This window comes from Momordica charantia (genome assembly GCF_013281855.1).
Source record: "Momordica charantia cultivar OHB3-1 chromosome 1 unlocalized genomic scaffold, Mcharantia_2.0 BLBB01000001.1, whole genome shotgun sequence".
Classification (NCBI taxonomy): Eukaryota; Viridiplantae; Streptophyta; class Magnoliopsida; order Cucurbitales; family Cucurbitaceae; genus Momordica; species Momordica charantia.
Window position 1 is genome coordinate 2335966 of NW_028275157.1, and position 72089 is coordinate 2408054.

The 72089-nt window shown below is 38.5% G+C and overlaps 1 protein-coding gene across 1 annotated transcript; it reads left to right on the forward strand.

Moving 5' to 3' along the window:
• Positions 1-27654: 27654 nt before the first annotated feature.
• Positions 27655-28161, forward strand: LOC111024451 (uncharacterized). Its single transcript, XM_022302145.1, has one exon. It carries the CDS (start codon positions 27655-27657, stop codon positions 28159-28161), a length of 507 nt encoding a protein of 168 aa, XP_022157837.1.
• The last annotated feature ends 43928 nt before the right edge of the window (positions 28162-72089 follow it).

Sequence of the window (72089 nt, forward strand, 5' to 3'; positions counted from 1 at the left end):
GAGTATATATACTTGTATATATTTTATATACCCTCGATATACAACTGGATAATGTCTCGAGAATAACCTAAAGGGTCTATAGTATATGGATAAGGCTAGGTACCTTATTCTGGCAACACTATGGATACGGGCAACTCTGTAAATGTTACAACCGACTCGATCCAAGTCGTTCGTGTGGAGACATGCGAATGGGGGTATCCTATAGAATGAGTTCGTAAAAGACTAAACCGCAAAATAGCCAATTTTTAGATGTGACGTCGTTGACTACTAGATTACTATTTCATAGGATGACCAGACAACTCATTCTCAATCCTGAGTGGGTTATGGATTCCTACCCGTGAGGGCTCATCCTTTGATCTGCATAGGTGAGAGTGGTAGGAGTTATCGAGTCAACATTCCTACCATTTTGGGGACAAGACCGAGTAGTGAGTTAGGAACATAACTACACAAGATGAAATTCACTCATTCCCGACTTTAGGGGAGTAGATGAGTGTTCTCGTAAGTGCTGACTCCAGGACTTGAACAAGGGTCCTACCCTCTCACTATCCCAAGAGAGACTTCCAGTTATTGGTCAGACCATAATCGAGTTGTTCATTAGATAAGCTAAGGTATTTAAGGAGCAAAACAGTAATTTGACCCAGCTAGAGTTACGAGCACTCGTGAAGGATTGACTTGCCATTAATGGTCTATTTCCGTGGACACATAATATTTTACAGTGAGAAGAGTGTAGCTGCGGGTTTTTAGTATAGTAACCCGCAGTTAACGTATGTTGATTAAAGTGGTTAATGAGTTTAACCAATTAATCTCGTAATGTTGAAGCTTCTGAGCTATAGGTCCATTATCCACCGCTAGCTCACAACGGGTAAAATAAGGATCAAAGTTTTTTGAAAGAATTTGAGTTTTAGGTTAATTGTATAAGATATAATTAACAAAATTCATATAGACACATTATAATATAAATTTAATTATGAATGACATTCATAATTAAACTATTTATTTTGAGAGTTATATTTGAATAAGATTCAAATAATAATTAATATGAATTGGATTCACATTAAAACTATAGGTTAAAATCAATGTGAATAAGATTCACGTGAAAACTATAGGTTATAATAGAGATCTACATTTGAATATGATTCAAATAAAGCTTTAATTAAAATATGATATTTCATTATTTTTCTTAATCTATTAGTTTTAAAATTGATTAATTAACTAATTAAATTAAAATTAGATTAATTTTAATTTAATTAAAGCATCCACTACCTTGTATTGTACAGAAGTGGGAAGTTGGTGGATGAGGAGGTTGCTTCATGGCCACTCCTCTCTATCTCTATAAAATGCAAACCGTTGCATTTTGGTGGAGTTGGATCAAATTCTCTCGAAATCTCTCTCTCAAGAACTCCCTCTCCTTTCAAAAGACGGTTCCCACAAACGGATCATTGCCTAGACAATAGCGGGGAAGATTATTTGGTGGTATCATTGAACTACGGAGCAGAACGGTCTTCAAAGGTAGGTTTCTCTACATCTCCTTCTTTGCATTGTTTTTTACTTTTCTTTTTTGTTTTAATAAAACAAAATCAAATTACAAGCATTCACGTTCTTCCTCTGCCATATTGAATCCCTTCAGCCACATCAACCATGCTCTCGGCCATTTTGGCCACAAGAAAGGACAACTACTCATCGGCCACATCTATTACACACGACAGGCACGCCCTTGACCACCTTTACCGTAAGTTTAGCCCAACCTTGTCACAGCCAGGGGAAGTATATCGTCCTTGAGGATTGTCTTAGCCTTGATAAATACCTCGACCGCGCATGGTCTTCGTGACCGTGCAACCATTCTCCGTGCCACGTGAATACGACTCTTAGGATCGCACCCCTTATACCCATGGGCACGGTCCTAACATCAGGTCAGTGCGGCCCATACGTGCAAACAATGGAACTCATGCGAATGGCTGTTGTTCGATTTTAGAATATGAGAAGAAGAAAATGTTGTGCTGGTGAGATATGAGAGATATGAGAAGAGAATAAGATAATAGGAAGGGATAGAGAAAAGATGGAATGAGATTGAAGGGAAAAAACGAAATTGATGTTTGAAAAACAAAAAAAAAGAAACAGCCTTAAAACCAAAGGTTATTCAATGGTCCATTGGTTTTCTTTGCTTGGCCAGCGGGCCATTCAATGTTTTGCAGACTGCATTGCTATTATTTTTTTTATTTTTTTAATCAGACTAATTTGTCGGTCGGAAATCACTTTTCCAAGCAAACCAACCGACAAATATCGATTTTTTCTTTTAGAAAATCGATTCCGTCTGAAACTATTATCAAACCGACCGACTGACGTTAGTTCGGTCAATTTTAATCGGTCGGGTCGGTTTTTCGATATATTTTGCTCACCACTACCAAGCGTGGCACAAATACGCCACCACCGCAGCCCATTAGCTCAAACCTTGCGCACCAAGCGTGGTAGACATACGCCACCAGCGCGGCCTATTGGCCCAACCCTTGCGCACCAAGTGTGGTGCACATATACCACCACTGTGGCCCATCAACCCACCACTCACGTGCCCATCGTGGCACACACGAGGCACGACTGAGCCGAACAGCTTTTCTCCACTCCAAGGGAGCGCGACCTTCTTAGCAGCATAACCGTTCTCCGTGCAAAGCGAGTGCGGATCATGAGGTTAAATCGCTCCTTCTTAATGCAAGGAGTGCGGCCTCCGTGGCTACACAGTCCCTTCTTTGTGCCAAGCGAGTATGGCCCAGCAACCACGCCTTTTTGTGCCCACCATAGCGACCATAGTATAGCCACCACTCTGATTAGTTGGAGGGAAATAAATCATCACTCCCCATGAACCTATAAATACAAGCCGCAATCCAATCGAGGAAACAAAAACAAAAACACTACTCACTACACTTCTATACAATTCTGTCTCTCTTTTCATTAGTTCGTATACTGACTTAAGCATTGGAGTGTATGTCAGTACCTCGCTGGCATTAGCTCATGTTTTCTTCACGTAGTTTATCTTTGATCTAGCCGCACGAGTCAAAATTTCGTCTTTCCCTATTCACAACCTGCCATGTCAAATTCGGACCACCCGGTTCGATTGACCTCTCCAAAATTACACTTTAACGGCTATTATTCTAGTTTTACCAATTATATAAAATAAATTGTGTTGGATTATAAAATTGTAGTCATGACCGTAGAGCATAAAAGAGTCTTTTCTTTTTTTTGCAAGTATTAAAATTAATTTTACATATGTCGTAAAATATGTAAAAACTAGTAATATGTGTTTATCTATATTTTATACATTTATATAATTAAAGTTTTACTTTAATATCAATTAATCAAAGTGGTGCAATGGAAGCCCATAACCCATAGGTCCCAAGATCAAAACTTGGCTTTGATATATGTTTTTTTCTTTATTATTTAATTAGAATAGTTACTTTTAAAGCATAATTGAAAAATGTATCTTTAAATCTAACCTTAAATGTTTTGGCATAAAAAAAAATAATATATGTAACTTTTTTTTTAGTACATAATATATGTAACTTTAAATGAACAAAATTATGAATACATCCTTAAATGTTGGATCCAACCTGAGCATAGCTCAACTTGTTAGAAGCAATGTCTTCTCGACCTTTAAATGTAAGTTTAGAGACAACTTCAACATAGCTCAACAGATTAAGGTATATATGTCACCGATCAAAATTTCTTGGATTTGAAAAAAAAAATGTAATGTCACACATCTTTGTTTTAGATTTAAATGGAAGACAACAATTTTATTGAATTAGGATTATGTATAATAAGAATTTAGATTGCAAATATGTGCACAGGTCAACTGGTCAAAATAAACATGTTTCATTATATACATTTTTTCTTAGTACATGTGTGAGTGGGTACTCCAATTCATGACCTTATGGTCATAGATATGTGCCAATTACCATTGAGATAAAGCTCATATTAGCATTTCATGATATAAACTGAATTAGATGTATTTTTTAAAAAAGTAATAAAAAAAACTTAATTCAACGTAAAAGTTAAAATTATTCATTTTAAATGAAAAAAATACATTTAAAAAAGAAAGGTATTTTAAAAAACCAAAATTAACTGACGTTGAGATGGGATTGCTGAATACCGAGATTACACTAAGGTAGGTGGGATAGTGGCACTACCCTTAGTTGGTTAGTGGAAGTTGTAAGACTACCCCTTTATGAAAGATAGCCTGGGAGTTGTCCAATCATCCACTCCATTTGTAACACATTTGTGTATTCTTACTTCTAGTATAATAGAGACGAGGTAAGAAAAATTGGAAACGTTCCCTATACATTGTGTGTGTCGTGTTGTGGTTTGTTGTACTCTACATTCTTCTATTGTGTTTGGATCTTGGGTAAATAGGTGAACAATGAACTAAGGTGGTATCCTTAGGCTTCACATTGCGAAAAGTTCCATTCGAAATTTAGTTGTGTGACAATTGGTATCAAAGCGCGGTTGTTACCTTCTCTAAGATAATTGCTCGTGATTTATCCAAATTACGGAGCCAGTGTGATTGTGTTAACTGATTATAGGACCATGTCGGAGTTCTGGAAGAAGGAATGTCTTTCGTCGTGTAACTAGTCTCTCAATATGATAGTCTGTTCGAAGAAATTCAAGCTTCTTTCAGTACTTTCATGATGGAGATTGAAGAGCCATTCAAACTGTTAGAAGGTGAATTCTTTACTTATTCCTCTATATTTTCAACTAACCTTGATGCATTGATGGGAGAACTTCGTGAGACCTAAATGGTGCCTTGTTGGTAAAGAAAGCCCTCACTTCGACTTCTTACAAAGACAATGTTAAATAAGCTAAAGTTAAGATTTCGGAACCAGAGGCCTACAATGGTTTTGATGAATGCAGAGGAGGCTGAAAATTTATTGTGGGACGTAGAAGATTACTTCACAGCAGTCCACATCCCATAGAGGGAAGATGATGGTGGCATACGCATTTTCAAGATGATGAAGATATGGGAAGACCGAGAATAGAGACATGGAAAACTATGAAGAATGAGTTGAATGATCAGTTGTTATCTCGTAACACTTCGTGCGTTGCAAGGGAGTCTCTCTAGAAGTTAAAGCATGTTGGAGTAGTAAAATAGTATGTTAAAGAGTTTAGCTTGTTGATGCTAGACATTCATAACATGTTCGAGGAGGACAAGCTTTCCAATTTATCTCATGTTTGCAACCATGGATGTGTTGTTAAGACATGGTGTGAAGGACCTACCAACAGCAAATGCTTTGATGGAGTATCTTTCCATAAATGCATCTTCTTCCTTTTAAAAGAATAAGGAGAATGAAAAAGACACCAAGACATTCCGCAAGTTCAAGAACAACTCAAAGAAGGAAAAAGGTAAATCCCCAACACCTTCATCATCTAACTTGACCCAGATGGCATGTTTCATATGTAAGGGACCACACTAAGTGTGAGACTACCAAAAAAAGAGAATAGTTGAATGGTTTTGTGCTTGAGGAAGCAAATAAGGAGGTTACACTGGATGTAGCTTATCGTATCAATCCACTACAACTACTTAATGTCATGGTGACAACCAAGAGTTTGTGCCAAAAGGGTTGATGCATGTGCTTGTTCTCGTTAATGAACAAGTAGTGATTGAAATGCTAGACGCTTGAACTATAAACAACTTTCTATCAACCAGAATCATGAATAATTTTGGGTTTGGAGGTTCTTCACAGCAAAACCCGAGTGAAGGCTGTCAACTTAGGGGTTCAGTCAACAAATCGTTGTTAGATTAGGTCTTTGGGAAGACCAGGACAATATCTCATGGTGGTAAGTCTTGATGACTTTGATCTTAATCTCAAGATGGAATTCTTTATAAGGGCAAAGCGTCATTGTATCTCTTTGTTAATAAGATTCTCACATTCGATGAGAAATCCCTCTGTTTCGTGCATGTTGTAACTGCAGATCATGGTGAAATAGATCCAAGAGTGATCTCTACCCAAAAGCTAAAAGCGGGCCTTAGGCGAGATGAGGTAAATTATACAACCACTTTAATTGTAATCAAGCCCAATAAGTATGAGTTAGTGTCAGGTGTTGTAGTGAAAGTTCTTGGATATTATAGCGATGTAATGTCTCTAGAGTTACTGAGAACTCTTCCTCCACATAGAGGCATTGACCACAAGATCCAGCTTGAGCTTGGAATGAAGCCCCCCATTCAAAGCACTATATAGAACGGTGTTGATAAAATGATATTTGACTCATTGGTTTTCGCCTTCTTCTGCCACGGTGCCTAGTGTCACATGGCTAAATTCAAAATAGAATTTTTTACAATTTGCGGCATAAGGATACCATCTTAGTTTAGCCTCTCACATGTTTACCCAATATCAAAACACAATAGAAGAATACGAAATACAACAAAGAATAGCACAACACAAACAATTGGTGGGGAACGTCCCCAATTTTTCCTTTACATCATCTCTCTTATGCTACATGTAAGAATACATAAATGTGTTCCAAATGGAGTGAATGTTTTGGACAATTCTATTTACACAGTGGTAGTCTTACTACTTCCCACTAACCCACATAGCGGTAGTCTTACTACTTCCCACTAATCCACTAAGGGTAGTGCCACCTTAATAGGTGCTACTATCCAACTACCTTAGTACCACCACTTTAGGTGCCACTAAATTATCCATGATCCCGTGATTTTCATAATTTTATGATCCGTGATGCCACTATCCTTATTTTTCTCTCCTTTTTATTTTTAGGACGTTTGACCGATTCATAAAGAACGAGAGGCACTTATCTTCATATTGTCCTCGAATTGGCGCTGTGTGCAATGGTCGCACACAGCACTGCGCACATGCTTGCTTGCTCACCTAGCATGTTGCTTGCTTGGGCGCACGATATCATCTTGGGTATGTGGGGATTGCAATTGCGTGTCCACAACCAATGTGAATGCAAGTGCAAATGTACACTATTATTGCTAATTGTAGTATAAACAAGGTCGAAATCCACTGGGACTGTGTATTAAACTCTAAGTAGGCATTCAAGAATACAAAAAATACAACTAAAATATAATCAAAGGTGGTATGATGAGAACTATGTAAAAGAAAATAAAAGCATATAAGGAGATGCTCAAGCACAAAAATAAAAGAAACTCCAAGAGAGAAAATATTGTAAACAACATATATTCTGGCAAAGAACTACTTTAGCAAAATGAACAGAAAAGGGGAAAAAGGTAATGGTATTTAAAACGAGGGAGACCACAATATGACTTCACTCGCTTACAGGGGATGCTCTAGCACGTAAACACAATTGATGCTCAACCCAATTTGGTTCTCTTTCGAGACATCCAGAAATGACTCGTTAAAGGTTCTGCTGCTAAACAGTCAAGCATGAAGAACAATTTTTAAGCGTGATTAGGCGAACCTTATTCCTAAGCCTCCACGGACCTACTAGAAGAATGACTAACCATAAATAGAGCCAAACACACATCCTATACACCCTTTGGAGTAATACGAGATGCAAGCAAATTGATAATGGTGACCAACACAATCAATAAGATGAAAATATTCAGGCAACTCTATTTAATAACAGTGAAAACGGACTAGCAGCCATCTGTTTATGAGTTACAGAAAGGACCCCCCTTGAAAATGGGGTTTATTTCACGAGGAAAGGGGAAAATACAATGGGTAAACAAAAGAAGCAACTAATTTTGTGAATGGGCAATTTATAATCCTCTGAAACCTCCAGCTCAGTGAAGAAAGCCCAGTAGCTCCGACTTCTTCCATCAGCTCCTTCTCGAAAATGGGAACAACTTTCTTATCTTCAGCAGCGCTTAGGAATAATTTCCTCTCTTGTGATTTGTCTTGTTGGCTTGGTTAGCATAAGCTTTTATACCATACCTCAAATTTAGGACAACACACAAATCTTGTACATATGCGGTTACAATTTAAGTGTAGGAAAGGTACTGCATTGTCCAAACTTGTTGCCGCATAAGATTGCTCAAGCATAGGATGCTTTCACATAACAAAGATCTAGAATTTTTCCTCTAATTAAGCTGCACATCAGCATGCGTTTGATATTCAATAAAGTTGTGACTTCATATTCAATCAATTTGTTGTTGAATTTATAGCATTGCATTACCCAAATCCAATAAAGAAAACATCAAAGGTTATTATCATGTAATTGGGACAGTATATATACTGGGTATATATTTCATATACCTTCGATATACATGTGGATAATGTCCCGAGAATAACGTAAAGGGTCTATAGTATATGAATAAGGTTCGGTACCTTATCCTAGCAACATATGGATACGACCCGCTTTGTAAATGTGACAGACAACCTAATCCAGGTCGTTCGTGTGGAGACATGCGAGTGTGGGTATCTTATAAAATGAGTTTGTATAAGATCGAACCACGAAATAGTCAATCTTCATAGGATGACCAGCCAACTCATTCTAAATCTTGAGTGAGTTATGGACTCCTGTTCGTGAGGGCTCGTTCTTTGATCTGTATGGATGAGAGTGGCCCAAGTCGCCAGCTCAATATTCCTACCATTTTAGGGACGAGATCGAGTGGGGAGCTGGGAACATAACTTTACAAGATGAAATTTACTCCTCCAAAACTTTAGGGGAGTAGATGAGTGTTCTCTTAAATGTTGACTCTAAGACTTGAACAAGAGACCCCACTCTCTCACTGACTCGAGAAGGACTTCTAGTTATTTGTTGGACCATAACCAGGTTGTTCATTAGAGGAGCAGTGGTATTTAAGGAGCAAGATGTAACTAAGGGGTAAAACGTTAATTTGACTCAGCTTGAGTGATAAGCACTCGTGAACGATTCATTTGCCATTAATGGTCGTTTATCCGTGGACACGAGAAACATTTTGCAGTGAGAAGAGTGCAGCTACGAGTCTTTAGTGGAGTGACCCACAGTTAACGAATGTTGATTAACTCGGTTAATCAGATTGACCTATTAAGGGAATGTATATTCATACATTGTATATAAATATATATTAATTTTGGATAAAGGTTCAAAATTTATACTATACAATATAAGAGTAATATTTGAATAGGATTCAAATAAATAATATGAATAGCATTCATATTAAAACTATAGGTTATACAATAGGGCTGCTTTTTGAATATGATTAGTTTTAATTAAATATGTGATATTTAATTAAAAGATAAATAATAATTTATTTAATTGATATTTGAATTTGATTAATTAATTATTAATTAGATTAATAAATATTAATCAAATTTATTAATTAATTATTAATTAGATTAATAATTATTACTCAAATTTATTAATTATTAATTAGATTAATAATTAATAATTAAGTACTTAATTATTAAAATTAATTAAATGTGAATTAATTTAATTCTCTTTTGTTAATTAAATAAATGAAAAAAAAATGAAAAAACCAACTCTTCCAAAAAAAATCATAGGGGAGTGGTGATGTGGTGACGTTAGCAAGGAAGGCTGTGATGGTGTTCGCGTGGCTTTCACTGAAGATAGGTTCTTCAAAAGTAAGTTTTGTTTCAATGTTTCCATTTTATTGTGCTGTGTGTTTGCTCCTTAAAATTCAAGAACAAGATCGTCATTTCCGCTGCGGGATTAACATCCTTTCAACAACTTCTCAAGATTTTGCACAATTAACCAAAAATAAGGGGAAATAAGCATGAACTTGTATAAATTCATTAACTTAACCCTTTATAATATGATATTTAACTTATCCACTAAATTTCTAACTTTAGCATGCTATTTAGATAGAGGGCCTCACGTTAAAGCATAGATTAGCCCAACTATTTACTAAAAAAATTCCCTTTTGAAGAGTTATCACACTCCAAACTTAAGACCTTGCTGTTGTCAAAACAAGAATATACTGACAAACCTTGAAAAGAGGAATTTCCTACAAGGCCATGGACGCATAAACTGCAATCCCAACAACCTGCTTTTGCCAACGACACTAAGAGAGCATAGCTAGGAGTTTGCTCTCACTGTAGGCAAGGCTATTACCTTGTGCTCCATGCTTTGCTTTCCCGTCCTAATCCTGCAGCTTCTTGTAAAACTATACACGAGCTACTAGCCCTCTATTTTTTTAGGGCTAAATTACTGGACTATAAAGATTTAAAGATGTACAATATAAGCTAAAGAAAGCGAATTATCACACCCCCGAAATTAAAAGTTTGCATTGTCCTCAATGCAACTAGGGACATAACATTAAGTGCTCCAGCTGTTGAGTGTCTTGCACTAAACTCGTAGTTTGTATTTATGTAAAAACAAATTTATTTTCAATAAAGTTATGTTTTCTTATTTAATGGAATTGTAGTTGAATTTACAATATTGCATTGTCCAAATCCAATAAATTGAACATCCAAGGTTATTATTATATGACCGGGATAATATATATTCTTGTTGGGTGTGTTGCGCTCGTAGTTTGTATTTATGTAAAAAAAAATTATATTCAATCAATTTGTTGTTGAATTTATTACAATTATCTTATCCAAAAAACTAAACATCCAAGGTTATTGTCATGTAATCGGGACAGTCTATATACTTGGTATATATTTGATATATCCTCGATATATAAGTGGATAATGTCCTGGGAATAACCTGAATGGTCTATGGTTGAAAGGACCGTTTCAAAGTGAAAAAAAAAGGAAAAAACGGAAAAAAGATTGGAATTTTAGTTGGAAGGGCATTTTGGTAATTTCGCAAAAAAAAGCAAAGAAGAAAAGAAAAGGAATTTGGGTTGGTTTTTAGGTGACACGTGTGTGTGGTGTGAGTTAGGATGTGTGTGACATGTGTTTTAAAAAAAAAAGAAAAGGGAAGGAAAGAAAAGAAAAGAAGAAAGAAGGAAGAAAAGAAAGAAGTACAGAGAGAAATAACGAAAAAGAAAAAGAAAAGGGAACGAAAGAAGGAAAAGCAAAACGAAGGAAAAAAAAAGTTTGCTTTCTCTTGGTTTTGAAGGTTGGGGAGAGGAGGAAAATTCATGTGCTTGAGAGCTAAGACTTGAGTTTCAAATTTGGGGAATAAACAAGGAAGGAATTAGATGTTGAAGCGTCTTTGTGGGTCTTCTTCTCTTTGAAGTTGTGTTTTTGCAACTTTCCTAATCGTTTGAAGAGGATAAAATTCTGCTTTGTGGGTTTTCTTTAGGTTTATGTTGAGAAATTAATGACTGTAAATGGGTAACAAAAATGGACAAAGATGAGAAGGTTTGAAGATGGAGAAGAAGGATAGAGAAATAGAGAGAAATTAAGTGGTAATCTTTGATCTTTTGGGTACAAATTAAGGGAAAACGTGTGGGCTAGAAGAAATTTCAGAAAATAAAAAGAAAGGAAGGAAATTTGAGAATCTAGGGAGGAAGAAGAAAAAGAATCTGTGGGTTTGGTTGGAGAAGAGAGAAGAAGAAGAAGAGGAAGAAGATGATGAATAGTAGAGGAGAGAGAGAATGGTTTTAAATTAAAGAAAAGAAAAAGAAAATGTTGGAAAAATGGGCTTTTTGGCATGAAATGGAGTGGGAGAAAGAGAAATTGAATGGGTTTGGTGGGACCCACTTGTAAGAAGAAAAAGGTAGTGAGTTTTTAATGAAGAGAGAGAATGGAGAATTTGGGTAATTGGGTTATTTTGAAGTTATTGTGATTAAAGTTTGAATTAAGTTATGTTGAAATTGGAATTAAGTGAGTTAATTTGGTTTTGAATCGATATTTCAGGTCATACAAGAATTGGGGCTACGTACGACCGAGTTTAAAGGATTCGTGAGTGGTTACTTTACTAAATGTTTTGAATAGTATTATTGGAATTTGTTAGTGGTTATTTTATTAAATGGTTTTAGATACCTATTGATATAGAATTTATGAGAAATTATATATTATGTATGATTTAGCATTTTTGCTAAGAATGAAAGAAAATGTGTTTGTTCGAGAATTTAGAAATGTTTGTGAGAATTTAAAAATGTTTTATGATTTAGAGAAATATTTGAAGAAAGATATGAAATTTTATTTAGAAAGAGATTTCAGAAAATAATATTAGAATTTCATGAAATGTTTTTAGAAAGAAAGGTTTTAGAAATGATTTGAGAAAGAAAGAAATGTTCCTAGAAAGAAGAAAGAAAGAATTTTAGAACAGTTTATGAGATTGAGAAAGAAGTTTTCAAACCACCATGTTATTCTATACAGGTGATTACCTATATACTATGTGAATGTGTTTCTATAGTATACCCAGAAATAGAAGGTCTTTGGGATCATTTTATTCCACGTGTTGAGAGAATTATTCTGCTATGCGTATTGAGATTACTCTATGCTAGTAGACCATAATTATTCTGCTGTGTGTATTGAGATTACTCTACGCCAGTACACCAGAATAGAATGTGGATACATGTGTGGTGTTTAGTTTTATCTATCTGTTTTATGTTTAAAGAAGAATGTTTTATATGTTTTAGAATGTGTTTTAGAGCATGTTGAGAAGTTGACGTAACTAGGTCGTAGGGGACGCAGGGGAATGCCGGGGCGATAAGGGCCAAATCCGGATTCCGAATCCTGGACTTGGGAGCGTTGTTATTTCAATTTGCCTGGAAAGAAATTGTTGTTACAAGTTTGAGTTTGAGAAGTTTACTGAGTTTTATGAAATGTATAACGTTGCTCTAGTTTTACTCGACTTTTATGGAAGTTTAATGAGAATGATTATTACTTGAGTTTTATGAAGTTTGTTTTAAGAGGTGAATTTTAAGTTGTTTATGAAAGGAAGTTGACGAAATTATTTTCTTATTAACTTACCACTTACTGAGCTTCCCAGCTCACTGTTTATGTTTCGTTTTTCCCACCAGGCTGTACCTGAGTACCTGAGTATCTGGGTTTCTGAGTTTCAAGAAGAATTTAGTTCAGCTTCTTCCATCCAGGATAGTTCAAGAGTTGCATATCACTTTGTATGTAATTTAGTTGGTTTGTAAGAAATTTTATCTGCATTCTGTTGATAGGAAAAGAATGTATAGAATGGATGTAAGAATGGTTGTTTGGTTAAGATTACTATTTTGTTGTGCATCCATTCGGAGTTGTTAGTCAACGTTCAGGTCAAAGGAAAGAAAGAAGTTGACCATTGACATTGTAGTTAGTCGGGGTCTGTGGTCGACGCGACTCGTTCTAGGACTAGTAGGTGTTTGGGACGGGTCGTGTCAATGGTATATGGATAAAGCTGGATACCTTAACCTGGCAACACTATGGATACGATCCACTTTGTAAATGTTACAAACCACTTGATCAAGGTCATTCGTGTGGAGACATGCGAGTGGGGGTATCCTAAGCAATGAGTTTGTATAAGACCAGACCACGAAATCGCCAATCGTTAGATGTAACGTCGTTAACTAACAAATTGTCATTTCATAGGATGACCAGGCAACTCATTCTCAATCCCGAGTGAGTTATGGACTCCTATCTGTGAGGGCTCGTTCTTTGATATGTATGGGTGAGTGTTGGGACTTCTCTACCTTTAAAAAGATTAGAGACTCGTGTAAGGGCACACGATCACAAGTAATACTCGGAAGTAATCCAAGGTCGAATCCTCAGGGACTCGTTGCTTTTCAAAACAATTTTTAAGAAGTGAACGGTTCACATATGCAATTGTGATTTAAGAAAAAATGTGATGAAATGTTGTTGTTTGGGGTTTTAACTAACAAGCAATTTAATAAAACTCAACCTCCTTGTCTCGTACCTTAGTTTTGATGCAAAACGTGGAAAACACACTATGTTGGGAAAATGCACCAGACGCAATTCCTGACTTTTCTTGGGATTTGAGTTCTACTCTTTCACTACCGCTTTTGGTTGCTGCAGAGGCTAAGGTAACCTACAATCATATTACTATGTGTGATAAAAATCCTAGAGAATATCTACCAACTCATTTGCATTATAGGTCAGAGGGCCTATGTATAGGACCATGTTTTATGCGCTTATTCCTAAGTCACATCCCATATTGGTTTCCTATTATTTTACCTAACTCACCTTTCCCAAGGTTGGGCTTTGGTGTATAAATCAAGTTCCCACCAACCGAATGGAAAAAAGACGTAAAGAGAAATTTTTAGAAACCAACCCAAAAAAGCGCCAGGTGCAATCTGACCAAAATCCCGAGCGTGTTGAAAATCAAATCATTTGACTAAGGCATTCCATAAGGAGGTTGATGACTAAGGCGCAATTCTGCAAAAACTGAATTATGTTATTTTCTTCCAACTTTGACCGCACTTATCTCATATTTTTCCTCAAGTACCATAGTTTGACTTTTATACAGAAATAATCTATGTATGTTCTACTTTAAGAATATGTTGTCCTTTTTAGCAAATAATAATTGGAAATGGGTCAAAAACGTGGTCAAACAGGGCTACCGACACATGTTTCTGCAGTAAAAAGTCAACCCTAACAGTGAGAGTGGCCTGAGTCGCCGACTCAACATTCCTACCATTTTAGGGACGAGACCGAGTGAGGAGCAGGGAACATAACTTCACAAAATGAAATTCACTCGTCCCCGACTTTCAGGGAGTATATGAGTGTTCTCTTAAATGCTGACTCCAGAACTTGAACAAGGGGCCTCACCTTCCCATTGGCCCGAGAGGGACTTTCAGTTATTGGTCGGACCATAACTGGGTTGTTCATTAGAGGAGTAGTGGTATTTAAGGAGTAAGATGTAACTTAAGGGTAAAACAATAATTTGACCCAGCTTGAGTTGTGAGCACTCGTGAAAGATTGACTTGCCATTAATGGTCGTATATCCGTGGACACAAAAATATTTTGCAGTGAGAAGAGTGCAACTACGAGTCTTTAGCAGAGTGACCCATAGTTAACGAATGTTGATTAACTCGATCAATGAGTTTGACCGATTAATCTCAGATCGTTGGAGCTTCTGATCTGCAGGTCCATTAGGTGCCCTGACTAGCTCACAACAGGTAAAACAAAGATCAAGTTTTTGTAAAATTTTTAAATGTTCGAATTGCTCAAGGGATTATATGTATAATGATATATTATAATATATGGTTAATTCTAATTTTAAACTATATATTATGCGATAAATTATTTGAATGAGATTCAAATAAAAATCAATATGAATATGATTCATATTAAAATATATATAATATTAATTAATTAATAAGATTAATTAATTATTAATTATTAAATTAATTAATAATTAATTAATGTCAATATTAATCACTCCCCTACTTAATTACCTAGGTGGTTTTGTTATGATGTGGAGTAACCCCCATGTCAATTCAGTTTTTGCATAAAGGTTATGCATAAAAAAAAAAAAAAAACTAGAATACAACAAAAGAAATTTGCTGCAATTCTCTCCACAACAATTCTCTCTCTCTAATCCCTTTTGGCTTCTAATCTTTGTTTCCACAAGCAAGATCTTTGTTCCTTGAGGATAGCGAGAAGACTGGTGGTACTGAAACGGATTAGTGTTCGTTCGTGACTCCTTGAAGAACAGTTCTTCAAAAGTGAATTTTTATTTTACCCTGTATTTTTCTTTTCTATTGTGGTTCTTGTTACTAAAAATTCAAGAATAAAGATCGTCGTTTCCATTGTTGGATTTACATCCCTACAATTTGTTTTAGAGCAGCGTTAACATTATGAGTTTCTTTATGATCAAAATCAGTGTTCTTGGTGGGTATTTCTGCATTTTTGCTATGTGGGTTTTGCGGGTTGGATGTTTTCGGATTTTGGCATGTAGATAGCATCATTCTTCTTGATTCGATCATGTAAGGGCTCGTTGTTTTGGGCATTATGTTTATGTATCAAGACTGTAAGTCCGGGTCGCTCCAAAGGTGTTCGTGGCATCGGATTGGGCAAAATTTTGTAGAAAACAGCGAAGAAGATGAAGCAATCCGTGTAGGAAGCGCCATGGCAGTATGCAGCAGTGTCGCGACGCTGTCCCGGGTGTTTTTCGACGTGGTTTCGTTGTCCCGGATCGCGGTTAGAGTTCTGTTTCGGGTGTTTTCTTCAACTTTTTACTACTTATTTATTTTGCTTTCTTAGGATGTCAAAATTCAATCCAACTTTCTTTATTAATTATTTTATGCATTTTGAATGTATACCATATAGTTTTAAAAGGCCACCATACGATACATGCATCATATGTATATTTGATATATAACATGTATGTATGATGATGCATCATATCGTTATAAATGTCATAATGTATGGATGCTTGTTTTATTTTCAAGATTAATTAATATAAGTGTTAAGATGAAAATAAAGTTGCATTGAGCATGTCATTACTTTAGTTCATATAATTGTTATATTAATGTATGCTTGCTATGCATGTTTATAGGTTTAATTTCTTGAATTTTTTAACAGTTATAAAATTTTGGTAGGTAGAGATTAAAATCTATAATAAATAGATGCATGCAACATAAGGTCTAAGATAATTAATTTTAAAGGGGTTTAAAATTAATTAGACCTTAGGTTATATCTTCTAAAATGATTAGGGGTAGTCTTTTATTTTGTTTTAACTAAGTTTAGAATGAAACAATAAAAGACTAAATATAAAATATTGCCTATAACGGAATCCTGTCTAATAAATGTTCTGTTTAGGTTGAGGTATTTAAGCTGACCTTAATGGAACATCTCTACCTGGGAACCAACATGAAGGTCCAATTAGTCAATATTTTATATGCATGCAATAATGTCATTAGTTTATTAAAACTTTTGATAAACTGAAACATGAATGTACAACTTCCAATATAAATAGTTATATTGGACCGACTAAAAATTCACTTAGTTAATTTCACATAGCCGGGTTTTAACTAAGTAATATACCTTAATTTTAGAATACTAAGTGGGAGCAAAACGAGAATGTGTAATATACAACGTATATTTTTTTTATATATAAGGTATAGATAACATCTTTTTTTTTTCTCTCTCAGGTTTCTCCTTTATGATCACACTGTGAGTTCCATGCTCGACCTCGTGTCTCCCTGGGCGCGGCCTCCCTATAGAAGGTGTTTGCATGGTTCAATATTGAGGTGAATGGAGATAGTATTCATAGTAAGTGGGAGAAGGACAGGTGACAACACATCATACGGTCTCCACCATGGGTTTGCACCGTAAGATTTCATACATGACTTGCGTGATGTCCTGGAGCAACCATCTCTATGGAGGATTCATTGTATGCAATAAAAACTAAGGAAAACTAAAAAAATTGATAAAAGTATCTTAGGTTTTGCTCCAATAGTTTCCTTCACTACGGGGGGATTATTGGGCGGACATGTGAGATCCGAAAATGGTTGGTCACACTTACGGGAAGTTGTTAAGCTAGTTAGCAATTCCCTAACCGAATAAATGATGACTGAAGGTTATAGGAATAAGAGTTATTCTAGTGTAAGATTTAGCTGAACGTCTCAATTAAATGAAGGGGTAGTTGTTTGCCCTACGATGTTGTTGCTCTAAATCACTAAAGCATCGTTGTAAAACAATTTTGTTAGGGTGCTTAGTTACTTTTGCTAAAATTTGATGGGGTTTAACGGATAATGCATGAAACTAATATAGGTTGGTTTTTATTTTCAACATGTCTACTTCTATAATTACACTCTTAGTCGTGGAAAAACTTAACGACGATAACTAGAAACAATGGAAATCGAACCAAAACACGATACTAGTGATAGATGATCTTAGGTTCGTCTTACAAGACGATTGTCTTCAAGCTCCTACGCCTAACACCACTGTGGCGGTGTGCAACGTCTATGAGCGATGGATCAAGGCCAATCACACGTTTTCAACCCGATGGTGCACTTCAACATGGCAAAGTCAAACGGGGCCGTTATAGACGAGCAAAGTGAGGTCAACTTCATTCTAGAATCTCTTCCGAAGACTTTCCTGCCATTTTGCAGCAATGAGGTTATGAATAAACTGGAGTACACTATTACCACGCTCTTAAACGAGCTGCAGACCTACCAATCTCTTATGAAAAGTAAGGGACGAGAAGGGGAGGCAAACGTTGCCACCTCAAAGAGGTTCCACCGAGGTTCCTCCTCTGGAACCAAGTTTGCGCCGTATTCTTCTGAAAGTAAGACTTTCAAGAAGAAGAAGGCTGTTGGTAAGGAGTCTAAACCTGACTCCACTGCTGTCGCTGCCAAGAAAAGAAAGGCCAAAGTTGCAGATAAAGGAAAATGTTTCAACTGCAACATGAACGGGCATTGGAAGCACAATTGCTCGAAATACCTGGCCGATAAGAAGAAAGCCAACGAAGGTAAATACGATTTACTTGTCTTGGAAACTGTTTAGTGGAAAATGATCATTCCGCCTGGATACTTGATTCAGGAGCCACTAACCATGTTGGTTCTTCATTTCAGGGAATTAGTTCCTAGAGGCAGCTTGAAGCTGGACAGATGACTCTCAAGGTTGGAACAGGAGAAGTCATCTCAACTGCAGCAATAGGAGAGTTGTTCCTGAAATTAAGAGGAACCTGGTTTCTATTTCTTGTCTATTAGAACAATTGTACTTTGTTTCTTTTTCTATGAATGAACTATTCATTTTCATAAATGGTGATAACATTTGTTCCGCCAAGTTAGAAAACAAATTGTATGTGTTAAAGACCAATCGTAACTAAAGTAGTTTTAAATACTGAGTTATTTAAAAATACTAAAACTCAAAGTAAAAGGCAAAAATTTTCTCCCAAAGAAAATACCTATCTTAGGCACTTTAGGTCACATTAATCCCAATAGGATTGAGAGGTTGGTTAAGAATGACCTTCTAAACGAGTTAGAAAACAATTCTTTACCATCATGTGAATCTTGCCTCGAATACAAAATGACTAAAATACCTTTTACTGGAAAATGTTATAGAGCCAAAGAGCCCTTCGAACTTATACATTCAAACCTTTATGGTTCGATGAATGTTAAAGCTCGATGAGGGTATGAATACTTCATCTCTTTTATAGATGGTTATTTAAGGTATGGTTATCTATACCTAATGTAACACAAGTTTGAAGCCCTTGAAATGTTCAAGGAGTACATGACTGGAGTTTAAAATCAATTACGTAAAACCATTAAAACACTTTGATCCGATCGGGATGGAGAGTATATGGACGTGAGATTATAAGACTATATGATATAACATGGAATCATGTCCCAACTCTCAGCCCCTGTTACACCACAACAAAACAATGTATGAGAAAGGAGAAACAAAACCCTGTTCGACATGGTTCGATCAATGATGAGCTATACTCAGTTGCCTAACTTGTTTTGGGGTTATGCAATGGAGACTGCATGTAACGCCCCGCATTACTCAGGTTAGATTTAAATTTTTATTAATATAATTTATTTTATTTTGAGATTGTCGAGGTATCATAGTGAGTTATATTTTACTTCGATTATTTGGAGACCGTTAAGCTTATTATGAGATTAAAATATATATATGGGATACTTAGTTCTTTAACCATTCGACGTAGTTTTAGAGTTGGGCAATTGGGCTTTTTTTTTTAATTCAAGTACAAAGGAAAAGAGAAACAAAGAAAAAAATGAAAAAGGAACCAAAACAATAGCCCCCATCTTCACGCACGCACGTTACCCCCCCTTATTTTATTACTCTCTTTGGTAACGAGCGGCCATCGTCACCTTACCCAGAGGTTTTCCAGCGACTGGCGATGCACTTCCCCACGACCCCCAACAGATGATGGTGTAGCAAGGCGGACGACAGCATAGCAGGGCGACGATGCATTTTTGCTTCGTTTCTATGGCAGTTCGAGGCGGGGAGGGATGGACAGCCGTGTTCGGGCGTTCTCTAGGTAATCTCAATGACAGCCAACAACGCTTAGCAACTCAGTTTTGGAGACCCACACCCTTGTGGCAGTGGTACCGGCTGTACTAACTTTTTTTAGGGGCGTTCTGCTGCTGTAGAATTGCAAAAAACATAGTTTTCTTGGTGTTCGACGATTACCCACATCCAGTTTAGGCCAAATTCTCGCTACCTACATCTATTTGTATTAGATCTAAGTTACCCTCACTGAAACGAAGTCAATTTCATGTAACGGAACTTTTGATTCTACTTAGAATTATTTTCCATGGTTGAAAGGTCGTTTTAAATTGCTGTTTTTTTTCTTATTTTATTGTATAGGTGTTGAAACAACGCAAGGACTAGGAGCGTAGGAGTGTGTAAGTAGTACTAGGGGCGGGTGTGGACGTTTTGTGGCCTGTTGGTGACGTTTTTTTGGCTATTTGGTTTATTTATCATGTACATCTCATGTATTTATGATTGTTAGATGTGTTAGATATGGGTGATGGAATGCATGATCTGAAATGGTGGTTTGTGCTAGCGTTATGTTGTTGGGACATGTTGGAAGGATTTGTTTAGTGTGTTATTTTTTGTTGAATGTGTTGAATAGTTATCTGATGGGAAAGGTGTGTTTAAAAGATTCGAGAGTTGTGCTTATTTTTGTAACATTACGAAAAACATACTGAAATTGACTACTGAGGCTTGATTTGTGCAAAATGTTGTTGTTTATATTGCAAGGGCTGATTTGCGTGTTTTCTGTATGTTGTGAGCATGCTACTAGATGACAAATGATGAGTTTTTGTGATATATGTGCATTATAATCATGCTAGATGATGGTTGTACTAGGACGTTGTGTTTAAGTGTGGTTGGGAAGTTTGTACTAGAATCCTAGTTTGATGTTGGAGATGGGATGTGAAGTTTGGATGATATGTAAGAAGAACAAGTGAGTGTCAGGGTCCCAGTACAAAGGTCGGGGGCTGATACTGTGTTATTTGGTGTCGAGGCTCCGGGTACAAAGGTCGGAGATTGAACACCAGCCTTAGTATGGATGAATGTCGAGGCCTCGGGTACAAAGGTCCGGGGTCGGCATGAAGAAATAAATTATTGGATCAGCATTGCTAGTTGGGTGTCGAGGCTTCAGGTACAAAGATCGGAGATCGATTCACCAGTCCTAGTAGAGATGAGCTCGTAGCCTTAAGTACAAAGGTCAAGGGTCGAACGCGAAGTGTATGTACAGGAGTATCGCGGCCTTGGTTACGAAGGTCAAGGACCGACACAAAGCGAAAGGGTGAGAGTTGAGGTGGTGAGAAAGGGTTAGGAAGTGCTTGGAATAGTCAGGGGCCTGTGGGCTAGGTGATGTGGGTTGTGTTACTCTTAATGCTTGGTGTATGTTGTCAACCTTTACAACTTGTTGATTGTTTGAACTTTCAGTTTAATATATCGTGTTGAATATCGTCTTTTAGCACGCTGTTTGTGTGTAATTAGTGAGGGCTACTTATGGAGTATTTTATATACTCACCCCCTCTGCAATTTATTGTTTTCAGGTAAGGATCTGATATATGACCATGGTGATGACGTGGAGAGGGCTCTACTGAGGAAGAACCATTAAGCTGCGCTATACTTGTTTTTCTTTCTCCTGTTAGGATAATTGAATTTCCTTTTACTTTTTGGACATTATAGTAGAGTGATGTTTAGGGGCGGCCTGGTTGGTGCTGTCTAATATGCCTGAACATTTTATTGCCCTTTAGTCTATGTTTTCATTTGTTCATTTAGATTTGCTATGAGTATTGACTATTGAATAAACAGGACTTTATGTTTGTTTAGCCCACGGAGGGTGAATCAATTTCTTTGATTATTGGAGGAATTTTTAACCTTATAGACTTTGTTGATTTTCATTATGCGTTTAAGGGAGGGGTGTGCTGTAGGGAATTCGGGGGTGTTAAAGTTGGTATGAGAGCGGACTTGTTCCTGTAGACTAACCTAGTAACTAGGCTATTAGAAGTAGTGGTCCTATGTCGGTCTCCTCGTCATCACTAGGTATGTTTCCTTTTTCATGATTTAGTTTCCGAAATTTTATGTCCCTCATGTTTAACTTGTCTATATGATTGAAAACCATAATGTTTTGTTGGGGCCTTGCTGAGTTAGGCATGGAATTGCTCCTTAATGTTAACTGAATATTTTGTTCTTGACTTTGCGTTCCGTGGAAGTTTTCGGTTACCGCTTTAGCTTGAGACTACGTTTTGATTTATGTGTTAACGTTTTGTTTGGTGATTTTGGTATTTTCCCATTCTAGACGATGTCGCCCCGTCGTAGTATGAGAATTCGTGCGAATGTTAACCCAGCTCTTGAAGGCGAAAATGTGGTGAACCCACCGACTCCTCCAGTGGGTGCTCAATGAGGGGTAGTTTTTTCAGTCCCTCCAGTGGCGATGCAGGAAAGAATGGTTCCTCCAATCCCTCTTGCTTGCAGAAGTGTTACAGGCACTGATTAGCAACACGGCTGGGAACGGTGGTGCACAAGTTCAGCAACCCCAGCATGTTCAATCTCCTAAAGATGAGGCCAAGTTCATCAATGATTTCAAGCGTTACGGGCCCCCTACTTTTGATGGAGGAAGCGAGAAAACCACTGCAACAAATGAGTGGGTTAGGGAGTTAGAAGCTCTGTACTTGTACCTAGGTTGCAACGACCCATTCAAAGTCAAGAGTGCAGTGTTTATGTTGAGAGGTGAAGCTCTGAATTGGTGGGATTCGGTAGCAACTGCAGAAGACCATGCTAATGTACATATCACCTGGGCTAGATTCAAGGACTTGCTGTATGATTACTATTTTTCGAAGTCCTTGAAGGATGCTAAGGAAGTAGAATTCTTTATCTGACTCAAGGTACAACGATGGTGGCCCAATATGAAATGAAGTTTACAGAACTCTCTCATTTTGCTCTAGAAATAATTCCCACCGAGGAAAGGAAGATAAAAAGATTTGTTAAAGGCCTGCGCAAATGAATGAGGGGACCAGTTGATCTTCAGCGACCAACCACCTACGCGGAAGTAGTTAGGGGTGCATCGGTAATGGACAAGGATGTCACTATTAAGACTCAAACACCTCAGGAAATTGGTCTCTTCAGGTGTGAACAGGAAGGCTCCTTCATATTTTCCTAGTCAACCGCCAAGAGCATCTCAGCAGTAGGGCACCCTTCCGTTGTGCCCCTCCTGTAGGAGAAGACATGTCGGGCAATGTTGGTCTACTAATAGAGTCTGCTACAAGTGTGACAAAGAAGGACATATAACGATGGATTGCCCTATGACGAGCTAATCGAGGGCTCGAGCTTTTACACTTACCAATGCAGAAGTTGAAAATGCTGAGACTATTGTAACAGGTATTTCTACCAAGTATTGAGTTATTGAGTTATGCATTCTGGATTTATGTCTTTATTCTTGTATCGTCTTTTCAGGTATTGTCCTAGTTTTTAGTGTACCTGCTTATGCATTGTTTAATTTGGGTTTAAGTCACACCTTTATTTCCAATGCGTTTATTCGACAGGCGAATCTAAAGCTAAAAACATTAGGTTTCCAACTATCGATGTCTACACCGTCGGATTCAGTTATGGTTTCTAATCAAGCGGTGAAAGCTGGGAAGTTATCTTTTGACGATCAGACCTTGGAGGCTAGATTAATCCAAATCGACATGGGGGATTTTGATGTTATATTGGGCATGGTTGGCTAGCTGCTAATCAAGCCAGCATCAATTGCTTGAAGAAGGAAGTCTCCTTCCAACTACCCTCCGGCCGAAGTTTTGCAGGTGTTAAGGGCGGGGTTCCAAGGGTAGTTTCAGCATTAAAGCACAGACATCTTTTGCAGCGTGGTGCTTGGGGTTATTTGGCGAGTGTCATCGATACCAATAAGGTTTCTCCCAGTGTCGACTCCGTCCACGTGGTCACAGAGTTCCTCGATTACCGAGACCTTAATAAGGCGACGATAAAGAACAAGTACCCCCTCCCTCGTATCGAGGACCTTTTCGATCAATTGAAAGGGGAAAAGGTGTTCTCGAAGATAGACTTACGTTCAGCAAATCATCAGCTGAGAATCATGGAGGCTGACATACCTAAGACAGCCTTCAAGACTAGGTATGGACACTATGGGTTTTCTGTGATGTCTATTGGACTTACCAACGCCTCCACGACATTCATGGACCTTATGAATCGATCCTATAGAAATTTCTTGGACGTGTCTGTAATTGTGTTCATTGACGACATTTTGATTTACTCCAAGACTGCAGATCAACACGAAGGTTTTTGGTGTGCTGCCCTAAACTCGGAGTTTGTATTTTGTGTAAAAACAAATGTATATTCAATAAATTTGTTGTTGAATTCATAGCATTGCATTGTCCAAAATCCAATAAACTAAACATCCAAGGTTATTTTAGTGTAACCGGGACAGTATATGTACTGGGTATATATTTGATATACTGGGTATATATTTGATATACCTCTGATACATGAGGTATATATTTGATATACCCTGATATACAAGTCGATAATGTCCCGTGAATAACCTAAAGGGTCTACAGTATATGGATAAGGCTGGGCACCTTATCCTGGCAACACTATGGATACGACCCATTCTGTAAAGGTTACAGACGACTCGATCCAAGTCGTTCGTGTGGAGACATGCGAGTAGGGGTATCCTATACAATGAGTTTGTATAAGACCGGACCATGAAATAGCCAATCTTTAGATGTAACACCGTTAACTGATAGATTGTTGTTTCTTAGGATGACCAGACAACTCATTCTCAATCCTGAGTGAGTTATGGACTCCTGCCCGTGAGGGCTCGTCCTTTGATCTGTATGGGTGAGAGTGGCCCAAGTTGCCGACTCAACATTCCTACCATTTTGGGGACGAGACCGAGTGGGGAGCTGGGAACATAACTTCACAAGATGGAATTCACTCCTCTCCAACTTTAAGGGAGTAGATGAGTGTTCCCTTAAATGCTGACTCCGGGACTTGAACAAGGGGCCCCACCCTCTTATTGGCCCGAGAGGGATTGTCGGTTATTGGTCCGACCATAACCGGGTTGTTCATTAAAGGAGCAGTGGTATTTAAGGAGTAAGATGTAACTCAGGGGTACAAACGGTAATTTGACCCAACATGAGTTACGAGCACTCGTGAAGGATTGACTCGTCATTAATGGTCGTATATCCATGGACACAAAAACATTCAGTAGTGAGAAGAGTGCAACTACGGGTCTTTAGTGGAATGACCCATAGTTAACGAATCTTGATTAACTTGGCAATGAGTTTGACCGATTAATCTTGCATCGTTAGAGCTTCTGATCTGTAGGTCCATTAGGTCCCCTTGCTAGCTCATAACGGGTAAAACGAGGATCAAGTTTTTGGAAGAATTTGAATTGTTCAAATTTCTTAAGGGATTATATGTATATTGATACATTATAATATATAGTTAATTATAAATTAAAACTATATATTATGAGAGAAATTATTTGAATGAGATTCAAATAAAATTAATATGAATAAGATTCATATTAAAATAATAGGTTAAAAATAATGTGCATAAGATGTACATTAGAACTATAGGTTATACGAGAGAAATGTTTTAGAATATGATTCTATTCATGTGATAAATAATTAAGGGTTAAGTATTTATTTGATATATATATATATATATTTATTAATTAATTATTAATTGGATTAATAATTAATTATATTTATTAATTAATATGATTAATTAATTAATTATATATATATATATAAATTATTATTATTATTAATTAATAATATTAATATATAAGTTACTAATTAACTCCCCTGCAAAATTGCAGGGGAGTGGGCAGTTAAGTGACGTGGGGAGACCCCACGTCACTGCTTTCTGGTATTCTTCCTTTTTCAGTTCTGCAAGAGTTACAGAATGGAAAAAAAGAGGAACTCTCATTCTCTCTCAATCGAGCTCTCTCAAACTCTCCCTCTCGTTCCAAGGAAACGCTCCCACAAGTGTGATCTCAAAACCCAAGAGGATAACAAGGAAGATTCAATGGTGGTGTTCGAGGGAAATTCATTGAAGAAAAGTTCTTCAAAGGTATAATTTTTCCTCTGTTTTTTCTTCTTACACATTTTGATTTTGTCACCCAAATATCACGAACAACGGTCCGCTTTCGCTCCGGGATTTACATCCCTTCAGAAGGACACTTGGTGCAAGTTCTAACCACTTTGAGATAAAACAATTTGTATGCGAAGTTCTGAAAGTGCGAGTTTTTGTTGGACAAGGTGGCCTTCCTTGGTCACATAGTCACCAAGGAGGGCATTGTGGTGGATCCGGCTAAAGTAAAAGCAGTTAGTAGTTGGCCAAGGCCTAGTACAGTGACAGAAGTTTGTAGTTTCCTTGGGCTAGCTGGTTACTACAGAAGGTTCGTTTAAGACTTTTCCTGCTTGGATGCGCCATTGACTCAGTTGACACATAAGAATGCCACTTTCGCTTTGGGCGACAAGTGTGAGAGAAGTTTCCAAGCGTTGAAGGAACGACTGGTCACGACCCTTATGCTAACCGTGCCTGATGAGACGGAAGGTCTAGTGGTGTACTGTGATGCCTCATGCAATGATTTGGGTTGCGTTTTGATGCAGCATGGGAAGTTGTTGCCTATGCCTCGCGGTAGTTAAAGGTGCACGAACTCAATTACCCCACCAATGATTTGGAACTTGCCACAGTAGTCTTTGCCTTTAAGATATGGAGGCATTATCTTTATGGAGAGAGAATTCAGATCTTCACAGATCATCAAAGTTTTAAATACTTTTTCACTCAAAAGAAGCTCAATCTAAAGCAAAGGAGGTGGCTAAAACTGGTAAATGACTATGATTGTGAGATAAATTACCATCAGGGTAAGACGAACGTAGTGGCCGATGCCCTTAGTAGAAAGGCTTCGAGTGCAGCATTCTTGGCGGCATAAAGTAGTCTAGTACTATTCCGAGATGGAATTGGTAGTGGAAGATGCCGCGGCTATGTTAGCTTGGCTTTCGATGGAACCTACCTTAATACAACGAATCATCACTGCCAAGAAGAAGGATCCCATCTTAACTAAAGGTTTCAGTCTGGTGGGTCAAGAGGATTACACCCATTCAGGCGATGCGGCTTTGCTCTATCAAGAGAGGTTGTGTGTGCCGAAAAATTTTCCTTTGAGGCAGGATTTGCTAGTAGAGGATGTACAAGGATATCAAGAAGCATTATTGGTGGAACAACATGAAGCGAGAAATTGTCCAGTTTATTAGTAAGTGCCTAACATGTCAGCAAGTGAAGGGCTCGAGGCAGAGACCTGCTGGGTTACTGCAACCCTTAAGCATACCTATTTGGAAATGGAACGATGTGGCCATGGATTTCAACACAGGGTTACCAAGGACAGTGAAAGGGTACACAGTGATTTGGGTGATCGTGGATCGCTTGACAAAGTCGGCTCATTTCATATCTGGCAAGGCCACCTATTTAGTGGAGAAGTGGGCAGAGCTTTACTTGCAGGAGATAGTTAGACTTCATAGCATACTGGTATCCATAGTCTCAGATCGAGACCCTAGATTCACGTCAACTTTTTTGACGAAGTTTGCACAAGGCACTTAGAACTCAGCTCAACTTTAATACGGCATTTCATCCTCAAATTGATTGCCCGATTGAGCATCTAAATTAGATTTTAGAGATATGTTGAGGGCCTGCATAATGGACTTCGGTGGTGGATAGGATAAACACCTGTACTTGATGGAGTTTGCTTACAACAATAGTTTTCAGGCATCAATTGGAATGACACCGTATAAAGCTTTGTATGGGAGGAAGTTCAGATATCTAGTTCATTGGGATGAGGTTAGCAAAAGGTTACTATTGGGACCAGAATTGGTACCGATGACTAATGATGCCATACAAAGGATCAAGGCGAGAATGCAAACTGCTGAAAGTCGACAGTTATGCGGATAATACAATTAAAGAGTTAAAGTTTGGCATCGGCGACCAAGTTTTTCTCCATGTGGCGCCGGTGAAAGGAGTCATACGTTTTGGTAAGAAGGGAAAGCTTAACCCAAGGTATATTGGACCTTTCGAGGTCTTGGAATGCAATGGTCCAGTAGCTTATAGATTGGCCTTGCCTCCATCGTTGGCTGCGGTGCATAATGTGTTTTATGTGTCCATGTTGAAGAAGTATGTCCATGACCCTTCCCACCTTTTGAATCTGAAACCGTTGCAATTGGATAAAGCTTTGTACTATGAAGAAATACTTGTTGAGATTTTGGCAAGGAAAACCAAGAAGCTGAGGAATCAGGCAATTGATTTAGTGAAGGTTCTATGGAGAAATCACCAGGTTGAAGAAGTTACTTGGGAAAGGGAAGATGAGGTGAAAGCCAAGTACCCCGAGTTGTTTGCCTAGCGAACATTCAAGGATTAAGGTTTTTTAAGGGGGGAAGTATATAATGCCCCGCGATACTCAAGTTAGATTTAACTTCAACTCTCGAGGTTCTATCCCAAGCTTATTTAAATTTATATAGATATAATTTATTTTATTTTGAGATTGTCGAGGTATCATAGCGAGTTCTATTTTGCTTCGATTATTTGGAGATCCTTAAGCTTAGTATGACAAATATATATATATGGGATTCCTAGTTCTTTAACCATTAGGCATTGTTTTAGAGTTCGGCAATTGTGCTTCTTTTTTAAATTCAAGTCCTAACGAAAAGAGAAAGCAAGAAAAAAAATGGAAAAAAGAACCAAAACCGAGCCCCCATCTTCACGCACGCACGTTACCCCCCCTATTTTCTTCCTCTTTTTGATAACGAGCGGCCATAGTCGCCTTCCCCAACAGTTTTCTGGTGACAGGCGACGCACCTCCCCACGTCCCCTGACAGACAACGGCATAGCAAGGCGGACGACAGTGTAGTAGGGCGACGACACGTTTCTGTTTCGTTTTTATGGCAGCTCGAGGCGGGGAACGGTGGATAACAGTGTTCGAGCGCTCTATTGATGTTTCGGTGACAACCAATGACCCTTAGCAACTAACTTTGGGAGACTGACACCCTTGTGGCGGTGGCACCGGCTATAGAAACTTTTTTGGGGCGTTCTGCTAATGTAAAACTGCAAACAACATAATTCTCTTGGTTTTCGACGATTACCCACTCCATTTGAAGCCTAATTTGTGCTACCCTCACCTATTTGAATGATATCTAAGTTACCCTCACTGAAACAAAATCAATTTCACGGTAACGGAACTTTTGAATCTCCTTAGAATTATTTTCCATGGTTGAAAGGTTGTGTTAACTTGCTGTTTTTTATTTTATTTTATTATATAGGTGTTCAAACAACGCGAGGACTAGGAGCGTAAGAGTGTATAAGTAGCGTTTTGTGGGTTGTTAGCGACAAGTTTTTTTTTGTTTGGCTATTTTGTTTATCTATCATGTATATCTCATGTATTTATGATTGTTGGATATTTTATATAGGGGTGATGGAATGCATAATCTGAAATGGTCGTTTGTGCTAGCGTTATGTTGTTTCGACATGTTGGATGGATTTGTTTAGTGTGTTATTTTTTTGTTGAATGTGTGGAATAGTTATCTAATGGGAAAGGTGTGTTTAAAAGCTTTGATTGTTGTGCTTACTTTTGTCACATTACAAAAAGCATGCTGAAATTGATTGCTGAGGTTTAATTTGTGCAAAGTGTTGTTGTTTTTCTTGCAACGGTTGATATGCGTGTTTTCTCTATGTTGTAAGCATGTTGCTGGATGACAAATGATGTATTTTCTGTGATTTATGCACATTATAATCATGTTGGATGATGGTTGTACTAGGACGTTGTGTTTGTATTAGAATCCTGGTTTGAAGTTCGAGATCGGATGTGGAGTTTGGATGATATGAAAGAAGAAATGAGTGTCAGGGTCTTGGGTACAAAGGTCGATGGTTGATACAGTATTATTGGGTGTCGAGGCTCCGGGTACAAAGATCGGAGATCGATACACCAGCCTCAGTATAGATGAAGGTCGAGGCCTTGAGTACAAAGGTCGATTGTTGGCATGAAGAAACAAATTATTGGATCAGTATTGCTAGTTCGGTGTCGAGGCTCCGTGTACAGAAATCGGGGGTCGATACACCAACTTGGCCAGGATGGGTTTTGAGGCTCCGGGTACAAAGTTCGAAGATCGATTCACCACCCCACCCGCTTGCAATTTATTGTTTTCAGGTAAGGATCTGAGATATGACCATGGTGGGGATATGGAGAGGGCTCGACTTAAGAAGGACCATTAGGTTGCGCTATACTTGTTTTTCTTTCTCCTGTTCGGATAGTTGACTTTCCTTTTAGTTTTTTGATGTTCTAGTAGAGTAATGTTTAGGTGTTGCCTGGTCGGTGCTGTGTGATATGTCTGAACATTTTATTGCCCTTGAGTCGATGTTTTCTTTTGTTCATTTAGATTTGCTAAGAATATTGATTATTTAATAAACATGATTTGATGTTTGTTTAGCCGAGGGAGGGCGGATCGATTTCTTTGATTATTGGATGAATTTTGAACCTTATAGACTTTGTTAGTTTTTATTATGTAATGGAGAGGGTGCGCACGTAGTTGGTTAAAGTTACCACAAGTGTGTTGTCGGAAATTCGGGGGTGTTACATTACAGTTTATATTTCGAGCGTCGTTCCATCGAAGAGTGTTTCTGAAACAACCTTTGAACTATGGAAGGTTTATAAAGCTAGTTTACACCACTTCCGTATTTGGGGATGTCTGACACACAAGCTCGTGACTCACCCAAAGAAATTGGAACCTCGTTCAAAAGTATGCCTATTCGTTTGTTACCCTAAAAAGACGAGAGGCAGTCTTTTCTTTAATCCTTAATATAACAGAGTGTTTGTATTGACAAACGCCACCTTCTTGGAAAAAGACCACGTTCGAGATCATAAACCACGAAGTAAGGTAGTGATAAACGAGATTTCAAAAGAGGCTACAAATACGTAAATAAGAGTTGTTGATCAATCTGGAGTTCGACAATGATGGCATGTTAATCCCACAGCGGAAGCGATGATCTTCGTTCATGAATTTTAGAAGAACAAAACTCAAAATGCGAAGTGTGAAATACAGGGGAAAATGTGTTTTCTTACCTTTGAAGAACTTTTCTTCAAATGAATCATCCAACGAACACCACCAAATGATCTTCCCAGCTATGCTCTTGGAAAGAGTTATTGCTTGTGGGAGCAAAGATTGGAAGCGAAGAGAGAAATGATGAGAGATTTTGCTTGAGATAGCTTTCTTGTTTCTGTAGGAGAAGAACCACTGTACACAATAATTCTATACAGTTTAAACAAAAAATGACGTGGGGTAACTCCCCACTTGACAACAACTTCTCATCCCCCTTCAATTTTGCAGGGGAATTTTTTTCTTTTTTTTTAATTAAACTTAATAATTAACATAATGAATTAATTAATTAATTAATATAATTATTAATCTAATTAATAACTAATAATTAATTAATTTAATTATTAATAAAATAAATTTAATTATTAATTATTAATCTAATTAATAATTAATTAATTAAATCTATTATTGATTAAATAAATGATTAACAATTAATTATTTAAAATTAATTAAATATCACATATTTAATTAAACCCATATATTTAAATCTTATTCAAATGCATCTATCTTGTATAACCCAACCTATAGATTGAATGTACATCTTATGTGCATTAATTTTAACCTATAGTTTTAATATGAATCTAATTCATATTATTATTTGAAGCTTTCAAATAATTTATCTCATAAGATGTAGTTTTAATTTAAAAATAAACTATATATGATAATGTATCAATATACATAATCCCTTGAGTAATTTGAACATTCCAAATTATTCCAAAGAAACTTGATCCTCGTTTTATCCATTGTAAGCTGGTAAGGGGACCTAATGGACCTACAGATCAGAAGCTCTAACGATATGAGATTAATCGGTAAAACTCACTAACCGAGTTAATTAACATTCGTTAACTACGAGTCACTCCACTCAATACTCGCAGCTGCACTCTTATCACTGCAGAATGTTTTCAAGCCCACGGATATACGACCATTAATGGCAAGCCAATTCTTCACGAGTGTTTGTAACCGCAAATAGGACAAAGTACCGTTTTACCCATGTGTTACATCTTGCTCCTTAAGTATGACTGCTCATCTAATGAACAACCCGATTATGGTCCGACCAATAACAGGAAGTCCCTCTCGGCCTAATGAGAAGATGGGGCCCCTTGTTCAAGTCCCGGAGTCAGCATTTAAGGGAACATTTATCTACTACCCTAAGGTCGGGGATGAGTGAATTCCATCTTGTGAAGTTATGTTCCCAGCTTCCCACTTGGTCTCGTCCCAAAAATGGTAGGAATATTGAGTCGGCAACTCGAGCCACTCTCACCCACACAGATCAACGAACGAATCCTCACGGGTAGTAGTCCATAACTCACTTAGGATTGAGAATGAGTTGTTTTGTCTTCCTAAGAAATAGCAATTTGTTAGTTAACAGTGTTAGATCTTAAGATTTGCTATTTCGCGGTCCGATCTTATATAAACTCATTGTATAGGATACACCCACTCGCATGTCTCCACACGAACGACCTGGATCGAGTCGTCTGTAACATTTACAAAGTGGGCTGTATCCATAGTGTTGCCAGGATAAGATACCCAGTCTTATCCATATACTATAGACCCTTTAGGTTATTCCCGGGACATTATCCACTTGTATATCAGGGGTATACCAAATATATACCCAGTATATCTATATACCCAATATATATATACTGTCCTAATTACATGATAATAACCTTAGATGTTTAGTTTATTGGATTTTGGACAATGCAATGCTATGAATTCAACAACAGATTGATTGAAAAAAACTTTATTGAATATACATTTGTTTTTACATAAATACAAACTACGAGTTTAGGACAACACACCCAACAAACTTCCACTTGAACTAAATCGGGTGGGGTGTACATTATCATAAAGCAAAGGGAAAATACAAAAAACTAGGGCATACACTATACCCATTACATTTCTCCAAGTTGTCCTAGGCCAATCGTACAATGCTCGTAGATCTAGACTTTCTAGATGGCCCTCAAACACTTTAGCCGTGAGCGCTTTCGTAAAAGGATCAGCAATGTTGTGCTCAGAAGAGATCTTGGTGACAATCACATCTCCTCGTTGCATTATCTCCCGTATGAGGTGGTACTTTCTTTCGATGTGTTTGCCTCTCTTGTGGCTTCGAGGTTCTTTAGAATTTGTCACAGCACCACTGTTATCACAATAAAGTGTGATGGTGAAGTTCATGTTTGGAACGACTTCCAAATCTGTTAAGAACGTTCTAAGCTAAACCTCCTCTTCTGTTGCTTCACAAGTTGCAACATACTCAGCCTCCATGGTGGAGTCTGCGTTGCATCCTTGTTTGATGCTTCGCCAAAATACCGCTCCTCCATTAAGAGTGAATACTAAGCCCGACGTTGAGTTCCTTGAATCCTTGTCTGTTTCGAAGTCAGAGTCAGAGTCAGTGAATACACTATGCAATATGCTTTTAATTAAAATATACATTCATAATGCATAAAATAATTAAATAGCAAAGTTGGACCAGTTTTTGGCACCCTAAGAAAGCAAAATAATATAAAAAAAATAAGAAAACGACTGCATCTGCCCTCGAACCGCGAACCGGAGCCACGGAAACACGCCCAAAAACACCCAGGACAGCGCCTTGGTGCCTATGTGCTGTCCCCGCAGCGCCATGGAGCTGCTGCATAGTGCCATGGCGCTGTCTGCGCAGTCTGCTTCGTCTTCTTCACTGCTTTCTACAATTTTTTGCCAAATCCGATGCCACGAACGACTTTCCAGCGACCCGGATTTACAGAATCAATACAGAAACTCAATGCCCAAAACACCGGGCCCTTACATGATCAAATCAAGAAGGAAAAAGCTATCTAAATGTCAAAAACCGGGAAATTTCCAACCCGCAAACCAATATTTCGAAAATAGGAAAACACCCACCATGAACACCGATTTTACTCCCAAAAAATCAGAACATCAACGCAGCTCTGATACCAATTGAAGGGATGTGAATCCCGGGGCGGAAGCGGACCATCGTTCATGATTTTTTTAGAAAACAAAATAAAAAATGCAAAGATGAAAATAAAGGGGAAAACTTGTTTTTCCTTACCGTTGAATAACTCTTCTTCAATTTGATTTCCTACGAACACAACCAGAGAGTCTTCCTTACTATCCTCTTGGGTCTCGAGATCATGCTTGTGGGAGCACCGATTTGAAATGTGAGGGAGAGTTGAGAGAGAAAGCTTGATTGAGAGAGGAAACCTTGGGTGTTCTCTTCTTTTGCATTTCTACAAAATGAAAAGGAAAACCAACTTATGACCTGGGGAGTTACCCCACTTCATAAAACTCCTCACTCCCCTGCTAAAATGCAGGGGAGTTAAAAAATCAATTATTAATCATTAATAATAATTAATATTAATATATATAATTTATTAATTAATCATATTAATTAATAAATAATTATTAATTATTTATCCAATTAATAATTAATTAACACATATATATACATAAATCAAATAAATAATTAATACTTAATTATTTATTATAAAATTAGAATCATATTCTAAAACATTTCTCTCATATAAACAATAGTTGTAATGTACATCTTATGTACATTATTTTTAACCTATAGTTTTAATATTAATCTTATTTATATATAATTTTATTTGAATCTCATTCAAATAATTTCTCTCAGAATATATGGTTTTAATTTAAAATCAACTATATATTATAATGTATCAATATACATATAATCCCTTGAGAAATTTGAACAGTTCAAATTCTTCCAAAATCTTGATCCTCGTTTTACACGTTATGAGCTAGTAAGAAGACCTAATGGACCTACAGATTAGAAGCTCCAACGATTCGAGATTAATCGGTCAAACTCATTAACTGTGGTAATCAACATTTGTTAACTACGGGTCACTCCACTAAAGACCCGCAGTTGCACTCTTCTCACTGCAGAATGTTTTCGTGTCCACGGATATACGACCATTAATGACAAATTAATCATTCACGAGTGCTCGTAACTCAAGTTGGGTTAAATTACCGTTTTACCCCTAAGTTAAATCATGCTCCTTAAATACCACTGCTCATCTAATGAACAACACGGTTATGGTCCGACCAAGAACCGGAAGTCCCTCTCGGGCTAATGAGAGGGTGGGGCTCCTTGTTCAAGTCCCGGAGTCAGTAATTAAGAGAACACTCATCTATTCCCCTAAAGTCGGGGAGGAGTAAATTCGATCTTGTGAAGTTATGTTCCCAGCTCCCCACTCGGTCTCGTCCCCAAAATGGTAGGAATGTTGAGTCGGCGACTCGGGCCACTCTCACCCATATATATCAAAGGACGAACCCTCACGGGCAGGAGTCCATAACTCATTCAGGATTGAGAATGAGTTGCCTGGTCATCCTATGAAATAACAATCTGTTACATCTAAAGATTGACTATTTCGTGGTCCGGTCTTATACAAACTCATTGTATAGAATACCCCCACTCACATGTCTCCACACGAACGACCTGGATCGAGTCGTCTGTAACATTTACAAAGTAGGTCGTATCCATAGTGTTGCCAGGATAAGGTACCTAGCCTTATCCATATACTATAGACCCTTTAGGTTATTCACGGGACATTATCCACTCGTATATCAAGTGTATATCAAATATATACCTCGTGTATCAGGGGTATATCAAATATATACCCAATATATATATTGTCCTGGTTACATGATTATAACTTTGGATGTTTAATTTATTGGATTTTGGACAATGCAATGCTATGAATTCAACAACAAATTTATTGAATAAAACTTTATTGAATATACATTTGGTTTTTACATACTTACACACTACGAGTTTAGGGCAATACACCTAATAATGGCGCTGTCTGCGCGGCCTGCTTCGTCTTCTTCGCTTTTTTCTGCAATTTTTTGCCTAATCCGACGGCACAAACAGCTTTCGAGCGACTAGGACTTACAGACTCGATACAGAAACACAATGCCCAAAACACCGGGCCCTTACATGATCAAATCAAGAAGGAAACAACTATCTGAATGCCAAAATCCGAAAAACTCCAACCCGCAATACCGATTTTATTCCCAAAAATTCAGAACGTAAACACCGCTATGATACCAATTAATGGGATGTTAATCCCGCAATGGAAGTGATGATCTTCGTTCATGAACTTTAGAAGAACAAAACCCATAATGTAAAGTGTGAAATACAGGCGAAAATGTGTTTTCTTACCTTTGAAGAACTTTTCTTCAGATGAATCACCCAACGAACACCACCAAATGATCTTTCCGACTATTTTCTTGGAACAAGTTCTTACTTGTGGGAGCAAAGATTGGAAGCCAAGAAAGAAATTAAGAGAGATTTTGCTTGAGATAGCTTTATTGTTTCTACCGGGGAAGGGGAAGAACCACCGTACAAAACCATTATGTACAGTTTATACAAAAAATGACGTGGGGTAACTCCCCACATCACAACAACTTCCCACTCCCCTGCAATTTTGCAGGTTAGTTTTTTTTTTCTTTTTTTTAATTAAATTAAACAATTAACATAATTAATTTATTAATTTATTAATTAATCTAATTAATAATTAATAATTAATTAATTAATTAAATTTAATTATTAATAAAATAAATTTAATTATTTATTATTAATCTAATTAAAAACTAATTAATTAAATCTAATATTAATTAAATAAATAATTAACAATTAATTATTTAAAAAATAATTAAATATCACATATTTAATTAAGCCCATATATTTGAATCTTATTCAAATGCATCTCTGTTGTATAACCTATAGATTTAATGTACATCTTATGCACATTAATTTTAACCTATAGTTTTAATATGAATCCAATTCAGATTATTATTTGAATCTTATTCAAATAATCTCTCATAAGATATAGTTTTAATTTAAAATAAAGCATATATGATAATAATCACTTGAGTAATTTGAACATTTTAAATTCTTCCAAAGAAACTTGATCCTCGTTTTACCCATTGTAAGCTAGTGAGGGGACCTAATGGACGTACATATCAGAAGCTCCAACGATATGAGATTAATCGGTCAAACTCATTAACCGAGTTAATCAACATTCGTTAATTACAGGTCACTCCACTAAAGACCCGCAGCTGCACTCTTCTCACTGCATAATGTTTTCGTGTCCACATATATACGACCCTTAATTGCAAGTCAATCCTTCACCAGTGTTCGTAATCACAGACTGGTCAAATTACGTTTTACCACTGTGTTAAATCTTGCTCCTTAAATACCACTGCTCCTCTAATGAACAACCCAGTTATGGTCCAACCAATAACCGAAAGTCCCTCTCGAGCCAATGACAGGGTGGGGCCCCTTGTTCAAGTCATGAAGTCAGCATTTAAGAGAACACTCATCTATTCCCCTAAAGTCGGGGAGGAGTGAATTCCATCTTGTGAAGTTACGTTCACAGCTCCCCACTCGGTCTCGTCCGAAAATGGTAGGAATGCTGAGTCGGCGACTCGGACCACTCTCACCCATACAGATCAAATGACGAGCCTTCACGGGTAGGAGTCCATAACTCACTCATGTTTGAGAATGAGTTGTCTGGTCATCCTATGTTAGTTAACGGTGTTACATCTAAAGATTGGCTATTTCGTGGTCCGGTCTTATACAAACTCATTGTATAGGATACCCCCACTCACATGTCTCCACACGAACGACCTGGATCGAGCCGTCTGTAACATTTACAAAGTGGACCATATCCATAGTGTTGCCAGGATAAGGTACCCAGCCTTATCCATATACTATAGACCCTTAGATTATTCCCAGGACATTATCCACTTGTATATCAGGGTTATATCAAATATATACCCAGTATATCATGGGTATATCAAATATATATCCAATATATATACTGTCCCGATTATATGATAATAACTGTAGATTTTTCGTTTATTGAATTTTGTACAATGCAACGCTATGAATTCAACAACAAATTAATTGAATAAAACTTTATCGAATATACATTTGTTTTTACATAAATACAAACTACGAGTTTAGGGCAACACACCCAACAGATGAGTTGTTGATGAAGCCAACCTGTCACGTCAGTCACATCCAACTCAAGAATTGAAGGTGCGTCGACGTAGTGGGGGATTGTTTCACAACCTTACCATTATGTGGGATTAATTGAAATCCAAGTTGTAATACCTGATGACGGCGTTGAGGATCCATTGGCCTACAAACAAGCAATGGAAGATGTGGACAAGAACAAATGGGTCAAATCTTTGACCTAGAAATGCAGTCTATGTACTTCAATTCTTATTGGGAACTTGAAGAAAAACTTGACTGGGTAAGACCCATAGGGTGCAAATAGATCAACAAGAGAAATAATTTAAGGCAAGGCTTGTGACGAAAAGCTAAACACAAAGGGGAAGGATGAACTATGAATAAACCTTATCCCTTAAGGTTTATTCCTGTAACGCCCCACGATGTTATATACCATCCTAGGTAATGCTAAATAATCCACCTGTCTAGCCTTAACTCTAAACACGAGATAACCAACTCCCTGGAAATAATTTAAATAAAATAAAGCTTCGACTCCCATAATTCTACCAAAAAATATCAATTTTATAAACCGTCGAAACTTCGCTCTCCCTGGGCAATAAAAAAATAACATCTCATACCCACCTCAGTGGCTAAATTATTAAATAAATAAAACAATCGTACACCTAAACTCCAACGACACCAGTGACGCGTTTAATAATAACATCCATACAAAAAATAAAAGTAGTTCTAAAGAAAACAAAATCGCTCCTCGGGTCCACACCTAGCCATAAAATAAATCCCAACGCTACTTATACCAAACGACCCTTCCCTCTATCCTCACTAACTCGACTAGTGATCCCTCCTCGGTCAAGCCCTCTCCACGTCATCACCGCGGTCGGCCCTGTTCACACCTGAAAACAATTAAGGATAAAAAAATGGGGGTGAGTACATAAGGTACTCCGTAAGTAGCCCTTCCTAACTAACACAAAAATAATGCTCACAGTCACGGCATATAAAATAAAACGATAGCAAGACAATTAAATAGACAGCGAGAGATAAAAAAAAAAAACAATAACTTGACATTTACATACAACAACCATGCGTCGGAACTACCAAGACTACAACCAATGATTCACTAGCCCTTGTCCCATAGTACTAAACCTCCCTCTACACCCCCCTGTGATACTCCCCGTTTAACTTCTCGAGGCATGACGGCTTTTGACATTTATTCCCAAGATACCGCCCCCCTCCTTTACAGTACTTGATGTTCGGCCTTGCCATTTATTCCCAAGGCCTAGCACCACTACTTCGTAAGCACCACTCTACTTTAGTCCTTCAAGCCTAACTCCTCGAGTCGCATTGACCCTTGACATTTATCCCCAAGGCCTCAATACTCCTCTACAGAAACTTGATGTTCGGCCTAGCCATTTATTCCCAAGGCCTGAACTGTGCACCGGTCCTTGCCGTTTATCCCCAAGGTACCGATGACTTCCCAGCGTATTGGTCCTTGACATTTATCCCCAAGACCCCAATACTCATTAACAGAAATTTGACGTTCGGTCTTGTCATTTATTCCCAAGGCAACTACTCAAGGCTTTGAACCTCCAAGCGATTTATATGCATTTTCAGATCAGACCACCCATAGTTTAACGGACTGCCAACCCATCCCTTCACCCTTCACCCTTCACCACTTCACTAGCCCTCCCAAGACCACCTACAAGTATATTTCCCACATTCCAATTCACTTCACAGTTCACAAGCATGCTTTTCTTTGTAATAAACAAGTCACCACCCAACAGCTCACAACTAAAACAATATAAACTAATTATCAGTTTAAAAACGTGAGCATTTCATTTACAACATGTTTGCAAAACGTCACGAGCCAGTTATTTTTAACCACAACAATTCAGAATCTACTAGTCACCTCCAACAATAAGAATAGAAAGCATGTTTCCTCTTAAGTGTTCAATAGTAGAAAGACGGCAACAAAATCACTAGAAGTTCACAAATCAAAACTAACAATCCCTACATGCTCAATTAAATTATTTTAGCTAAAAAATCAGCATCAAAACCATTCCGTTAACGCTAAATAACGCACGCACTCTCCCCCTAGTGCTACTTACACAACCACGTCCTTAGGTTTGCGTCAAACTCACACCTAAGCACAAAAACAGAAAAAATACAGCAATATAAATATACTGTTCAGCCTTTGAAAACAACTCTAAGAAGGTTCAAAGGGTCTCATTACCGCAAAACGACTTCGTGTAGGTGTGGGTAAATTTGATCTAGCTTGCAAAGGGGTGGGTAGCGTAAATCGGGCTTCGAACGGATGAAGATAATCACCGGACACCACCCAAAACACTGCTGTCCACGTTTTTACAGCAGCGAAAAACGCCCAAAATGACCTCCAACGGCTTCGATTTGATGTCCGTTACTACAAAACAATTTCGCTTAGGTGTGGGTATTCCAAATCGATTTTGTTTAGGTGTGGGTAATCCAAATCTAACTTCGAACAAGGGTGGGTCAAAGAAAATTACCGGGCTTCCCGGATCTAAGCTATTCGAGTCGTTGGAGTTTGTCGGATCGAGGGAAAACACCGTGAACAGCCACCACGCACCGCCGCCGCCGCACCTGCTGCTGCCCGAGACCACGCGCCGCCGCCTGCTGCTGCCCGACACCCGCGCCAGCTGCTGCCTGACGCCGCTTGCTGCTGCCCGAGCCCGTCGCTGCTGCTGCCGTGCTGCTATCCCGACGCCACACCTGCTGCTCCGATGCCGCCGCTGTTCGTCGCGTCGCCTGAACGGAGCTGCTCGCCGAAGAAGAAGAATCCGAGTGGGGGTGGCCGGCAGTTTCAACAAGAGAGGGAAATGGAGGAAGAAGAAGAGGAAAAGAACAAGGGGTAGGGTTATTTGTTTTAAACTTTTAACTTCTTTGGGCTTGAGTTCTTTTCCTTTTGTTTAAGGCTCACTTACCCAACCCCTCCTTGTTAAAACAAGCCAATAATATAATTTCGTAATTGGCCCAATGGCCCAAAACAAGTGTCACATAGTGGAATCTGTACTAAACCATAATTTGATAAATCACTACACGCGACTAACTCACCACTAATTCTGTAGCAATACACAATAGCCGAGATGCCCCACTTAAATTAAATAAAGATAACTGATGAATCAAATAAAATAAAATGAAATAAATAAATAATCTATTGTTGTTATAAAAATTTCCCGGAACTCGAGGCAAGCTAACCTGAGTAACGCGGGGCGTTACAATTCCCCTAAACCCATAAGAATACTTTTGTCCATTGCCACATATTATGACTGAAAGATTTGGCAAATAGACGTCACGACTGCCTTTCTGAATGACAATCTTGAAGAGGAGCAGTGGCAAATGGACGTCTCACTGGCCCGAGAGGGACTTCCAGTTATTGGCTGGATCATAACCGGGTTGTTCGTTAGAGGAGCAGTGATATTTAAGGAGTAAGAGGTAACTCAGGGGTAAAACAGTAATTTGACCCAACTTGAGTTGCGAGCACTCGTGAAGGACTGACTTGCCATTAATATTGTTTATCCGTGGACACGAAAATATTTATGTAGTAAGAAGAGTACAACTACCAGGGTCTTTAGTGGAGTGACCCGTAGTTAACGAATCTTGATTAACTCAGTCGATGAGTTTGATCGATTAATCTCGCATCATCGAAGCTTCTGATCTGCAGGTCCATTAGGTCCCCTTGCTAGCTCACAACGGGTAAAACGAGGATCAAGTTTTTGGAAAATTTTGAAATAATCAAATTGCTCAAGGAATTATATGTATATTGATACATTATAATATATGGTTCATTCTAAATTGAAACCATAAATTATGAGAGAAATTATTTGAATGAGATTCAAATAAAAATGTAACGCCCCAGGAATTTCACCATTTCGTAACAGGGACCGTTAATAAGCCTACCTAAAATTTTCACATAAACAAGAGAATTTTCTTCACAACAACACTAAGCAATAAAACTACCACGCTTCTGCTGGCGCTACTCTGATTTTCAACACTCACGAGAGCTTGAACAATTAGAACAACAACACTAATGTTTTAAGAGAAACTCACATCCTATACAGATAAACCATTTAATACTGACTTCACATTAACCAAACCCTTCAAGGAAACCTTACTAACTATAAACCATCCACTAAATGAATATTAACATCTCGAATGGCAATGAAGCAAAAGCTAATTCAAGTACGATCAACTTAAACAAATGTATTCATAAATATCCTAAGTGGATTACAATCCCGTAGTTCAAGAGGCTAACAAAATTATGGCTCTAAAAGAACAATGAATCATCAACCTTACGACATCCTTTAGACAATAAAACTAAACAAAACCAACCACTACCAACTCAACTACAACATTAAATGGCTACAACTATCCTAACTAAAAGAAATTAATTGTACACAGCATAGCTAATGGTCTTTCTGATCAAGCCTCCTTCTCGCCATCACCATCCCAAGAGCTAGCTCGATACCTGCAAACTGGAGGGGAAAAAAAGGGACGAGTACAACCACAGTACTCAGTAAGCAGCACTTATCTGAAAGGTCACGCACAAACAGCATCCTTATCAAGGAACAACGTGTCATACTTATTAAAGGATCAACACACACACATCATGCTCAACCAAATCATGAAACATTCTCAGTCATGCTTTTCATCACATTATGCATTCAAACATAGACACATTCTATAAAATTCAGTGACAACCACAACCAGGAACACATTAACTACCAGTACCAACCTCTAGTCTCCCTAACATCTCAAGTACCTCTACGCTTATCACAGCTACTCTACCCTTCCACAGTCAACTTCTTCGAGTAGAGTCGGCCCCTGACCATTTATACCCAGAGCCCTGACCCTGCAGCCTCGGCCCTCGACCATTTATACCCGAGGCCTTGAACTCTGCATCGACCCTCGACCATTTATACCCGAGGCCTCGATGTCTTACAATCTATTGGCCCTTGACCATTTATACCCAAGGCCCCAATAGTTTTGCCTTCAAAAGACTCCTCGCATCGACCCCCGACCATTTATACCCGAGGCCTCGATACCCAATTAGTGACGTATCAGCCCTCGACCATTTATACCCGAGGCCCTGACACTCACCCATTCACTTCGTAACTTTCATAACTCCACATATCATTTCTACCCTCCAACCAGGATTTCAGTACTACTTCCCTAATAACACCAACCACCATAAAGCCCAACAACAACACAACCACTAGTAAGATTTCAATGCATCACGGGTCTCAATAACACAAAGTTTAACAACAACCAACCTGCTCACAGCATAGCGCACACAAAGCTTCAACAAACAACCCTATGACATTCTTCACATAACATGCTTTTCACAACATAACAAATCCTAATCACTTCCAACCAACCATACAATATCAGTATGTTCCTAAAGTTGCAGACAACAAACACGAATACCAGTCATATACATATCCAATATATAAAATAACCGTAAGTTACAATAACAGCATCGACCTCACAAACCTGTCCAACAATTAAAATAATAAGAGAAACATGTTTATAATGTAAAATCAGCAAGAACAATTTCTATTAACACACATCAACGCACACACCCGCCCCCGTGCTACTTACTTTGTTATGTCCCAAAATTCTCATAAGAGTCCTACTTGCTACTACGCCATGCCTCATGCATCAACAATCTCATAACAATCCAATATGCGATACACCAAAATGATCATATGTAAAAGCCAATCAATCCAAAATAGTCCAACATGATTCAACAGCTCCAGCAAGCATCGTTCACAGAAAAAGCACAATCAACCACTTAACCAAAATATAATTAATAAATACCCAGCATACATCAAACACAACCGATTCCTCATAAATATTCAATACGCTTTCGAAACAATAGATTATAGTACCGGTATACAAATTTCATCATGAAAACCAATTAGAACATAATAGCAATTAATTCATAGTCATCCAGGATTACCTGACTACAATTTATTCCCAAAACCACATACTTTTCCCAAGATATATCAACAGTTTCATCAACAATGACGTTTACTAAATGATAACAACGACAAGCGACATGCAAGTATCACACATGGGCACACGAGCAAACAACCATATCATATCAGCACACAACAACCAATCCCTCCAGTAAGAAACTACTTACAACCATTAGCCAATATTCATAAGACACGATTAACTTACATATTAATAAATAATAAGCACACCGAAAGCACCACACAATTCATACATATTCAATCAACAAACATCCCCCAAGTAAGAACTACTTACAACAAAGTTCTAATGCACTACCAAGTTCATCGAAGGGTTCCTAAATCCAAAAGCAAACCAAACTTGATTAGAATTCATGTTAGAAACACTTAGTTTGCATCGAAAGTAAATTTAGATGATCTGTTACCTACTATCTCACCATAAAACCTCTTGGGTTTGAAATGGGTAGACGCCGAGGAGGCTTAAGCTGCCGAATCCAGGTTCGAGAAGCTTCGAGCTTGCTGGTTTGATACCGAAAAGTAATGGGTAACTTAAATCTAGCTTCGAACAAGGATGGGTATCACGAATCGAGCTCCAATTTGGTATGGGTAAATGCCAAAATGCGTCGGAATACTTTTGCTCGCTTTGGAATCACAAAACGGGTCACCGAAGTGTTGATTCACGTGCTGGTTGCGGGTTCGTGGGTCGTCGAGGGGTCGTGGGTAGAAGGGAAGACTACAGCTAGTCGTCGTTTGCTAGTGGGACATCAGATCTGAACGGAAACGCAGCTGGTTTGTCGGGCAGCCGCTGATACCATCGGGTTCCAAAGGAAAACACGCCGCCGTCGCCGCCGGATCTAAGCTCGGACTGTCGTGGTTGCTGCAGGAGTGCTGTCGCGCCGCCGGTTCTGATCAGCGCTTGTCACCGGTCGTCGAACTCCAACAGATCCGTTCAACAACGCGGGTGGGGGGCTGAAATCGCGTGGGTTTCGTCGCACCGCCGCAGGGGAACTCGCGTGGGTCGTCGTCGATGGAAGAGAAGCGCCGTCGTGTGGAAATGTCGTCGCTCGCCGCAGAGGTGTCGTCGTCGGTGAGGACTTGCTGGAAAAGAAGAAGCAAGGGAAGGGGGGGGCGGCAGCTCCAAAACCAGAGGAAGAAGAAGAAGAAAGGAAAAATAAAAAGAACAAGAAGAATAAAAAAACAAAATAGATTTAGGGTTTTTTTTTCTTTATTTTGTTTTAAAACCAATAGCCCAATTCCCAAATCTCAAATCAGGCCCAACTAAAACTACAATGGTCTAAAACAAAAGCCCAATAATTATGCTTTAGAAATAAAATAAACCCCACAACAACCCGAAATAAAATAGTTAACTTAAACTCTAAAACCCAAGAATAATTATTCAAAGAAAAGTAGAAATTAAGAGTCCTAAAAAAAAACCATGAATTTAAGATTTAACTAAAAATCTCCTACACAGGTCGAGAACTTAAATTATCTTAATCCAATGAAAATAAACTTAATTCTAATTTAGCCGAAAATTAGAATTTCGAAGTTAGAAGATCCAAGAATTAAAGTTATCAACTTAGGGAAAGATCCAAGGCACTATTTATCTCTGAAAATAAACGAGTTAGAGAACGCGGGGCGTTACAAAAAATCAATATGAATAGGATTCATATTAAAAATATAGGTTTTTTTTTTTGAAAAAATATTAAAAATATAGGTTAAAAATAATGTGCCTAAGATGTCCATTAAAACTATAGGTTATATGACAGAATTGCTTTAGAATATGAATTTATTTTGGGAATAAATAATTAAGTGTTAATTATTTATTTTAATTAATATATAATTAATTATTTAATATTAATTAATTAATAAGATTAATTAATTATATATATATTAATTATTAATATTAATATAATTAGTAATTAATAATTAATTAATATTAATATTAATCACTCCATTGTTTAATTGGGTGGTTTTGCATAAAAAACATAATACAACAAAAGAAATTTGCTGCAATTCTCTCCAGAACAATTCTCTCTCTCTAATCCCTTTTGGCTTCCAATCTTTGCCCCCACAAGCAAGATTTCCAATCCTAAAGGATAGCGGGAAGACCAATGATGCTGTAACAGATTGGTGTTCATTGGTGACTCTTTGAAGAACAGTTTCTCAAAAGTGAGTTTTTATTTTCCCTTTTATTTATCTTTTCTATTGTGGTTCTTGTTCCTAAAAATTCAAGAACAAAAATCGTCGTTTCCGTTGCGGGATTTACATTCCTACAATACTGGATATATATTTGATATACCATCGATAGATAAGTGGATAATGTCTCGGAAACAACCTAAAGGGTTATAGTATCAGGATAAGGTAACCTTATCCTGGTAACACTATGGATACGTCCCACTTTGTAATAGTTACAAATGATTTGATCCATGTCGTTTGTGTGGAGACATGTGAGTGTAGGTATCCTATGCAATGAGTTTGTATAATACCGAAACTTAAAATAATTAATTTTTAGCTGTAACATCGTTAGCTAATAGATTAATATTTCAATTGGATGACTAGGTAACTCGATCTCAATCCTTAGTGAGTTATGGCCTCCTGCCTGGTAGGTCTCGTCCTTGGATTTGTATTGGTGACAGTGGTCTGAGTCGCCGACTCAACATTTCTACTATTTTGGGGACAAAACCGATTGGGGAGCTAGGAACATAACTTCACAATATGGAACTCAAACCTCCCCGACTTTAGGGGAGTACATGAGTGTTTCCTTTTAGTGATGACTTCGAGTATTGAATAAGGGGCCCCACACTTTCAGGCCCGAGAGGGACTTCTGGTTATTGGTCGGACCATAACCGGGTTGTTCTTTAGAGGATCAATGGTAGTTAAGGTCTAACATTTAACATAGGGGTAAAACGGTAATTTGACTCAACTGTGATTACAAACACTCGTGAAGGATTGACTTGCCGTTCATAATCGATATCCATGGATACAAAAACATTATATAGTGACAATAATGCAGCTGTGGGTTTTTAGTAGAGTAACCCACAGTTATCGTATGTTGATTAAGGTGGTTAATGAGTTTAACCAATTAATCTCGTAACGTTTGAGCTTCTAATCTATACGTCTATTAGGTCCCTGCTAGCTCACAATGGGTAAAATAAGGATCAAAGGTTTTTTTTAAAGAATTTGAGTTGTTCCATTTAAATGTGGGATTGTAGGTAATTGTATAAGATATAAATTAACATAGTGTATATAAAGTTAATTATGAATCACGCTCATAATTAAACTATATACTATGATTGTTATATTTGAATAAGATTAAAAAAATAATTAATATGAATTGGTTTCATATTAAAACTATACATTGAAATTAATGTGAATGCACATTAAGACTATAGGTTATGAGAGAGATATACAATTTAATATGATTTAAATAAAACTTTAATTAAATATATGATATTTAATTATTCTTAGTATTAATTAATTAGTTTTATAATTGCTTAATTAATTAATTAAATTAAAATTAAAATACTTTTAATTAAATTAAAATTAAAATACTGTTAATTAAATTAAAATTAAAATACTTTTAATTAAATTAATTTTATTTAAATTAAAAGTAAAACAATTTTAATTTAAGTAAAATTTAATTAATTTTATTGCCCATTTTGGGGAAATTTACATGCTTGAGTAACTGTTGGACAACTGAAACTCTAGCTACTTTCATTTCATCATTAAATAGAATTGTGCATATTTCCTTCATCTTAGTGAACATTGTTTGCCACCTTGTTTAGTATTATGATAGCTTTTGTATGACCTGGAAGGCCTTATAGGTAGTGGACTTGCTCTATTTGTGAGTATCTTCTTTTTTCTAGTAGGCTCGTGAATACTCATGAATGGGGTCCCCTAATCATGCTTAAAACTTGTGTTTATTGCTTAGGTATTCAGCAACAGAAGTTGTAGGTATCCACGTTTGGGTGTCTCATAAGGGAACCATGTCGAGTTGAGCAATAATAAGATGACGAATATAGTGTACACTTGTACTTGTATCTATCACGGTTCTGAGGATGCAACAGCGGCCTGGACGGATTCCTGCCCCAAGGAGTCCAAAGCGGTATTCTCGACCTATCTATACCTTACCAAGTAACACTCGGCCATGGCCTACCCCTCTGTTGCCTTAAAAAGCCTATCATCATCTTCCAAAAGGCGTAACTCCAGTTCTCCGATCCTACTATCGCAGGAAGCAGCTTATTCCCGAACCATCTCCAGGTTCTCCATGACCTTCTTTGCACGAGATTTCAACTCAGCTACCTGGGCAAGTCGAGACCGCATCTCCCCCTCAAGCTAACTGATACCCTCTGGGCTGTAGCTGCTCGACACTGAGTACGGTCTAGTTCGATCTAAAGAAGGGTCGCCCTTCCCTCCGCTCGTGAATCATCTTCTCGAGCATTCCTCCTCTCAGACGAAATGTGTTCGACCTCAGCATGTGTAACGATCGATTGATTGACCTCACTTAATAAGGTACGAAGGTATTAGACCTCGGCTCGCTACTCCTATTCCCAAAGCCTCTTAGCCGCCAACTCATCCTGAAAAGCCACGCATAAGACATGGAAGCGACCAGGCAGCTGATGAACATAGACGAAAAGATAAAAGTAGGAGGAGATCAGACTCACTAACACTACCTCAATTGCTCAATCACGACATTCCTCCCATATTTTGAGAGGCCCAACACTTGCCCGTGGCTGAAAAATCGACAGACCATCTCCCTGGCTGAATCTTAAATATCCCCCATGCGGCGATAAAGATTCAGAGGGGAAGGCTCTAGGGGAAGGTCGAAGTAAGAGAGCAACACATCCACCTCTAGCACCTCGGGTCGTGGAGAAGATGCGTTGGATTGAGGAGCCACCTAAGTACGGTTCTCAGAAATCTTGACCTAGTAGGTAGGGCCAGCTTAAGGTATAGGTGAGTGAGGCCATCGCCTAAGGCCCCCAATCCTATAAGGCTTCATATTTTTCATATATTAGTATATATAGTATAATATAATATTCTTATCAATGTCTTGTAGGTTTTACTTGTAAATGTACTTTTGAATATAAAATAATATATTTTCCATGGATTTTGTTTTCATAATATTGAAAATACAAACTAATAATAAATATAATTCTCTTGAAAAAAATCTTTAATTAAATATAAAACTCTTAATCAATCCAGCATATGAATTACTCTCGATCTTAATTTTTAATTTTTTGGAAAAGAAATGGGACTTAAGCTCATCAAACTAACAAAAAATGATAATGAAGGCAAGCACCCCTCGTCGGTCGCCAGCAGAAGGATCTGAGGAGATGACATTGCTTGAAGAGGGCTTGGCGACTTCTACAACCCGGAAGGCGGGATCGTCGACGTGCACTCTCGTTGAAGAGCCAGCTGCACCCAACCTCACTAGGGGCGGCGCTTGAGCGGAGGCATTGCTACCTCCAATATTTCAACCGAAGAAGTCTACTCGCCAGTCCCAATCTCGAGGGTTAGGGAAGACAAGGTCACGGCCGCGTTAGTCAACGCTGCACTCCTGCTACTGCTGTTGCCGTCGAGAGACGCCTACCTTATCCTTAGGATAGGACGAGGAATCGACCCGAACGAAGAGGTCATAAATGACCTCGCAAAGCTTGGACCTAAAATTAGATGGTAAGAAGATGGTCAACCCATCAAAATTATTTGAAGAAAAGGCACGAGCAATCTTAGTTGTCGAAGTGACGGCATTGTCTGTTGTAATAGACATAGGAGCTCTCTTGTAACGACCCAGAAATCTCGCGCACCGCTAGGTCACATGAACTACCCAACTAATCAGTTTTAGCCCCGCTTACAACTTGCCAACTTCCTTTGAACATAAACTCATAAAATCAAGCTACAAACCTCATCAAATTAACGATAAAACAATCTAAAAAATGCAACAACATTCGTGAACCACTTCACCAGGCAAGTTTATTATTCAATCTAAATGATTCTAAGCAAATGGGATAAAGCTCAAATAGGCACCTAACCCGAGGCATAACTAACAACAAGGAAAAATCTCCCAATTAGTCAAAGGTACATAATCCGTTTATTGGCCACAACATAAGGCCCTAACAAAAGAATTAGACTAAATAAGAAAAACTAAGCAGCCTATAGTCCTCATTTGTCAGGTCTCCCCCGTCCCATCCGCAAGGTCACCCTCGAGTCCTTCACCTGAAACAATCATTGTAGAAGGGGGGTGAGTATTTAAAATATACTCCGTAAGTAGCCCTCATCAAGCACACACACATATCACGCTCAAAAACCATAAAGAAAACATACATCGTCATGCTCAAAACATAAGGGAAACATACATCGTCATCCTCTATCATTACAGTATGCGAACAACTATAGACATGCTCCACAATGACATCATACATTCAATCATAAACGTGTTCTATATAACCTGATGCTAACCACAATCGTAAACAAATCAACTACAATTCACATGGCGCCCTAGCGCTTCAGGCAACTCTAAGTTCATCTCATCGATCCAATCTTTCCAAGACCGTTCTGTTGGTAGTGTCGGCACCTGACCATTTATACCCAGAGCCCCGACACTCATATACAGAGGCTTGGCGTTCAACCTTGCCATTTATCCACAACGCTTGAACTGTGCATCGACCCTCGACCATTTATACCCGAGGCCTCAATGTCTTACAATCTATTGGCCCTTCACCATTTATACCCAAGGCCCCAATAGTTCTCCTTTCGAAAGACTCCTCGCATCGACCCCCGACCATTTATACCCGAGGCCTCGATACCCAATTAGTGACGTATCAGCCCTCGACCATTTATACCCGAGGCCGTGACACTCACCCATTCACTTCGTAACTATCATAACTCCACATATCAATTCTAGCCTCCCGCCAGGATTTTGGTACTACTTCCCTAATAACACCAACCACCACAACGCTCATCAACAACACCACCACTAGTATGGTCTCAATACATCCCTCAGCTCACCAACACAAATCAGCATGCTTCCCCAACATAAACATCATTCTAATAGCAAAACAGTAAACCAAACATGCTTTCACAATATATCAATTCTCAACAATAGCGCCACAGTGAGCTCAGTTATAACAGAGCATAGTCAACAATTTTTAAACGACAGCAGTCCAACACAAATCACGCAAGCACTCATTATCCCACATCTGCAAACATTAAGCATTGTTAGATATAATAAAAACTCATAAGACATGCCAAACACTTCATACAAATTTCAGACAACAAACATCCCCACCATAATATTTATTTTAACGAATATTCCCTGCAAACACACATCATTCCACGACAGATCTCAGCAGCTCAACGATACAAAATTTCTACTATTATCACCAACGAACATTCAACACTACCTAGGCATACAAACCAACATAAACGAGAGTTACACCGCACAACATCGTATCAGAACCATTTTCAACATCATAAATAGTACATCGACAACTAAATAATAAACACCAACACACGCACCCACCCCCGTGCTACTTACTAACACTTGTTCCTAAAGCTCCTAAGCTCGCCGCAAGGTTCCTAAATCCAAAGAAAACAATCAAACTTGGGTTAGAGTTCATTTTATAAGCACTTAATTTGCCTCGAACTAAAATTGAATGATTCAGTACTTACGAACCCACGCCAAAATACTTTGGTTATGGTTGGGTCACTTCCGAAAACGTTCGAGATTCCAAGATCGAGTTCGAAAGGCTTCGGGCTTGCTGATCCGATGTCTAAAAGGGATGGGTAATGCAAGTCAAGGTCCGTGTGGGTGTGGGTAAATGCCAAATGTATCGGAACGAAGGTATTTTTCGCGAATCAGCTATCGTTCGTGTCGGATTGCAAAACGAGTGTGTCGCCGGAGCTGCTGTTCGTCGGAGGCAGCCGTCGGGAGCTGCGCACGTCGCCGAGGTTGAGGCCATAGCAGCAGATCGTCAGGCTGCCGTGGAGCTGATCTGCGCGTCGTATGCCGCCGTGAGGACGTCGTTCGTCGTGCGCCGCCGCAAGGAGTACTGCAGGACGGTGCAGAAACGGTTGCGTCGCCGTGGGTCACCGTCGGGTCCGTGAGCCGCGCGCTGCAGGCGTCGTTGGAGGGTGCCGCCGCTACTGTGATGCCGCGTTGCCGTGGGTCGTCGCTGGAGAGGCTCGCTGCAGCCGTGGGATGCCAACCGGAGAAGAAGAAGAAGAGAGTGGTGGGGGCGGCGAAGAAGAAGGAGAAGAAGACAAAGAAGAAGAAGAAATTTGGGTGAGAGCATGCGGCTGAAAACAAAAAGGGAGGAAGGGAAGAAGAAGAGGAAAAGAAATTAGGGCTTTCTTGGATTTCTTTTTGTTTTAAAAAAAAACCAAACAACCCAACTTAAAACAAATCAAACCCAAAAGAAGGATCAACTAAAACAATAAACCCATCCCAACCTGAGATAAAACCAATCGCGCGCGATCCGATATACAAAAATTTAATTAAAATAAATTAAGAATTTAATGGAAACCTCATAGTTCGAGATTTAAACTAACTTGAAAGATACGGGGCGTTACATCTCTAGGGACACATGGACCTGATGTGAACATATTTGGCCAGACACTCCGAAATGACACCTACACCAACAATAAAGAGGAGCATGAGGAAAGACCCTCCAAACGAAAGAGACTTCATTGGACCCATCAACAAATTTTGACCATTTTGAAGGCTAATGAAGAATCCACTAGGGTCAAAAGGAAGCATGGAGAAGAAGATAAGCCAAACGAGTGGCCCTATTTCAAGGACAAGTCTATAGAGAGGCCACCAGCACGCACACACCACTAGGCGCGTGCCCCCTACTGTGCGCGCCATCGCCTTGATAACCTCACAACACCCGACCACTGCGCGTGCTGCTTGACGCCCATGTCTGCACACCATTGCCTGCTGCCCATATCTGCACGCCAGCACCCCTGCACACTCAAGCGTCCGCCGCCCCTACCGCGACCAGCACCCATGCCTGTGTGCCGTACGCCCATCAGCGCCTCTGCCGCCACCAGTGCTCACGCTTGCGGACACCGCACACCCATCAACATCGCTGCTACCACCAGCGCTCACATGTGCACGCGCCGTTTCATGGTCATGCTCGTTCAGAGCATGTCACCCATGGTCGCATGCCCATGACACCCTTTTCCCCCTACTTTTATGTCATGTATTTACTTTTGCATGTTATTTACATTTCATTGTACTTTTGGTGGCGAGTGACTCATCGCCACTTTGCATGTTCACGCATGTCAGAGGCAAAATTCTTTATAATGTACTATAGGGTACACCTAGTCTCCTCCCTACATCGAGTTTTATTCTTGTCTTGCCGCTAATCTATTCTATTGCATTCAAGCATACAACAAGCTTTCCAAAATGTTTTCAAATGTTTTCCAAACCTTTTTTCTCTAACCCCATTTTCCAAAAACCGTTTTCTCGAGAACGGGGGTGGAGGTTGCGATATATAGCTGTGGTACTGCCGGCTATCTAATTCTCGTTAGCTGGTTTGCTTGTTGGCATGAGCAACTGCCGCACAATTGCTATGGAAGTCCTTTGAGTCTAGTTGGCTTCTCGGATCAAGATCAGTAATCATGTTGGTAGTAAAATATTTGAACAAGACACATGTCGAAGGACTCATGGAAATTGAGGAACAGTTGTTGTTCCTAAGGGAAGTCCTTAATCCTGTTCGGTCCCTAGAAAATCGGCTAGAATAGTTGGCTAGCAAAGCCGATGGAATCGATGCGGCAAATGCTCGAATTGACGCATTACTAGTGAAAGAGTTGATGGTTAGGGTTGAGACCCTAGAAAACAAAGCCGGACAAATGGCTAGTTTCGAGTGAGGGGACAGCTCGACGAGCTTTGTTGCTCATATAGAAGAGCGTGTCGAGAGTTAGACAACTCCCAGAAGGCGATCATGTAGATGGTCAGCGACCTTTCCGACGACTTTCGAGTTGCTATAGAATTCGTGCGGATTGAAGTCGTCGAGATAAACACAAAGGTGAACTTCACCATGAGAGCGGTGGGAAACCAAGGCCAAGTAGTGGGAATGTCCAATTTAACAAGGTGAATATTCCAGAGCCTAAGCCCTTTGGTGGAGCATGCGATGCCAAGGCCCTCGAGAACTTCATCTTTGACGTCGAATAATACTGTCGAGCTACGAGTACAACGACAGAAGAAGCCAATATCACTTTGGCAACCATGCATCTAGCTGAAAATGCAAAGCTTTGGTGGAGGTCCAAGTATATGGACATCCAAGAGGGTCGATGCACTATAAACACATGGGACGAGTTGAAGAAACCTCTAAGGGAGTAGTTCCTTCTGGAGAATGTTGAGATTCTAGCGAGACGTAAACTGCGAGAGTTGCGACACACTTGTACATCAGAGAATACGTGAAATAGTTCACAAGACTGATGTTGGACAGACGAGACATGTCAGAGAAAGACAAAGTCTTCTACTTCATGGAAGGCTTGAAACCATGGGCCAAGTCAAAGTTGTATGATCAAGGAGTTCAATACCTCAGTTCTGCTTATGCTGCGGCTGAACGCATGTTTGACCTTAGTAACGATCAGTCCCAAGACCAAAAAAAGGAATCAACCTTCTTCAAGTAGTGGGAACAAACCCACCAAAACAAGGTCACCCAAAAGTGGGGGAAGAGACAGGAATGGAGGAGCAGACGGCAGACCCTATCAGGAGGGTGGAACCAACTGGCAAGGGCAAAACCAATAGAACAACTTCAATCGAGGGCCCCTCATTTGCTTTATGTGTAAAGAGGCTCATCGCGTAAGCGACTGCCCGCATCGAGCTGCCCTGAAGGCACTCCAAGCTACAAGAGCCAATGGTCCTGAGGTCGAGACAAAAACTATCGAGACAAAGGTACCGACCGAAGAGCCTACTGACAAGCCCTACATGGGGGCACTGAAATTCATGTCGGCTCTCCAAAGGAAAGTAGGGGAAGCAAAAGAACCGAACTGCAAGATAGAGGGCTCATGTATGTGGACGTGTTGGTTCACGGTAAAGCTACTAAGAGTACTATGATAGATTCTGACACAACTTCATGATGGAAACCGAGGCTCGCCGTTTGAATTTACAATGGGATAAAGATCCAGGAAAGATGAAAGCAGTTAACTACGCGGCCCTCCCCATCGTGGGGATAGCAAAAAGAGTCTAACTGAAGATCGGGACATTGAGCGGCAAAGTAAATTTTGTGATTGTTAGAATGGATGACTTCAACGTCGTGCTTGGAATGGAATTTCTTCTAGAGCACAAAGTCATCCCCATGCCCCTGGCAAAGTGTTTAGTCGTTACTGGATCTGATCCCACCGTTGTTCTGACTAACATAAAACAACTAAGTGGGGTTAAGATGATATCAGCTTTACATTTGAAGAGGGGTCTTGCTCACGACGAACCAACATTTATGGCCATCCCAGTGATCGAAGAAGAGAGCAGTAAAGAAGTGATTCCCAGTGAGGTCCAACAAATCCAAGTTGATTATGCAGACATTATGCCCGACAGTCTGCCAAAGTCCCTACTGCAGCGTAGGGGAATCGACCATAAAATTGAACTTGTCCCAGGGGCGAAACCGCCTGCTAAGAATGCCTACCGTATGGCCCCTTTCGAGTTAGCAGAACACAAGAAGCAGCTGGATGAATTGTTGAATGCAGGATTCATCCGCTCGGCAAAGGCTCCCTATGGGGCACCAGTCCTTTTTCAAAAGAAGAAGGATGGCAGTCTCAGCCTGTGTATCAACTATCACGCCTTGAACAAACTCACGGTGCTCAATAAGTACCCATTTCCCATCATCACCGATCTATTTGATCGCCTGCAAGGGGCCAAGTACTTTTCCAAGCTAGACTTAAGGTCGAGATACTACCAAGTGCGCATTGCTACGGGAGATGAGCCAAGACAACCTGTGTCATGAGATATGAGGCCTTTGAATTCCTCGTTATGCCCTTCGACCTTACCAATGCCCCAGTGACGTTTTGCACCCTGATGAATCAGGTGTTCCACGAGTATCTTGATATGTTTGTGGTAGTCTACTTCGACGACATAGTAGTCTACAGTTCTTCCATGGCGGAACACCAGATCCACTTATTGTTGGTCTTGGAGAAGCTGAGACATAATGAATTATATGTGAAGAGAGAGAAATGTGCCTTTGCACAGAAATGCATGAACTTCCTGGGCCATGTGATCGACTGTGGTCGAATTGGCAGGGAAGACGGAAAAGTCAAGGCTATTCAAGATTGGAAAGTTCCAAGTTCCCTCACTAAACTACGATCTTTCCTTGGGCTGGAAAACTATTATCGAAGATTTGTCGAAGGATTCTCGAAGAAAGCGGGACCGTTAACTGAACTCGTGAAGAAGAGTAATACTTCGAGTTCGACTCCAGAATGGCGGTGGCTTTCGATAAACTGAAGAAAGCCATGATGGAAGGACCAGTGCTTGGTATCACAGATGTCACCAAGTCGTTCGAGGCAGAAACTGATGCCTTAGACTTTGCCCTAGGTGGTGTTCTCCTTCAAGATGGACACCCAGTGGCGTACGAAAGCCGAAAGTTGAACGACGCAGAAAAGAGGTATGTAGCCTCCGAGAAAGAGATGTTGGCAGTAGTCCACTGCTGAAAGCCTGGAGACTATATCTCTTAAGTTCCAAGTTTGTTGTCAAGATCGAAAATAGTTCGATATGTCATTTCTTCAATTAGTCGAAGTTGTCCTCAAAGCAAGCCAGATGGCAAGGGTACCTCTCTGAATTCGACTTTCAATTCGAACATAGGCCTGGTCGGTCAAACTAAACAGTGAACGCCCTTAGTCGAAAGAGTGAACATGTGGCCCTGTGCATGTTAGCTCATCTGAACGCAAGCAAGTTGATGGGGTCTGTCCGTGAAGCCATCAAGACACACTTGAAAGACGATCCAACAGTGTAGACAATCATTCAGCTGTCAAAGGATGGGAAGACCCGTCAGTTTTGGGACGACCTCCTTTTTACCAAACGCAATCGTCTTTATGTTCCGCGAGCAGGAAACCTGAGGAAACTCCTGATGGGAGAATGTCATGACACCATGTGGGCTGGCCACACTGGATGGCAGAGAACTTATGCCCTGCTGAAGAAAGGGTACTACCAGCCGAACTTGTGAGACGATGTTATGCAGTACACCAAGACGTGTCTCATCTGCCAACAAGACAAAGTCGAGAGAACTAAAATTGCAGGCTTATTGGAGCCCCTTCCAGTGCCGTTAAGGTCTTAGGAGAGTGTATCCCTGGACTTCATCACCGACCTACTTGAGGTTGGAGAATCCGAAGCTATCCTTGTTATTGGCGACACATTCTCCAAATATGCAACCTTTGTCCCAACTCCAAAGATGTGTTCCGCAGAGATGGCAGTGCAACTATTATTCAAAAACATAGTGAAATTGTAGGGTGTCCCTAAAAGCGTTGTGAGTGATAGAGATGAAAGATTCATAGGGACCTTCTAGAGAGAACTCTTCCGATTACTTTGCTCGAACTTGAACATATCCTCAAGCTACCACCCGAAAACCAATAGTCAGACGAAATGCTTCAATAGCATGTTCGAGGAATACCTTCGCCACTTAATTGATGATCGACAGAAAAACTGGATACAGATGCTTAATGTAGCCTAGTTTTATTTCAACTATCAGAAGATACTACTACAGGGAAGGCTCCTTTCGAAATAGTATGCGGGCGCTTACCTGTGTTACCTCACATCATTGACCATCTTTACATAGGAAAGAGCCCCCAAGCTTACAACTTCACCAAAAGAATGGCGACAATCCATCGATGTTGCCCGATCGTATCTTGAAAAGGCGTATAAACACATGAAGAAGTAGGGCGACGAGAAGTGCAGACTGTTAGAATTTCAATTAGGAGATCAAGTGCTCATTAAATTACGCCCAAAAGAGCTACGATTATGGGTAACAAAGATCAACGCCTTATTCGGAAGTACGAGGGACCAGTCCGCGTTATTCAAAAGGTCAGAAAGACGTCATACAGGGTCCAATTACCCTTATGGATGAAAATTCACCGAGTGATTCATGTGAGCATTTTGAAATCCTATCACCCAGACACCATTGACCCCGCATATAACGAAGTGATTCGACTAACAGTCACCTTGAACAACAGGATAGAAAACAAAGTTGAAGAAATCCTAGCTTAAAGAACTCGTCGAGTCGGACGACCGAGAAGGGACATACATGAATTCTTAGTCAAATGGACAGGGCTTCCGAATGAAGAAATCAATTGGGAGCGCACAGAAGATTTGAAATCAGTATCAACCCTGATCGTAAAGTTCGAGCAATGTCAATTGACAGGGACGTCAGCCATTTAGGTGGGGAAGGATGTCATAGTCATGCTCGTCCAAAGCATCTCGCCCATGGTCGCATGCCCATAACACCCTCTTCCCTCCTACTTTTCTGCCATGTATTTAGTTTTGCATGTTAGTTACTTTTCATTGTAGTTTTGGTGGCGAGTGACTCCCCGCCACTTTGCATGTTCATGCCTGCCAGAAGCAAAATGCTTTATAATTGTAACGCCCCGCGTTACTCAGGTTAGCTTGCCCCGAGTTCCGAAAAATTTTATAACAAAATGGATTTTTATTTATTGTTTTATTGATTTATTTCATTGTTATTTTTAATTGATTCATTAGTGATCTTATTTAATTTAAGTGTGACATCTCGACTAGTGTGTATTGTTACAGTTTTAGTGGTGAGTTAGTAGCATGTAGTTATTTATCAAGTTACATTTAGTACGGAATTACGTTATGCGACACTTGTTTGGATCATTGGGCCAATTACGAAACTCTATTGTTGGTTTGTTTTAACAAGGAAGGATTGGGTAAGTGGGCCTTAAACATAAGGAAAAGAACCCAAGCCCAAAGGAGTAAAAGTTTGAAACATGAAAAGGGAACCCTAGCCACTTGATCTCCTTTTCCCCTTTCCCTCTTTTGTTGAAGCCGTCGGCCACCCCCTCCACCCGGACCCTCCTTCTCCGACGCAGCAGCACCGACGGCAGCCATCTCCGGCGGACACAGCGGCAGCAGCGGCGGGGCAGCAGGTGCAGCGTCGAACAGCAGCAGCGCGTGACGGGCGGCGGCGTCATGCGGCGGGCAGCGGCGGTGTGCGACGATCAGCGGCGGCGCGTGACGTTCGGGCAGCTGCATGCGGCATCGATACACGCGGGGCTGTGTTCGCGGCGTTCTTTCTCCGATTCAACAAGCCTAACGACCTCGAACAACTTAGATCCGTGAAACCCGGTAACTTTTCTTTGACCCACCTTTGTTCGAAGTTAGATTTGGAGTACCCACACCCAAACAAAATCGATTTAGCATACCCACACCTAAGCGGGGTTGTTTTGTAGCAAGGGACATTGAAACGAAGCCGTTGGAGATCGTATTGGACGTTTTTCGCTGCTGCAAAAACGTGGACAGCAGCGTATTGGTGGTGTTCGACGATTATCTACATCCGTTGAAACCCGATTTACGCTACCCACGTCTTGGCAAGCTAGATCTAATTTACCCACACCTATACGAAGTCGTTTTGTCGTAACGAGCCCCTTTGAACCCTCTTAAAGATGTTTTTTTAGGCTGAATAGTACATTTAAATTGCTGAATTTTTCTGTTTTTATGCTTAGCTGTGAGGCCGACGCAACTTAAACACGTGGTTGTGTAAGTAGCACCAGGGGGCGAGTGCGTGCGTTATTTAGCGTTAACGGAATGTTCTTGATGCTGTTTTTTTTGGGTTTTTCTTGCTAAAATATTTTAAATAAGCATGAAAGGATTGTTGGTTTGAATTGTGAATTTTAGCGATCTTGTTGCCGTATTTCTATCATTGAACACTTTTAAGGAATCATGCTTCCTATTCTTGTTGTTGTAGATGATTAATAGATTCTGAACTGTTGTAGTTAGAAGTAATAGGCTCATGACGTTGTGCTAATGGGATGTAGATGATATGCTAGCTTGGTTATATCGATAATTTAATTCATATGGTCTGGTTGTAAGCTGTTGGATGAATTTTGTTTATTACGTGGAAAAGCATGTTTGAAAACGGTGCAGTGATTTAGAATGTGGGGGGGGGTTTACTTGTAGGTGGTCACGGAAGGGATAATGGAGTGGTGGAGGGTGAAGGGTAAAGGGACGGGTTGATGAACCGTTAACCCTGGGTGTTCTGACCTGGAAAATGCCTATAAATCGCTTGGAGGTTCAAAGCCTTGAGTAGTGGCCTTGGGGATAAATGACAAGGCCAGACGTCAAATTTCTGTAAACGTGTATTGGGGTCTTGGGGATAAATGTCAAGGACCAATACGCTAGGAAGTCATTGGTACCTTGGGAATAAACGGCAAGGACCGGTGCACAGTTCAGGCCTTGGGAATAAATGGCAAGGCCGAACGTCAAGTTTCTGGAGAGGAGTTAGGCTTGAGGGATTAAAGAAGAGTGGAGTTTGCGAAGTAGTGGTGTTTGGCCTTGGGAATAAATGGCAAGGTCGGACATCAAGTACTGGGGAAGGAGGAGGTACGGTGACTTGGGAATAAATGTCAAGCTATTTGTTCGCTATCTCTCTCTGCTTATTTGTTTGCCTTGCTCTTGTTTTGTTCTAAATGTCAAGTTAATTGTTCGCTATCTCTCTCTGCTTATTTGTTTGCCTTGCTCTTGTTTTGTTCTAAATGTCAAGTTAATTGTTCGCTATCTCTCACTGCTTATTTGATCGCCTCGCTATTTGTTTTGATCTTTATGTTGTGACTGTGAGCATAATTTATTTTGTGCTAGTTAGGATGTGCTACTTACGGAGTACCTTATGTACTCACCCCCCTTTCTTTTTTTTGTACCTTTATATGTTTCAGGTGTGAACGGGGTCGACCGCGGTGATGATGTAGAGAGGGCTTGACCGAGGAAGGATCACTAGCTTAGTTAGTGAGGATAAGGGGAAGGGTAGTTGGGTACAAATAGCCTTGAGATATATGTTTATTGCTGGGTGTGAACCGCGGAGGAAATTTTGCATTCTTTAGAACTACTTTAACTGTTATGGATGTTGTTGGTAAACGCGTCGTTGTTGTCATTGGAGTTTTGGTGCACGGTTGTTTTTTTTACTTATTTAATAATTTTTGCCTCTGAGGTGATTTTGAGATGTTGTTGTTTTCTTTTAAATTGCCCACGGAGGGCAGAGTTCTGACAGTTTGTGATATTTATATTTCTGTTAGAATGTATGAAAGTCGAAGCTTTATTTCATCTAAGTTATTTTCCAGGAGGTTGCTTATCTCGTGTTTAGAGTTAAGGTTAGCCAGAAGAATTATTTTAGCGTTGCCTAGGATGTTTATATGAATTCTTGGGGCGTTACAGTCCATGTGACGCCCGAGAGGAAGGGTACATGAACGAACCGATACCACATCCGAATGAGAGGGATCCTGAGATTACTGAAGAATGGTCAATAAAGGGTTAAAAAGAATTGATAGTCACTACCTATACCAACAAGGTGCACCTTCCTTTTCGATGATTCAATCGTAAGAACTTCAAAGTTAAGCGTGCTTGGCTTGGAGCAATCTTCCGTTGGGTGACCTCCTAGTTGCTTTACTAGGAAGCATGTGAGTGAGGACAAAGCATGCTGAAAGGACTCGTGTTGGTTTGTAGGGGTAGTCTATGCTCGTCTAAGTGGCTTAGAACTTGACGGTGGCGCAGTCAGGTAGCAGGGGAATGCCGGGGCAGAGAGGTGCCGAAACCGAATTTCGAATCCTGGGCCTGGGGCGTTACAATATTGTACTATAGTGGGGTACACCTATTCTCCTCCCTACATTGAGTTGTATTCTTGTCTTGCCGTTAATCTATTCTCTTGCATTCCAGCATACAACAAGCTTTCCAAACATTTTTTCTCTAACCCCGTTTTCCAAAAACTTTTTTCTCGAGAACGGGGGTGGAGGTTGCGATATATAACCGTGGTGTCGCCGACTATCCGATTCTCGTTGGCTGACTTGCTTGTGGGCATGAGCAAGTGCCGCACAATCTCTCTGGAAGTCCTTTGAAAGTTGCGATTGTGACACGTCACACGCCCATCAACACCCCTGCCGCCACCAGTGCCCACGCTCGCGCGTACCGCATGTCCATCAGCGCCGCTTTCGCCACCAGCACCCACGCCCGCACGCACCACACACCCATCAGCACCCCTGCCGCCCAGCGCCCACCGTTCGCACGCCCCTAGTGCTCCCCCCCAGCGCCCAGCTCCCTGTCCGTCGCCCATGCGCGCGCCCATCGTGCTAGCCACGCCCCTCCAGCGCGTGCCATTGACCGTCCAACCCTTGCCTTGCCGCCCACTCCATCTATTTAAGGAATAGGTTTCCTTTGGATCTGGGATTATTTTTGTGGGATTTGTTTTGGGTTTTATTTTTGATTTAATTCCTTTAGTTATCATTTTTAAAATTCATCTTTAGGCAAGTTTTATACGTTTTAGGAATTTATCAATTTTTAATTTCTTTTTAATTTTGTTATTTTCCTTTAAAGGTCATAAGCCTTAGCCTATATATAGGCGTGTACCCCCCCCCCCCCTTCATTGTTGAGACATTATAGAGCTTTTGAATTGAATAAAAAAACTGCGTGTGTTTTTCCCTTTGCTGTGTGCAAAACCCTTTCCAAATATCGAATCTCGTTGTATGGTTGAACTTAGGCTTTCGTATTTGACCCCTCAGAGCATGTTTGTTTGATTGGTCATCAAACTCGTGGGGTGTTTCCGGCCTCGAGCATAGTGACTATTCTGTCTGCTCAAGGTAACAACTGCAAAGGTAATCCTTCTAACTCTTACCCTTTCGAGTTGAACCATCTGGACGATTGGATGCAAGTGTGGCTCTAGTAGCTCAATACACTTGGGTTGTCACGTATCAGGACCTTTCTGAAATTCTCCGTGAACAAAGTATTTTCCAAGAATTACATGATTAAGGACAAATGTGGATAGTGGATTCTATCTCAACAATCCAATTGAGAACCTTATTCTCAATATAGAAAGTACCAAATCAAATTTACTTTTATTTGAATATTCTTCTTCTGATAGAGGTACTTCGAAAGCTCCTCTCTTTTTGTCTGCCTTACCTACTTTCGAAACAATTTTCTTTTATAGCTTTAGTCATTTGATTTCTATTCTTGAATTCTATACTTTTCAATGTCGAGATTGTTTAGATAATTATCTAAATTTGGCTTCTAAGGACTTCAAAACATCCAATAAGTTGTTGTTCTGCTCTTTATCTTTGTTGCTTAACATCTAATAGGTTGACAAAAAGACATGTTGAAGTCATCTCATTATCATTGATACATCAATTATTTATTTGTCTCTTGAACATTTCAATTAGCATTGGCAATAGGTTTTTTAGAACATTTCCCCATTAAGACAAACTTGAGTTTATACACCACCATTATAGTGTAAAACTTATTTTTCCAAGTGATAGTTTTTCTCAATTTGATATATCAGTAATTGATATTAAAAAAAAAAAGAGAACTATATATAATGGTGAAATATTAAAAAAATATATATATTATTCAACATAACGCAATCAATAATATCCATCCAATTTCAACATAGAAAACAAACAAGTTGATTAATGAATCTTATGAATCATTTCTAATGCTATGGTGCTTCAGTGAGTCAAAACAAGTGTCGTCGTAGGGTAGGTCGGTCAAGTAATCTTTAACGACAATCTCAACCAACTATTATACCAAAATAACTCTTATTTCTATAACATTTAGTTACCATTACTATGGTCAAAGATATCGTTAACAACCTTAATGAATCGTTTGTAGGTGTGACCCTTCATTTCAGATCCTAACATCCATCCCAACACGTGCCGCCGTAGGGTAGGTCAAGTATTGGAACAAAATTAAAATCTTATACTTCTCAAGAGATTCATTCATGTAAACACCTAAGTCGCCGCGAGACCTTGCATGGATCTCACATTGTAAACCAATGATGGAGACCACAAGATGTGTTGTCATATATCCTTCTCCCAGTCACTATTTTGAAAATAGGGATTTCTACTACTTAGACAAACTAGGCTAATCTCATTTATCTAAGTCTTCAATCTACCTTTGTATTTGTTGGACTGGTTTTAATGTGAATTGCAAAAGTTTCAAACTATTTTAAAACCTACTCATATTACGGGCCTGCTTAATAAAGAAAAATAAAACTTAACTAATTCAACTCCCAGATGAGTTCCCAGGTAGGTATGTTTCCTTTCGGTCAGCTTAAGTATCCAACCTAGTCCAACCTTCCTTAAACAGAGTTCCCTTATAGTCAATTTTTATTTGGGTTCATTAATCATTAATTAACTATTAATAAATAGATTGATGAACTAAGTGAATTATTAGGCGTGTTTTTAATCTTATTAAAAACTAAATCACTTGAGGATAACCTCAATTTTCTAATAAAAATTTTAAAGATGATCTTAAAATCTAATCATATTATGAAGATAATTTTTTACTCAATTAAAATTTTAAATCATTTAAATATTTTAAATAAATAAAATATCTATAGGGAATCGTTCAAATTTATTATTCCAAATATAACAAGATCATTTAAATATCTGAAATAAATATAATATATAAAAGGAATCATTCCAAATATATAATTCCAAACATAATAATTATACTAAAAATTATAATAATGCATGATATATGCATATCCTCCATATATCCTCCTATGATGGGATTTTAATTGTAGTAGAAGTTGCTTACCGCAAGTGCACGGGTCAAGCTTTAATAAAGTGGTAAGTCAAATACCGATATTGTCTTCTGGATTGGATTTCTAGATCACTCAAGTACCACAGATACCATCGCTCAATTTTATTTAGAGAATCAAAATCAAATTAGAGAATATAATCAAAGGAAATAGACATGCAATAACAAAGATAAAAACAATGTGGAGAAAGGTCCTAGCGAATTGATTTCACCTATTGAATCTATGAACCAACTAGTTAATTAATCAAGATTGAGCGAATTATTAATTCTATAGGCCAAGAACTCTCAAATCTCAACTGCCTCGCCCGAGCGCAAGCTAATTCTTCTTACCAATTATGAAAGCAATATTCCTATCTAGTTTCTATAACAAGTAAACGCTTTATTGAACAAGTCTTTTAACGACCTCTAAAGAACTTCTAAATCTCCCGATCTTAAAACCCCTTTAGTTATACATCCTAGTTCTAACTCTAAACCACCTCTCCCAAGCGTAAGATTTCAAGTCTAAAATCAATCAATCTATGGCCAGTAGATTCAAGGCATTAAGCATAGAGAAGGATGAATAGAACATTCATAAACATTCAACCAAGAAAACTAAACAATGAATGCATAAAGTTCAATGGCTACATCAATCCCTAAGATGAGAGGTTTAGCTTCTCATATTCAATGGAAAACAATAAAATCACAATGAGAAATCCATAACAAATCTATAAAAATCAAGAGAAAGGAGAAGAAACTATGTACGGCATGTCAATCGTCCGTCCCCGAAGCGACCTCCACGATCCCGAGCCTTGAAAATCACTTTCCTAAGCTCTCCAATGGTCTTCTTGCCCTCCAAATTGGCCAAAAAGGCAAACTGCCAAAAAACCTCTCACCAAACTCCTCTTTCTCAACGACTGTACAATCCTATTTTTATAAAAAGTTGTCGCGGCAGCACCGTGGCGCTATATACAGGACCATGGCGCTACACTATTCACAAATGCGAAATTTAAACTTCGGAGTGCTGCGACGCTCTAGGCTAGCGTCGTGGCGCTATCTCTCGGGTTTTTAGCTTCAAATCTTGTTGTTATTTCATCTTGGTCACTTTGATTATGATTTTTTTCTCATTTTGATCCAAATGTGTCTCGTTTCCTCTCGATGCTTTATTCCTGCAAAATATATCTTATGTGCTTAAATTTGTCATGAAGAAACGAAAACTAACGAATAATTTCAATATAAATCTCATGAATTGTAACTCACAAAGTGTGCTATCATTAATCTAAATGACATACAACATTTAAAACAATTTAAACATACATTAAACATGCCTAATTAAATTAACAAATAAACTAGCAAAATTTAAGAACTTAAATTCAAAATTGGGAATTTCCAAGACATATCTTGGTCTTCAACTTCTTGGCCCGGTTCATCAAAAAATCTAGAGTTTAAGAAAACTCTAAAATTTGTCCTTTTCTTTGCGAAGGTACAACTATTTTGGCCTTTGTGTACAACTTGGCTTTTGGATCACTGCTCCATTAAGAATCTTCTATTTTCTTTACCAAAAATTACAAAGATCCTAACCCTTTAAGGGTTTTACAATTGAACTAATAACATGTAAAATGTAGTGCCAATATGCCGAAACAATCAATTTGCAAACCACCACATATCACATATATGATTAAATTTAAAAAATACCCACCATCACAAAAATTTAGCTCTAAACAAAATTCAATGACTGCTCTGATACCAATAGTAGTAATGAACAGTTCATTATGCAGCGGATTTCCATTTTCTAAACAATTTATAAATCTTGGATCAACATTGAATTTTTATTTAGAACTAAATTATGAATTAGAAATTGAGAAAATTATCTTTGCAGAATCCTCAATTTGATGCTCTATATGATATTCCTTGCTATGACTCAAATAACGAACCAAGGTTGGTGGGAATGTCCTTGAAAGAAACGAAAGAGGAACTTTTTCCTCCAAGGCTTCGGGAAAAATATGTGATGATTTTTCTCATAGAGAAAAGTATGTGTGTTTGGCTTACTCAAATGGTCCTATTTATACGACTTATGGTGAATCTTTTAATATATGATATATTAAAAGTTTGATATTATTTGATTCTCATTTAAATAAATATCTTATTTTTATATCTAATATATTAATAAAATATGCATTAATGGGATAGAATGTTCAAATAAAATAATATATTTTCTTTATTCAAATAAATATTTTTATTAGCATATCTGATATATGAATAAAATATAATTATCAATTACAACATCATCTTTAGCCAAATAAAATCTTTTAATATCTCATATGTTTTTTATATTATTTGAATCTTATTCAAATAAATATTTTATTAGTATATATTAATAAAATATAATTTTCTATTTAATGTATCCAATACATTAATTCATATTCCCTCTATTATTTAATGTATCGAAATACATTGAGTAATTAAATATGAATTTGAACATTTCAAATTCAATTTTCTTTTAATACATTTTATCTATTAATATTCTTGTGAGCTATCAAGGGACCTTATGGACCTACAGTCTATAAGCTTCAGTGATATAAATCAATTAATTAAGTAAATTATTTAATTAATTTTCATTCATTAACCCGATGTTACTCTCCTATAAACCAAGAGTTGCACTCTTATGCCCTATATGACAAGTTACGTTCATGGATATAATCACTACAAGCAAGTTAAACCTTCACAAGTTATTAAAAAAATTAAAGCTGGATCAAAAGTTTGTTTTACTCATGTAGTTACATCTTATACCTTAAGTTCCAATAGTCCTCTAATGAAGAATTCGTTTATGATCCAACCATAAACTAAGTCCATCTCGGGCGAGTGAAGGGGGAAGGGGGGGGGGCTCATTGTTCAAGTCCCAAAATCAGCACTCAAGGGAACTACTCGTCTACTTACTCTATAGTAGGAATAAGTGAATTCCATCTTGTGATATTATGTTCTCAGCTCCCTATTTGGTCATATCCCTAAAATAGTAGGCTTATTGAATTGGCTACAAAACTCACTCTCACCCATGTAAATCAAAGTACATGGCCTCACAGGCAGGAATTCATAAATCGCTCAAGATTAAGATCGAGTCGCATATGATGATCCTGTGAAATATTAATCTTATCTTTTAACGGATTTACAAAAAAAAAGATTAAATATTTCGCGACCCAGTCTTAATAAAAACTCATTGTATATGATACTCCACTCACATGTCTCCACATGAATGATTTTGATCAAATCATTTGTGACATTTACAAAGTGGGTCGTATCAATAGTTTTAATAGGATAGGGCACCCAACGTTATGTATATACTATAGAATATTTACGTTATAACTTGAACACGATCCTCTTGTATGTCAACTACATACTATTCAAGATTACATTTATAACCTTTGATTTTAATAAAAATGGATATTAATGTTGGGTTTTATGCCCTAAACTCATGGTTTGTAAACATAAAACAAATATTTATTCAATAAAGTTGTCATTGATGTTTATCTTAGAATTGTCATAACCCAAATCCAATAAACTAACATCATAAGGTTATGGCACGTAACTAGAACAGTATACAATAGATATACAGTATATATTTGATATAAACGTATATATTTGAATACAGTGTGTTGGGTGTGTTGCCCTAAACTTATAGTTTGTATTTATGTAAAAACAAATGTATATTCAATAAAGTTTTATTCAATCAATTTGTTGTTGAATTCATAGTATTACATTGTGCAAAATCCTATAAACTAAACATCCAAGGTTATTATAATCTAATCGGAACAGTATATATTGGGTATATATTTGATATACCATGATATACTAGGTATATATTTGATATACTCCTGATATACAAGTGGATAATGTCTCAGGAATAACCTAAAGGGTCTATAGTATATGGATAAGGTTGGGTACCTTATCTTGGCAACACAATGGATACGTCCCACTTTGTAAATGTTACAGACGACTCGATTCAGGTCATTAGTGTGGAGACATGCGAGTGGGGGTACCCTATACAATGAGTTTGTGTAAGATCGGACCGCGAAATAGCCAATCTTTAGATGTAATACCGTTAACTAATAGATTGCTATTTCTTAGGTTGACCAAGCAACTCATTCTCAATCCTAGGTGAATTATGGATTCCTACCCGTGAGGGCTCATCCTTTGATCTATATGAGTGAGAGTGGCCCGACTCGTCGACTCAACATTCCTAACATTTTGGGGACGAGACCGAGTGGGGAGCTGGGAACATATTTCATAAGATGGAATTCACTCCTCCCCAACTTTAGGGGAGTAGATGAGTGTTCTCTTAAATGTTGACTCCGGGACTTGAACAAGGGGCCCCAACCTTTCATTGGCACGAGAGAGACTTTCGATTATTGGTCGGACCATAACCAGATTGTTTATTAGAGGAGCAGTAATATTTAAAGAGCAAGATTCAAATAATAATATGAATTGGATTCATATTAAAACTATAGGTTAAAATTAATATGTATAAGATGTACATTAAATCTATAAGTTATACAAGAGAAATGCATTTGAATAAGATTCAAATATATGGGTTTAATTAAAGAATTGTTATGTACAATGGTTCTTCCCCTTCAGAAACAAGAATGCTCTCTCAAGCAAAATCTCTCTCAATGTCTCTCTTGGCTTCCAATCTTTGCTCCCACAAGCAAGAACTCGTTCCAAGAACATAGCCGGGAAGATCATTTGGTGGTATTCGCTGGGTGATTTATTTGAAGAAAAGTTATTCAAAGGTAAGAAAACACATTTTCCCCTGTATTTCACAGTTTGCATTATGGATTTTGTTCTTCCAAAATTCATGAACGAAGATCATCGCTTCCGCTGCAGGATTAACATCCCATCACAGTGTATATAGATATAATATATATTCGATATAGAAGTGGATAATATTTCAGTAATAACCTAAAGGGTCTATAGTATATGAGTAAGGTTAAGCTAGGTACCTTATCCTTGTAATATTATGGATACGACCCACTTTGTAATAGTTACAAATAACTTGATCCAGGTCATTCGTGTAGAGACATACGAGTAGGGGTATCCTATACAATGAGTTTGTATAAGATCGGACCATAATTAATCTTTAGTTGTAAAACCGTTAGCTAATAGATTAATATTTCAATAAGATGACCAAGTAACTCGATCTCAATCCTGAGTGAGTTATGGACTCCTGCCTATTAGGGCTCATCATTTGATTTGTATGGGTGAGAGTAGCCCGAGACTCAATATTCCTACCATTTTAAGGACGAAACCGTGTAGGGAGTTGGAAACATAACTTCACAAGATGAAATTCACTCCTTCTCGACTTTAGGGGAGTAGATGAGTGTTCCCTTTTAATGCTGACTCCAGACTTGAACAAGGGCCGCACCCTCTCACTGGCCTTAGAGGGACTTTCGATCATTGGTTGGACCATAATCGGGTTGTTCATTAGAGGATCAACGGTACTTAAGATCCAAGATGTAACACATGGGTAAAACGGTAATTGGACCCAACTGTGGTTACTAACACTCGTGAAGGATTGACTTACTAATAATGGTCAAAATTTGTGGGCGTAAAATATTCTACAGTGAGAATAGTGTAGTCGTGGATCTTTAATGGAGTGACCGACAATTAAGGAATGTTCATTAATATGGTTAATGAATTTAATCAATTACTCTTGTATCGTTGGAGCTTTTGATATGTAGCTCGTAAAGGATAGTTAAGAATATTTAGTCTTGAAAATAATTTAAATTGTTCAAATATGTTAAAGAGAATTAAAGCTAATTTTATCAGATGCAATTAATATAATGTATGTTGATACATTATGATATAAAATTAATTTTGAATTAAATTCAAAATTATGAGAGAGATTGATATTAGAATTTGATTGTAATATCATTGATTAATTTAAGTTTAATTTAATTAAATATTATTTAATTAAATTAATGAGATCTATTAATTTGGTTAAATGAAATTAGATTTATTTAAATTAAATTAATAATTCTTTTTGTAATTAATTAAATTAGATTTAATTAATTATTAATTTAATTAAAATTGTTTTAATTAAATTAAATAAAAGAAAAAAAAGGGGGAGGAAAAAGCTCCCACTTCCCACCATTAATTGGAAGTCCTTGATGAATCTTGTGTAAAAACCTGCATGCCCTAGGAAGCATCAGACTCCCTTGACATGCACTTGTGGTGGCAGGTTTTCAATTGCTTCTATTTTTGCCTTATCAACCTCAGTGCCCTTATGAGAAACTCGATGTCCTAGCAAAATGCCTTTTTGACCATAAAATGGCATTTCTCCGAGTTCAACACTAAATTAGTCTCTTCACACTTATTCAAAACCTTCTGAAAATTCTCTAAGCATTTTGTGAAGGTCCGTCTAAATACAAAGAAGTCATCTATGAATAACACAACTACTGATTCTACGAGGTCTGAAAATATTGCCATCATGCAGCGTTGAAATGTTGTTAAAGCATTACAAAGCTCGAATGACATCCATATGAAAGCAAACGTTCCACAAAGACAGGTAAACGTGGTCTTGTGCTTGTCTTGCGGCGCTATAGTTATCTAATTATAACCACTATAGTTGTTTATAAAAAAATAATAATCTTACCCAACAAATGATCAATGAATGACAAGGGGAACTGTTATTCTTAGTAGCTTTATTAAGCTTCCTACAATCCATACAAATCCTCCATCCTGTTACAATTCTCATATGAATCAGCTCATTCTTGACATTTTCTACTAGTTTCTCGACGTCTTTCTTTGGTACATATTGCATAGGACTTACCCATTCACCGTCTGAAATAGGGTAGATAATTCAAAGCATCCAACCATTTGATAATCTCCTTCTTTACTACCTCTTTCATAGCTGGATTTAGTCTTCTTTATGGCTCCACTAAATTTTCACATGTTTACTCCAACACAATAATGTGCATAAAAAGCTAGGGCTTATTCCTCTAAGGTTCGCAATAGTCGATCCTATGGCTATTCTATACTCTCTCAACACATTCAGCAATTTGTTTAATTTTTCTTCTGGCATATGAACAACAATTATACTAGGAAGGTTTCAGAGGTACCAAAGTATGAATACTTGGAGTGTTGCGATAGAAATTTAAGCTCCAGTGGTGGTGGTGATAGGACGTAAATCCCTCAGGGGAAACGACTATCTTATTCTTGAATTATTAGGAACAAAAACCACAAAACCAAAGAAAAATACAGGGGAATTGGGTCTTACCTTTGATGAACAGTTCTTCAACAATCCCAATTGACACCACCAAAATGATCTTCACGGTTATGTCTCCAGCGAGGATCTTTACTTGTGGGAGCAACGATCGGAAGCCAAAAGGAATTTTAGAGAGATTTTTTTTAACAATAATGACCCCAAATTTCATTCTGTAAACTACAACAAGGATGATGTGGGGAGTTATC

What these genes read in the sequence shown, in the direction of transcription:
- LOC111024451 (XM_022302145.1), top strand. Translation starts at nt 27,655, where the DNA reads ATGCCATACAAAGGATCAAGGCGAGAATGCAAACTGCTGAAAGTCGAC.